Consider the following 72,089-nt stretch of genomic DNA (forward strand, 5'->3'; position numbering starts at 1 on the left):
AGTGGTCAGACCAAGTGACCGGAATGGGAGGGGTCGCCCGGATGAAGGGGAGGATGGAACAAATTAAGTCCAGTGTGTGACCCGCTTTGTGCGTGGGTAAGGTTATTATTTGGACTAGGTTGCAGGCCGCTAGCGTGGAGATGAAGTGGCTGCTGTGCGGACAGGATTCGTTGTTGACATGAAGATTAAAATCTCCTAAAGCGGTGAAGTTGGCATAGCGAGTGCTAAGCTGAATAATATAGTCCGTCAAAGCCGGTAAGTGCGATGGATTGGAATGGGGGGGACAATAGATAAGTAATCCCGAACAGGAGGAGGACGGGGAAGTTTGGATGCTAAAAGGCAAGCCTTCTATACAGTCAATTTGGTGGAATGGGGGAAAGGTAGCCGTCCATATGGATTTATGAATTAGGGCAACACCGCCTTCCGGTTTACCATTGTGTCTATTAGCGCAGCTAATACTGTAGCCCTCCGGTAGGGCAAGGGAGATGGCAGGGTTCGTGGTGTCATTCAGCCATGTTTCCGTTAGGAAAAGCAAATCCCAGTTGTTGTCTCGGAGGGACTGCCAGATGTCGAAGGCATGTTTGGTCAGTGATCTGCAGTTGATAAGCGCAGATCTGAGGGTCGGGGGGGGGTGGGCAACTGAAGTTGAGGCCGGAGTTGGACCGAGAATTGGACGGGTTGTTAGGCCTGAGGATAAGAAAGTGAAGTGACAGAGTGTGCAGACAAAGTACCGGCTCTGGGCGTCCAAGAGAGAGCACGAATGGGTCGCGCAGAGGGGAGGTCTTAAGGACAGCAGATCAGTCTGAGTATAAAACGCGGTGTTGTGGCTGGAGGATCGGGCAGGGGGACCGGCCCCGGTCGCGTCCTGATCGCAGACAAGCGCAGACGAGCTTGCCTTATGCGCGCCTTCGGCGCGCAATCGTCGCGCCCGCTGAGCTCGTCCGCTGCGCTTCCGGTTCATGCACATTTTTGTAGTGGACGGACGATAGAGGGGGGCATGGCCTCTGAGTGGGCGTGTCCCCGTCAGGGCGTGGGGAATGGCGGTGGCAAGCTCGGCGATTTTGCCCTTGCCAGCGCTCGTTTTTGGTCAATAAGGAGTGCCTGCACACAGCAGTAGTGAGACCAAGTAAGTAAGGGATCAATTTAAAATTACAAGTTTTCAAGTGTTAAAAACACAAAAAGTACAATTTAGCAAGTTGCTCCCGGCTGTGCCTCAGGAGTTGTTCAAAGTATGTCAGCGCGCTTGCTATTCAGCGCGCCTTTTATGACACTAGCGGGGGGCGTGGCCTCTGAGTGGGCGTGTCCCCGTCAGGGCGTGGGGAATGGCGGTGGCAAGCTCGGCGATTTCGCCCTTGCCAGCGCTCGTTTTTGGTCACTAAGGAGTGCCTGCACACAGCAGTAGTGAGACCAAGTAAGTAAGGGATCAATTTAAAATTACAAGTTTTCAAGTTTTAAAAACACAAAAAGTACAATTTAGCAAGTTGCTCCCGGCTGTGCCTCAGGAGTTGTTCAAAGTATGTCAGCGCGCTTGCTATTCAGCGCGCCTTTTATGACACTAGCGGGGGGCGTGGCCTCTGAGTGGGCGTGTCCCCGTCAGGGCATGGGGAATGGCGGTGGCAAGCTTGGCGATTTTGCCCTTGCCAGCGCTCGTTTTTGGTCAATAAGGAGTGCCTGCACACAGCAGTAGTGAGACCAAGTAAGTAAGGGATCAATTTTGGTCTTGTAGAGCTCAATAGGGAGCCCGTTGGGTCCCATAGCCTTGCCAGGGCGTAGGTCACATATGGCCTTGCTAAGCTCCTCCACCGAGAGTGGGGCCTCCAATAACTCCCTGTCCATCTCCGTAAGTGCCGGCATTCGGATATCAGCTAGCAAGTCCACCGAGTCCTCCTCAGGCCGGTCAGACCCTCTACTGTAAACCCGTCGGTAGTGTTTCTCAAATTCTCTAACCACCTCCCGGGATTCCGTTACGACCGTTCCAGTGTCGGTCAAGATTTCTGCAACCACCTTCTGACACTGCTGCTTCTTGTCCAGCCATGCAATAAGTTTGCCGGCCTGTCTCCCTGATCATAGATCCTACCTTCCCTATCCCTGAGGGTGGTGCGAGCGGCCTCCGTGGCCAGCGCCTTGTTTCAGCTCTTTTAAGGTGCAACTGGTGCGTCTCTTCAGGGCCATCATCAGCCAAGACCACCGCCTCAAGGGCCTGCAGGTCACCCTCCACTCTGAGCACCTGTGCCTCCCGCTCCCTTCGACGGCCGGCAATTGCCGATAGGGCCTCCCCCCTAATCACCGTCTTAAACGCCTCCCGCAGGATGGCTGGGAACTCCACCGAGCCCTAATTCTCCTCAAAGTAGCAGTCTATTGCCTTAGAAAGGGCCTTACGTGTGTCCGGATTTCAGAGATGCCAGGCATTAATAGGAGCTATTCTACTCACTCGTTTGTCTCCTATAGTGAGGTTAACTAATAGGGGGGAGTGGTCTGATATACCACGCGCCAAATGGGTGGCCTCTCGGACAGTCATGCCGCACTGTAAAGGTGCCAAGACACAATCCAGACGGGAGAAAGAGCGATGTGGACCCGAGAAGAAGGTGTATTGCCTATCAGCCGGGTGTTTGAAGCGCCAAATGTCTGTGAGTCTAAACATTTCTATAAAATCCGCTAGCCACTGCTGGCGGGGGGGAAGGTCTCTCGATGGGTGTCGATCGCAATGGCCCAAGACAACCGCATTAAAATCACCCTCAACAAACAGCAGTCCCTCCGGAAGGGAGAGGAGCAGCTTCCCCAGAGCTTGGAAAGATGGAGTCTGCAGCCCAGGCGGGATATAGCTAGTCACTAGGTTTACTCTGCAACCCTCCCATTGGCCTGATAGAGCAGCGTATCTGCCCAGCGAGTCTGTCTCAGTATGGTAAATGACCAAGGGCAGGCCACGGCGTATCATAATACCTACCCCCCGGGAGCCAGAGGTAAATCGAGCATGGAGAGCAAGGGAATAATCGAATCTGTTAAGCGCATGACAGGTGTTGCCCAGGAGACGGGTCTCTTGCAAGAGAACCACATCCGGCGCGTGACGTTTGAGGAATTGCAAGACTATTGTTCTCTTAAGTTTGTCCCCCAGCCCGTTGACGTTCCAACTAAGAATTTTAAGGCTTTATCCCACGCCATGTCGGTAGATGTGTAGAAATGCGCTTAAGGCCTCGATATCTCGGGTACAGCACTGCAATACAACCATTTTCATCCTGAGTGACAACACAAGTACCTTAATTCAAAAATAGGGCCTTCTGATTGGATGAGGGACAAAGTCCTAGTACCTAAGTATCCTATTGACTGGCCCGAATAGGGTGATTGTGAGTGTCTTGTTAATTAACAATCTCTAACCAAATACACATATATTTGTATGTATGTATGTGTATATATATATATATATATATATATATATATATATATATATATATATATATATTACCTACTGGCGGTCGCCAGTAGGTAGTTATAGTTAGGATCTATTTTCCGTAGGAAATCCGCAACATTCTATTTGGAATATCTTTGGCGCCGGTTGACGAATCTTTGCGAAATGTTCAAAACTTACGGTCAGCTTCGGTTCACTCCTATTCTGAAAGTTTCACGGTGATTCGTCAAGCGTGGGTCGAGAAAAAAGGGGGGTCCCAAAACGTGTTTCCCCAATGCAATTTCCCATAGGACCTTTAGCCACAGCTACAGCCCGAACTTCTGAACGGAATTACACCAAATTTGGCAAGGATGTAGCCCTCGGTTCAGACTTGTGCCTTTTGCTTAAATGGTGTCAATCTGTTCCAGAGATCCTGAGAACATTACAGTTAAAAGCATTTATATATCTATGGGCGTGGTCGATCCGCGGACCCTGAGCACACCATGAGCGCACCCTTCCGATCACGCGCTGAATGCTAATTGACTATTAAGTGGTTGTCAACATTCGAAACCAGGAACTGTTGGCAGCCATTTTGTGACTCGATAGAAGCGAGTCAGAAGAAGTCAGTGGAATATGTGTGCAAAATATAGAAAGGGGGCAGGTTAGAAATACTTTTACCCTCTAGACCTGCTTAGGGGGTCCCAGAAGGACCCCCGGGGCCCACATTTTTTTTTTAAAAGACCTGGCAGGTGCATGTAGGGTGCGCGGACTCATAACTTACAAGTTATGGGGGGCCCAGTAGGCCCCCAGCCCAAGGGATCTTCACCCCTGGGGCTGCAAAATAAAATGGTGGGGGAGGGGTCCAAGGTCCCCAAATCCACGAGCCACAAGGACCACCACCGCCCGGGGCTTTATGTATTGTGGGAGGGGGACTGTGTGGCCCCCTCCTGGAGCACTCGCGGGTCCCGTCACCCCCCGGGGCTCCAAATAAAATGGTTGATGGGCTGCAAGGTCTCCAAAGCCCCGGGGACCACCACTCCCCGGGGCTTTATGTATTGTGGGAGGGCCGGCTCCTGCAGTGTCTCGGGTGTCCATGCCGCCCTCCCAGAGCAAGGAAATCTTTCACATGGGAGCTGCATGTTAATAGCTCCCCATGTGGTAAAGTAATGCAGGCTCCCAAATGCTTAGAAGTTGTGAACCAAGGTGCTGGAGTCGGGCAACCTACAGATTATGAATCGTGCATTTAGTGGGTGTACACCAGGGGGCCGCACTGAGCGCTACGCTGGGTGCGCGACTTCTAATTTTACCATTCAAAAAATAGCCACTATCAATAATTTCTAATATCCCCTGAGACCCTATTCCCCGGGTCTTATAAAAAATTTGGGGGACCATGGGGGGAGCCACAATGCCCCCACGGTCCCGCCAGCTCTCCGCGTCCTTCGGGAGTCAGCATTGCTTTTCCACATGGGGAGATGCTAACTTGCATGTGGAAAACTAATCTGGTTTGGATTTTGAAATTGAGAACAGATTTCACTGCTCTGTCTTTCAAAATCCAAACCAAGTTTGCTATGGGAGGGGCGGGAGCCATGATACTCCAGCCCTCTCATAGCAAACAGCAGTGTCCCGGGGATAGGCACCCCGGGACACTGCAGGAGGCAGCCCTGAGGCGTGGGGATCCCCAGGGCCCTCGACCGCTCCAGGGTGAGGGCCATGCAGCCTGCCTCCCACAATACACAAATCCCTGGGGGGTGGTGGTTCCCAGGGCTTGAGGGGGTCATTGAGGCCCATACGATTCAAATTTTGCAGGTGGGGCATTGGACGCGAAAGTGGTGCAAGGGGGTTGTAAATCTGGTACACAGTGTTCTGTTTTACTATGCTTTCCTTTCTGTCATGTAGAGGATCCTGGGTAAATATCTTCTTTCTGTACAGTCAGTACCTTTCAAGCCTACCCCTAAACTGCTTACTGCCTGTTACCATAGCAACAGTTCATGGAACACTTAAGTGAGCGCAGAGGTTAGAAGTTCACCACACAATGTTACTAATCAAAACAGTTACTGTGCTGGAGTTTTAAAAGTTTTCCATAGGAACCGTTCGTTGTAGCTATAGACAGTGGTAAAGAGCTGGTACAGAGTTAGCCTCAGTATTATACTTCTAGTTATAAATATCATTTCTATTGTTAAATGTTTTATAACTATATGATTATCACACTAAATAATAGTGAAATGTTGTCGGGAAAAGAAGACATATATACTTTTTTTTTATTAACTTTTATTAAAACAACAATAAATAACTGGAAACGTAACTTAAAGATAACAATGTAATAAATAACTAAAAACATAACTTTAAAAAACAATTAAACAAAATGTGATTTGGACTCCAATAGAAGTAGGGTAGGTAATCTGCAAAACAAAAATCAAAATAAGTGATACAATTAGATCGATGTGACTAAATGAGGTCAAACATTACAAGTTCAGGTAATACTTGGGGATATTTTTTAATTTGCACCTCTGCAGTGTGCCTGATACATTCCACCTCTCTTATAGGCTCGTGTTCAAGAGGTTCAAGAGGTGTCTGTACGGAAGTGCCTACTGCCTCAGACTTACAATATGGACCAAACAGGTCTTTAACATGATTCAGAGATGAGACAGAATTAGTTGAGAGATCAAGTCATTATGCAGGACAATATTCTTTGGGGCTTATGTACAAGTCCCTTGCACCACTTTTGCGTTACTTTGCCCATGTTGGAAGTGACGCAAAAGTGGCGCAAGGGGTTTGTAAATAAGCCCCTTTATTTCTAACGCATTTAATCGGAGGCATTTTATATCTAGGTCGCTCTGCTTACCTTGTGTAAACACTGTGACCAACAGAGTTCACAACTTGAACTCAGCTTTGGTTGTACATGGCAGAGTGGAATGCAGCGTTCATAACTGAGAAAGAGAATTGATGTGAGAGAGAGTGAGAGAGAGAAAGAGAGAAAAACGACATAAAAAATGTGAGAGAGAGAAAGTTATAGATAGAGCAGTTAATACTGGAGAAAATCCTCGTAGCTCACCTTTCGCCTCCCTTGTGTGTCCAAGCACGTGCTGGTTCATCGTGCACCTTCCAGTTTAGTGATCTGAAAGATAGTATACAGAGTTAGTAATAGCATAGTACAAACAACTGCACAGGTATATTTTTGGTTTATTTATTTTTACACTCAGGATAATGTATTTCATCAACTTCCACTGTAAGGTGTATGTGCGCTGTTTTTCTTCCAAAGTAGTATATGCCATGCACTCCCACTGCATAGCGATGAGTTCTCAATATTGCGTACCTAGACTGTTGCACCCCATTGTCTTGCTGAGTCCGGAGATGAGTGTTTTTCTTGGGAAGTCAGAGGCAGATTTAGAAGCTACTTGCGCCACTTTTCCCATGTTAAAAGTGACACAAAAGTGGCACAAGGGGCTTGAAGATCAGCCCCTCAGACTGTTGTATCCTATCATCACTGCTTGGAGGTAATTGTACATTCCCACGCAGTGAAGCTGCTGCACACTACCCACTCTCTCCTTTCACAGATGACTTGTCGTTGTTTAGGAAACAAGCTTATTTGCTCACCTTGTGTCATTGGCGTGATTCAAAGAGGGTGCACCACAGGTCGAAGCAGCACTCTCAGACGTTGTTACGATGGCCACGAATCATCGCGGTATCCACGAACGTAGAGCTTTGTAGGTGTTTTGGGGGGGATGACGCCAATTTGTGAAACACAACCTGTAAGATAAAAAGGAAGTAAACATTGTGTGTCATTTCTTTATCAAAGGAGAGAGGAAGTGAGAGAGTGACTGAATAGAATATTTGGAGCTCACTTTTCTGTCCCCGGTGTGTTTTTCACCACGTGCCGGGACATTATGCACCCTGAAGCTCTACATATAAAAGATAGTAAAAGAAAGATGTTATGATTGGTATTTGTTACTATCTTAATGTGGAGTTGAATAACATCACCCTTTCACACACCTTTCCTCCCGCATTTAAAAACAATTTTGTTTGACCGATTATAAAAACGTTCCTTCTATTGGAAAATAAGATACAAATGCAGTAAGAAACGGTATATAGGACTGTGTATGCCTAAATCACTGCCTGAACTTTTTGTATCCAGTCTGCTGCACTTCATCTACTCCCTCTGCTACACACCCAGGCCTCACTGCTCACCTTTCCGCAGACAGGGTATGTTCTACATCATGCAGTCCCACTCTGCCACCAAGAAGTCTCACATTTGGTGCCGAGCCTTGATATTGGTATGGGTAACGATATACTAGTGCTCCTCTCATCATCGCAGGTTCCTCATCCGCTCAGTCATTCCGGTACCACTAACTCAGTGACCAAAGAGGCCACGTATGTAGTGGTGAGCCCTTGTACTCGGTGGTTCGGGCCTACATGAGGCGTTCGACACACTAGGACGGACCATCACAGCGCTTGGGATGGGAGCAACTCTAAAATGGCATAGAGCACGTGCGCCCCATCTTTTTTATTGGTACGGTCACCTGCGTAGTGACATATGTTATGGATGGGTGAGGTGTGGGTGTTTACCAACCATGAGGGAGTGTGTTTGTGCCATTCTGACAACTAGACCTGGAAGTAAGAAATCAGTACAATGGAAATCTGGGCCATGTTTTGTTTTTGTTTTTTCCTGGAAGCGTAAGCGGAGTGGGCTGGTCTGACATATGGCAGTGCTGCGCGAGGTTTAATTTAAATTAAATTTATGAAAATTGTCTCTGCCTTACATAAATCGAGGCTAACTTGAATGCTGTCGGTAATGTAGCTGGAAAATTGAATTCAAGTTGTGAACTCTGCTTTCCGCAGTGAAGATCGACGGCAGTAGTTGACACAGATCCTTTTTGTCACTTATTTTAACAAAATCTGAGGACATAGTACAATTGTCTCTGCCTTAAATAAATCGAGACTGAATTCAATGTTGTTTGTAGTTCTTCTGCGCTTCTGGTATCAAGTGGTGAACTCTCTTGATCGCAGTGTACATTTGAAGGCAGTACACAGTACAGACATTGAGGCTTGTTTTTTGTCGCATCATTTAACAAAATTGTCTCTGTCTTACATAAATCAAGGCTAATTTCAATGCTGTCCGTAGTGTTGATGCAAAGCTGAATTCAAGTTGTGAACCCTGCTGTCCGCAGTGTAGATCGAAGGCTGTAGTCAGCACAGTTATAGACGAATGCTTTTGGTCACATCCTTTTACAACATCGGAAGACATAGAGTACAATTGTCTCTACCTAAAATAAAGCAAAGCTGGATTCAATGCTGTCCGTAGTACAGATGCAAAGCTGAATTCAAGTTGTGAACCCTGCTGTCCGCAGTGGAGATCGAAGGCAGTAGTCGATACAGACATAAGTCTGCGGTGCTGTGGCTGTGAATTCCGAATGGGCCTGTATCGAGGAGGCACGTGGTCATGACGGCAGCCACGTGGCAGGGTGCGGACCTTCGTGTGGCAGAGTCTCTTCTCTTTGCAGAAGAGAACCACGCCCAAGCCGTAGGCTAATTATTTATAGTCTACGCTGAATTTGCATACATTGGAGCAGCCCACTCCGCTTCTGCTTCAAGGGAGGGGGGAGACAACACAGCTACATGACCGAAATATTCCCAGTGTCTGAGATAATATGGTTGTGTCCACTGCGCAGTACACACACAGAAAAGTTTTTGGTTTTGTGTATAGCATATCATCGGTAGTATTAGCAGTGTGTACATTTTTGTTGATGTGCGAGATACTTCCCTTATACATATTTAATTGCCACATCTCTGAACATTGAGCTAGTGTGCTGTTGAGGGGATATAATATTTTGGGAAGGTCCCGTCCTGTTTTGTGCTGCGTCTGAGGTAGTAGAGAGGGAGCGGTCAGGAGGGGTGGTTCTTTTGGTGGTGGCGCTAAGTGTTGTTATTTTGTTGGGTGTTGGATGTGTATAAATACTACCTTATTTCATATTTGTCTTTAGATATGGGTGCGAGTTGGATGTAATTCACACAGTATATAGTCGACGTCCTTACACTAGTTAAATGTTAATATTAATTTGTTAGTGGTAAATGGAACTATCGCCTTTTTTTGGATAGCATTGTAGATTTGGTTTGTTTTTGAAAGTTTGGGAAGTGGTGTTTTTTTTCTTTTTTCTACGAGGACGCCTAGTTTGTAAATTATTAATGTTAGTTGTGGTTCTGATTTGTTGCGATTTTCTTGGAGGAAGGAATAAATTGAAGAGTGGTAATAGTTACAGTTTTTACTATTTTGAGAATGGGATGATAATTAAAAAAGTTAGAAAAAAACAGATATGCTTCTTGAACATTATAAATAGGAATTATCATTTTAAAAACCTGCAAAATTCACTGAAAATACCATAGGTTTCAAGGAGGTTATAGTTAGGAATTATCATTTAAAAAAACCTTGAAAATTCACTGAAAAAACCATCGGTTTCATGCACGTTATAGTTACGAATTACCATTAAAAAATCCTTAGAAATTCACTGAAAAAAACATGGGTTTCAGGGGTGTTATAGTTAGCTGGACATTTCTCTCATACAAAACTATTGAAATTCCCCCGATATAGTTAGTTCAGCTAACTATAACTTGCACGCCCGCAATGCACTGCTGATGACCTCACATATTACATCACTCATGACATGGTCAGTGACATCACTTATGACATCACTGATGACATCATCCTTGTGATAAATTTGCAGACCTTCTCTTACCCTAATATAACCTATGATTCACACATTCAAAAATAGAAACTAACATTTAAAAAAAAAAATGGATATACCAATACTAGTTACAACAACCTGTTCAGTAATTCCAAGATCTAAATAACCTCCACTCATTCACCAACAGTCCTATATAGTCACTCATACATGTATTCACTCATATGTACTCATACACCTATACATCCTGTTACACACCGCCACTCATCCATAGAGTTACTTACACACACAGTCACTCATGCTAATTCAGAATCAAACATCTATTTACTTGCATATACAGTTATACACACACCACTACACTCACTTCTACAGAAACATACACATACTTACTCTCTTAAACAATCACTTATATAACCACATACTTATTTATACAAGAACTCTTCCAAACTCTCACTCTCACATATACTCACTTATATACACTAATACTCTTATATACTAGTTTAAAACATATGTAGTTACTCATAAAGACACCATCGAGCCAGTCATTCATCCACTAACACACCCATACACACACTCATCCACCCATACAGTCCTGCACATATGCTGTCTTCAAATCATACAAGCAGTGAGTCACTCATTCATGGAGCTCTGCACTACGTAAGACCCCCCCACTGAACCATACAGACACTCAGACACTCATACTGATACGCAAAAAAACAACTAATAACCCATATAGACACTCATGTAGCTATTCACCAACCCATGCAGTCACTTATATACAAAGTGAGAGACTGATACAGATAATGATATATTTAAACATTACTCACTAACCCATATATTCACTAAGATACTCTTAATCAATGCGTTACACAATCAATTTTTCCAAACAAAATCATCCATTTAAACACTTATAAACCCATTTATTCTTCCATCGACCTTTCAATATACATATATAAAACATATTTAATTTTTAAAAAACACACATTCACTGGATGATGTCATCAGTGATGTCATTTGAGATGTCATCAGTGATGTCACTGACCATGTCATGAGTGATGTAATATGTGATGTCATCAGCAGTGCATTGCGGGCGCGCAAATTATAGTTAGCTGAACTAACTATAACGGGGGGATTTCAATGGTTTTGTATGAGAGAAATGTCCAGCTAACTATAACGCCCCTGAAACCTATGTTTTTTTTCAGTGAATATATATATATAAATATTTTTACTTGCGAGGCGACCAGCGGCTTTACGGAGAGTCATGAATTAAAGTGCTGTCAGGCAGAACCCTTACAGGGTAATATTTCAACGTGAGGACTCCAAGTCCCAGAAACCTGATGACTTCAGGTGCCCATCAGGGGGCGATATAATGGAAATGAGTGACTCTCTCCCACGTATCTGCCAGCAGCAACTGACTCGTGAGCTAGGAGCAGGAGCTAAGAAAGTATAGGGTCTGAATGAAATGTTTGGGAGCGGAGCTGGTATTTAAATAAATAATAACCCTGCTGCACAAGCTGAGTTGCCTGCCATTGGTTGTGCCTTCGAATGTAGGACAGTTTTGAAAGAAGTATTATCGGTCCATCTTGGTCGAGAAGGCAGCACCACCTCGATATTTATTTGGACTGTTGAAGCCGGATTCCAGACTTCGTATTGCAGGATGGCAGGCTGAGGATTTTTAGTGACGAGGCGACCAGAGGCTCTATGGAGAGTCATGAATTAAAGCGCTGTCAGGCAGAACCCATACAGGGTAATATTTCAACGTGAGGACTCGAAGTCCCAGAAACCAGACGAAATCAGGTGCCCATCAGGGGGCGATATAATGGAAATTAGGGTCTTTCTCCCACGTATCTGCCAGCAGCAACCGACCCGTGAGCAAGGAGCAGGTGCTCCGAAACGTGTAGGGTCTGAATGAAATGTTTGGGAGCGGAGATGGTATTTAAATAAATAATAACCCTGCTGCACAAACTGAGTTGCCTGCCATTGGTTGTGCCTTCGAATGTAGGACAGTTTTGAAAGAATTATTATCGCCCAGTCTTGGTCGAGAAGGCAGCACCACCTCGATATTTATTTGGACTTTTGAAGCCGGATTCCCGACTTCGTATAGCAGGATGGCAGACTGAGGATTTTTACTGGCGAGGTGACCAGAGGCTCTCTGGAGAGTCATGAATTAAAGCGCTGTCAGGCAGAACCCATACAGGGTAATATTTCAACGTGAGGACTCCAAGTCCCAGAAGCCTGACGACATCAGGTGCCCATTAGGGGACGATATAATGGAAATGAGGGACTCTCTCCCACGTATCTGCCATCAGCAACCGACCCGTGAGCAAGGAGCAGGAGCTTCAAAATGCGCAGGGTCCGCATGAAATGTTTGGGAGTGGAGCTGGTATTTAAATAAATGATAACCCTGTTGCACAAGCTGAGTTGCCTACCATTGGTCCATTGGTTTCGCCTTCGAATGTGGTACAGTTTTGGAAGAAATATATATATAAATATATATATATATATATATATATATATATATTTTTTTTTTTAATATATATATGTGTGTATGTGTGTATGTGTGTGTGTGTGTATTAATATGTATATATTACGTACTGGCAGTTGCCAGTAGGTAGTTATAGTTAGGACCTAGTTTCCATATGAAAAACATTTGTTGGCTTGGCTATAACTTTGGCGTAGTTTGACAAATCTGAATGACATTTGCCAAAAAAGTGTCACATTGGGTACTATTGATTGGAAAAGTTTTTCAGCGTGATCTGTGAGTTTGGGGGTGATCCTTGCAGTGGGGACTGATAATTTGGGGCACCGAATAAGGTTGCATTTGTAATGTTAATTCCCATAGGAACACTTAAGCATCTCCACAGCCTGAACTGCTGAACAGGCAAATTTGGCTGGGAGGTGGATGTTAGTTGAAGGAAGTGCATTTTGCTTATTTCGTGTACATCCATTCAGTAGTTTTTGTGAAATGTATGTTTAAAATTAAAGTGATATCTTTGGCGGGGAATATTTCAAGACGGTTTCGCGATGAATCGTGAACGCATGCGCTGATGGGAATGCTGTGATTGGGTGGACGCAACCTGAAAAAAAGTAGCAGCTGCCATTTTATCTATCGGGAACTGATCTGTGTTAAAGCCAACATAAGGGGTCTGACCCCATGGTTGAGAAATAGAGGTGTTAGTGACAGAAGTTACATGTCCGAATTTTTCTTTCTAATCGCTCGCAATATTTGTAACGATGCTTGGACTGTCAGCGCAGCCCCCCTGTTTACCACGTCTATCAACAATGTTGCGTTTATTGGTGAAAATATTTAAAAAATATATGAATGAATCATTAGTATGCATTGTTATAGATATATTGATAAACGTTTTATGGAGTTATTTTTATAGTGAATTATCTACCATGATTGTTAGAATTAATTATATAGTTATATTTTTTTTATGTGGTGGTGGCTATTAAATTCCTGTGTTTGCATTCTGCTTTCGCGATGTTCCCATTAGGATCGCAATGACAAATGTCATTGCAATCACCAGCCTCATCGCGAAAACGGAAAATAGGTTTTAGCGATGGTTGTTCTAGAAATGCAGTAGAAAAACATGAGTTTGAAGTATACAATAATAAACCTCCAGTGTGTAGAATACTGTAATGTGTGTGCATATATGTGTTTTCACTTTATGGGAAAGGCGCAATTGTTGCGGTTAACACCAGAGCAATGTCCACAATACCTTACAAAATGGTAAATAGGTCTAAAAGATGGTTTTTGAAGAAACTTAGTACAAAAATATGAGTTTAAACATGCTTTGAAAGAAGTATGTATATTTTCTAATGTGTGTAGAATAATTTTCAGAATGGATTTTTTTCCATAAAATTGTTGGATGTGTTGGTGGTCATTGAATGTCTGCTTTTCATTTCCATTTTTACGACATTTCCATGGGGTTCGCGATGTCATTGAGAATATCCCAAAAACTGAAGAAAAAAAGTATCTTTTTCAAAAAGAAATCACCATATTTTAGTTACTAGTGTTATGAACCCCAATGTACACCAATAGTGGACAAGGTTGTTACACGACCTTTTACCTATATCTGTACTACACTTGTTCTATATAACGGCTCTGGCCCTGCCGCTGACCTATTACCTAGGTGCTATATGACTGTTGTGTGTTTTTTTCTGAAAATTAGCCTCATGCATCTCCCATGAGGATTCTCAGTATCACAGCAGGATTACCACCTTCTGCATAAGAACTCTGTATAAGGGTCACCTCTATAGTCATCCTTGCCCAACATACCCGTAGTACACTTCTAGGTAGAAACCCTGAGGGTACCTTTCGGGCATATAAACACTACGTCTTCACTGGGCAAACCAGAGGAGAAAAAGACTTCCATGCTGACACGCCGAGACGCTGAGGTTCCTGCACTCGAGCACTCCAACATGCAGTGGTCTGACATCCCTCGCGGGGTGTCCTTCTTGAGACCAAGACGGGGTCCTTCTCTCTCCTACATCAGGTAATGGGGTTGGCTTTATCCTAAGGGTTATCTGGCGTAACACCTACATACATGCTAGGTGCACTTAGGTACATCTAGTTAGGGTTGGCATCATAGGAGTACGCATTATTACTGTCATGTATATATATGCCTGCAAATATCCATAGTTTTAGCACTATGGTAGAGTCCTATCTTTTCTTTACTCTGATGGTGCTTTTGACTGTATATATCTGTTTCTGTCTCATGGTTGTTGCACCAAATGTATTTTAAAGTTGACTGAAGCTGGTTCAATAAATGCTTGTTGAAAACGTCTTCACCGTTTTATTCTGTATATCTCTTGGAGACAAAGTGAGCATGAGTGACTGAGCAAAAAGTACTGCACTGTTTCCACCATTCCTGAGGGGTTAGGGATGTCATGTTTGATAGTTGACAGAAGCTATTCGCTTCTAGGTTAGAGGGGCTAGTAGTGGCACTGTGAGCTAGCTGGACTAAGAGACTAACATATCCTTTGGGGGTGTCTGGAATCAGTCTGGACACCAAGCCCTCAGTTTATGTTGTCTAACTGTGCAGATCCAAAATAGATTCGTAGGAAATGCACAATAACAGGGTGGCTCTGACAAGAGCCATTGTGTTGGTTGTTAGAATATGGCTGCTATACATAAGACTGAATGCAGAGTTTTGGGTTTCTTAGAAACGACCTTGTTGCCTTCATCCATAAAGTGCACTCCATCATTTCTATAAATTCCATAGATGTCAAAATGCAGATTGTTGTTATAGATTCAGCTCATGCAATGGTCTCTGAGGAATGCAGAAACAGTTTAATTAACATGTTTCTTGGCTTTGTCAATCTGAGGACAGAATTGTTTTCTGTCTTTGGCATATAGTAGAGTACAGCAAGAGATTATGAGGGAAAAGCCACATGCGTTCTAAAAAGTTTCCTTTCATTAGGATTTCCAGCCCTACCCCAGTCAATGTGCCTAGGTCATTGCCACCACAGTGCAATGAGGAGTTTGGGAATCCACAATGGAATTAACTAAAACCAGAAACTGATGAAACTTTAAACCTCTCTGACCAAACCAAGCATTCAGCACATTTGGGAAACCCAAAACCCTGTCTATACCTCTCTTTTTTGCAGCCTCTGGAGCCCAATAGATAATGCTGTGGCCCACAATCCATACATCTAAGCATTTTGAAGTGGAGGAGCAATTGTAGTCAGGAGAAGGCTGGAGCTGAATGAGGTTGTTTTCCAAAGGAAAAACAGTTAAAATGGAGGTGTGTTAAAAAGAAATATATATATAAACATATATTTCATTGGATGCTGTCAGCATGAAAGTGAATAAAATTAGGTAGTGTGTTGGATTCCTTAGCAAGAATTATGACTGATTGTTGTTTAAGAAAAGAAATTAAATACAGACATGGATATGTTTTGAAATCTATGGAGTAAAGCACACCTGCAGTGTCCTATTTGAAAGCAGCATGTTCCTTCTAGAATGTGCTGTGAACTTTTGACTTACTGGTTTCACTGTGTTGCTAAGTACACTGAGCTAAGGCTGTATTGGGGGGAAAGGGAGATGAAGAGAAATATATATTTTTTGTAGCTGAGGAGTGATGACAAAATGTAAGTAATGGCATGTTTTAATTTCCAACTCAGGACTATATATTAAACTGTTCTGTAGTATTTACATTTCAGAAAAATTAAGCTGTATATAGGTTTGAACTCCTGTTTTTATTTGTGGTTTCTCCTCGATGATCACAAAAATGCACCAACAGGAACCTCGTTATGATAGAGAGGAAAAGGTTTAACAGGTGGTAATGCAGTAGTCTAAAATGAAAGACATGATTTAATTTGCTGCTTTTCTTATGATGATAGAGTGGAAAGTCGAATAGGTTGCCATTTTAGAGTTGCTTTGTAAGAGAGTGGTGTTCCATTCTTGTGCTTAGTTTTTACAAATCTTAACAGTGTTAAAACTATGCAGAAAGAGCTAAAACAACACTATAGTCTACAAACTGAATTCAGTGGTATGTATATAATTTTGTACATATTTGAAAATGAATGTACATAAGAAACGAAGATGTATGTGGGTGTTTGATTAAAAGGAGTATCACAATGATGAGAACAAATTTATCAGATGGACTGTATGTATTAGATGGTTTGTATTTAAGAGGTGAATGTTTTGGGAATAAAAGAAAAATTAATTAGTGGCTGTTTGTTACATAGAGTATTTAAAAAATAAATATCAGAATAGGCTTGTAGAAAGTTGCAATGAGGAACTAAGAATGTTTTAAATGTCTAAACATCCTGTGCAGAATAGATATATCTGTCATTTCCATTCCAGGAATTGCAGTACTTTTAGTAATATTATTAAACAGGAATATTGTAATGATAAATAAAAGATTAGAACATCTATATGAATTAGAAAGAAGTAATATGTATTGGAAAATGTTTATCAAAGTTGTTTTTAACTCGCATGCTTAGACGGTGAGATATGTTTTTTGTGCTTGCACTTAGTTATATATAGAGTAGAACTTTTGAGTTTGCCTAAAAGATGCAGAGATGGGTTATATTTTGGGAAAGATGACTTGAAAGGTTTACATGCTTACGTGGTGATCTATGTTCAATGAGTCTGATGAAAATGTCATGTATATGGAGAGGATACTGTTTTTCTTCTAAACATGCTTTGCTTAAAATTGAGAAGGATTAAAAGTGGAGAATGCCCCAAGAATTCTTGTGCTAACTCCATTTCGAGTGTTTGAGACATGTTTAATATATGTTTAAGAAGTAGAAGAAGTATTTTAAAAAATCATGTGGGTATGCCATTTGAAAAAGGGTTTGTGCTTTAAAAAACATTCAAAATGTTGTTTTCCATTCTTTAAACTTGATGATTTATGTGCATGCTCAGGAACAAATCAATGTATGTTTCTAGAGGGCCATGTATCAAGTGTGATACCTAGCTTTCAATTACACATAGCTCAGAAGAAAAGCATGTATACAATAAAACAGGTAGTTTGATACTGACAAAAGGAGATAACCAATGACTCAGAGATATAGTGACAACTGGTATGTATCTAACAGCAATGAAGGTACTTTCTCAGTCAGTCAGGAAGTATTCAGGCACTCATGGAATCACCCAGCCCCTACTCACAGAGTCATCAAATCAATGATTTACTATCCTTGGGGTCATTTAATTATCCAGAAACAACACATGTACTCTTGCAATCAGACAGTCAGAAACTATGTACTCATTGAAGTATGCAGGCACTACATATACATTCATCTAATCACCTAGTTACTAACTATTGGCATATGCAATTAACAAGGCTGTAACTATGAAATCATTTTAACATTTGTGCAGAACCTATGCAGCCATCTAAACATCCATTTACAACTGATGCAGTCATTGAAATACTGAGGCACACATGTGCACTGATGAAACACTCAGGCTATATGCACAGACTCATGTAATTACATAGAGAGTACAATTGTAGTAGACCTATCAAAATCCAATACCTATGCAGTCATTTAATTACTTAGCCAATAGTCTTGCACTAATACAATCACCCCAGAAGTATACTTTCATCCAATCTCTCAAGCTTTAACAATGGAATCATGCAGTCACTCATACACTAGTCATGCACTCATCTCATTAGGTATGCACTACTGATGCTCTCATTCAATTTTCTAGGAGCTACCTGTTAGACCTGGCATCATTGGCGTGAGTCTCCCTTCCATTTTGACGGATTGCCTCCTCCGTTTTGATATGTTTTTTGCTGGTTATATGCTTTGGGCACTGTGCCGCTGCTATTCAGTGCCACAGTGCCACAGTGCCACAGTGCTCCCTATGTTAAATTGATGTACTAATTGGTGATTCCATGATTGGGTTATTCGTTTTACCTCTCAGCCCCTAGTACAGTGCACCATGGGTGCCCAGGGCTTGTAAATCAAATGCTGCTAGTGGGCTTGCAGCACTGGTAATGCCACCCAGAGAAGCAGCTTGCAAAGTGTGTCTCAGGCTTGCCACTGCAAGGCCTGTGGGAAGTGTGTGACTGCCATGTTGACTTGGCAAGTGCACCCACTTGCCAGTCCCTAAACCTTCCCTTTGCTTCATATTAGACACCCCTATGGTAGGCCCAAGGACAGGGTGTGTTGTAGGTATAAGGTAGGACATGCTCTGTTGTGTGTAGCATGTCCTAATAGGGAATTACAGCCAGTTTCATTTTTCACTATTTCAAGTCTACCTGTTCACCATAGGCTAGAATGGGCAGTTAGAATATTACATTCCTGTAATCCTAACTGACTCAGAGAACATGGTAGAAATTCGAATTTAATATGCCTGAACTCAGAATAATAAAATACACCTTTTACTAAAGTTGTTTTTTAATATTCTGTGTTTGGAAATACCACTTTTAGAAAGTAGGTGTTTTCTTGCCTAACTGTCCAGGCCTGCCTCTGCTAGGTTGTGTATTCCTTGTCTGGGTTTGTGAGTGACAGGGCTGGGGGATTCCGGGAGACAGGCTGGAGCAGCCCAGTGGTGAATAGAGAGATCTGCATCTAGATGGGAGGGAGGAGTTGCACCTGGGACCTGAATAGGGCTGGGCCTTCCCCCTACAATGCTGGCTCCACCTCCTGTGGTGTGTCTGATGTCTCTGCCCTGCATTGTGAAAGGAGAGAAGGAATCATGTCAACAAAGTGCTCAAGGGCTGTACCTTCGGTCCCTTGTGCTGGCTCCACCTCCTGTGGGGCAGCTGATGTCGCTGCCCTGCACAGTGAAAGGAAGGAGAGAGTCATGTAAACAAAATGCTCAGGAACTGGTTCGGACTAGGCAGAGGCCTCTCTGCCTTCAGAGAACAAAGGATTTTGCGGTATAAATATTGGGACCCTGATCCCAAGAATTAGATCACTTCTGGAACAAGAAACCTTTTGCCAAGGAGAAGAACCAAGGAAGCTGCAGGAGTTTGACTGCCCCTCTGCCAGTGTGCTGTTTGCTGGGTTGGCCTGCAGTAGTTGCTTCATTGCCAAGGAAAGGAGAAGGAACTTTTTAAAGACTTTCATCATTTACAGAATATTCTCCAAGGGCTTGAACTGTGCTTGCCTCCTGCTGAAGTCTCAGGGACAAAATACTTCATCTCCAGCTCCCTCTGTGAATTTCCTTGCTGGGAATTCTATCTACAGACATTTGCGTGTCGCTGGAAGCCTGACACGTCGAGAAGAAGCGTGTCACCGCCGCAGGTGAAATCGTCGCATTGCCGGAGAAGCGAGCTTTCGCCGCATCTCCCTGGAAGCGTGTGTTTGTCGAAGCTGCCTGCTGTCGCATTGCCAGAGAAGCGTGACGTCATCGAGAGAGTCGCCATTGCATCACCGGAGAAGCGTGCCGCAGGGCCTGTCGCAGCTCCAAAGTACAGAGTCATCGCAAGGCTGTCAGGGCGCCTATACATCATCATCGCAGCATCATCGCATCGTCGCATCAAGGGCACCATCTTCTCACATCGCAACCGGGCAAAATAGTTTTGTGCTTGAGGAGACACAACCAGAAGGAATGATTAGTAAATAAAAGTAACTGTTGTATAGTTTTCAGTGGACAGGGGATACATTCTTCTTGTACAGAGGCTTTCTTTAATGAAGAAAGTGATCTCCAGGATAACAAATGAGTGCATGTTATTTGTTAAAGACAATGTTATGAAATGAAAAATGGTAGTCCTTAAACAAAAGAATTGATGGTACTTAGAAATGTAGAGGAAGTTATTGCAGAAGAGGTACAAGGAAGGCGTAGTCAGGGTACAGCATGCAAATGGAATTGTAGTAGTATTTCTAGTATTAGAAAGCAATCCATTTATTTGTTAAGAAAATGTCTATATATCTTTCCAAGACGCAGTTTAAAACAAAAAATAAGTTATACCACTCAACAATGCAAACTTTAGGTAGGAGGCTGTATTATGTGAAAACTCCTGCTTTATGTTTAGTAGAAATGAATAAGCACTTTTGCATGGTAGTGTGGCAGATGTAGACAAGGTTTGTGGGGATGTGCAGGTTAGTTTCTTTATTCCTGAGCAGGAGTTTAGGGAAAATGAAAAGGAGAAATTGAAGAACAACACACGTACATTACCGTTGAGTTTTAAAAAGAGATTACAGGGGCGTGGCTGGCAGCCGACGATGGCGGCCACAGCTTAGAGGGGCTCCCGTGCTGAGGCGGCATCCCGCTACTATCCGATCAGTTTATCCTGCTGAAAACTGTGCCTGGCGGGGTGGACCGGACCCTGAGTCCTTGCGGCACCCGCCGTAGAAAAAACGGAGCGGCAACGACCTGGCAAGTGCCCGACATTGTGTAGATGCGATCGGGATGGGGAGGGGCCTGCCGACCTCCTGAGAGCAGCGGAGTCGTGGGCTGCGCAGAGCCGGCCGGAAGTGCATCCTTGGCGGCCACGACGGACCGGAAGCGCACGACCTACATTCTTCCCTGGCCCCGGCGGGGCGTCTGAGACCCGGCAGCCTCCAGCTACAGCAGGCGCAGCTATTGGGCGGCTCCCTGAGGCGACACAGTCCTCACCGGCAGTTCGCGATCGGAACCGCCATTTTGGGTGCCGGAGACGCGCTGCGCCCGGGGCTCAGGTGGAGACAGCCTGCCTTCTGAGACGGTGATTTGGGGACCCTGTGGCTTGGTGCCACTGCGTGGGGGGGAGCGGAAGTACTGTGTGGGGATTGCCCTCTGTGGTGGAGGCGAGGATAATGCCCCCCCCCCCCCCAGGGATGCCTTGTTGTGAAATAGAGGAGTAGGGAAGGATTGGCTCACCTGTCCTTGGGCCGCTGAGACGACACTGCGCCGTGACCTTGCGCCTGCTGTGCTGTGTGCCCGTCCACCTCCTTGAGGCACACTGCTGCCATATAGACGCTGCGAGCCACGTCGGCGCCACCACCAGTCGGAGGGGGGCCGCGTCCTGCCTCCTGCTTAAAGCGGTTGCCCTGCCGGACCTGGCATCCCTGCTGGGCTGGGGCCCTGCGCCTGAAGGCCGTTGGAGTGAATGCGGCCCGCGCCCTGAATGCTTGACTGCACAGCTACTTCACTGATAGACATGGCGGAGTGACAGGTGTTCCTCCTGGGCCTGACCACTGTCCCCCGGTGCCAGGCGGCGAAGCCCATACGACCATAACCATGTCCAACAGAGGCCCCAAACACAACGATACCCAGGCCAAACTGGATAAGTTTGCGTACGAGAGACACACTCCCCCACCGGAGCAACGCAGGAACGCCGGGAAGGCGACGGAAACTGAGGGGGCGAAAAAGGCCACGTTGGAAGATGTCCTAACAGCACTGGCCCAAGTACAGGCGACGGTGGGAGCTACGGCCACAGAAGTCACCTTGATCCGGGCGGACCTCCAGAAAATGAGCGAGAGGGTCAAGCAAGTTGAAGTGGTCACTAAGTCCTTGGTTGAGGATGTCTCTGTCTTGCAAACGGCGATGGAGCGACTCCAAACGGACAACAAACTACTTAAAGAAAAGTTGGATGACCAGGAAGGGCGCTCCCGGCGCAATAACGTACGAATTTTGGGTGTGCCAGAATCGGAGGACACGGGGGCCATGGACATCTATGTGGAAGGCATAATTAAAACCAGACTCCAACCCAAGGGCCTTTCCAACTTCTTCTCGGTGGAGCGGGCACACAGAGTGCCGGGGGGCAAACCTCGGACAGGAGGACCGCCTAGGCTGATCGTGGCCCGGCTGTTCAACTTCAAGGACCGCGACGCCATTCTACAGGCCGCAAGAGTAGCTCCGGCCATCCAAATTCAGAATTCAAGAATAGCCTTCTTCCCGGACTACACAGCGGAGGTCGCCAGACGGAGGAAAACATTTCTGGAGGTGAAAAAGACTTTGCGGGAAAAGGACCTGCCATACTCAATGATCTACCCAGCGAGGCTACGAGTGGTGGCGGACAAGAAGGTATGGTTTTTTGACTCACCGGACGCTGCCCGGGACTGGCTGGAGGGTTGGCACACCGTGGGCAGGCAGAGGAGGTTGAATAGATCTACCCAGGATCGAGGGGGCGGCAGCCGGCCTGCTTCACAGACGTCTGGACGGGAAGGAACGGAGGGCTCTCCGCACCGTGGACTAGCGGCGGCGGGCGGGGAGGAATGACGCCACTAATCCCCACCCCACTGAACTCTAAGGTCGAGGAGCTTGCCGACAGTTTCAACACAGATTCATAGCTGCATATGGACACTGGCATGGACACCCCGAGGGCACGCAGGGATGCCGCCTGCTCAGGGAGACGCTCTCCCCCTTACAAGCAAGTACACTGGTTGAGGGATGGGTAAAGCATTCTGCTCAGTTGGGGAGGCGGGCAGTTGAAAGTCCGTTAGGCAGGGACGCAGGGAGGGGGGGTTGGGGAGAGGGTTGTTGTGGGTTTTTTTGTAGTTTAGAGTTGGAACAGTATTTTGCAGGAGAATGTCAGGCCCCGATCTGTATCTGCCCCGAGGGGGAGGAGAGTAATGTCAAAAACACTGCCCCAGTGGGGGCATCCACCGTCCCCCTGCATTACCATGTACACATTGCCTATGACATGTGCACCTACAGATACCCCATGCTACCAGTAGTTCCGGATGGCTGACTTACCTTTGAATGGTGGAGGCGCCGCAGACACCGAAAGTGTGCATCCTACCCTGAAACTCATGTCGTGGAATGTGAGGGGGCTGGGGGACAGGGTGAAACGGGGTTTGGTCCTAGCAGCGATTAAGAGGCAGAAGCCCACTGTAGTGCTCCTGCAGGAGACTCACTTAACGGGGGGGACTGTTAAAGCTTTGGATAGAAGGGGGTACAAAATGGTAGTCCCACGTAGACAGGCTCAAACGTGATGTGCAATTCTGGTCGAGACTCCCATTGACGCTTCTAGGCCGTGCAGCACTCTATAAAATGATGACCCTGCCTAGACTCCTGTATGTTCTTGAAAATACTCCCTTTCCGGTGGCCCCAGGATTCTTTCAAAAGATATCAGCATTGGTGACAACCCTCTTATGGGGGACCTTCCCAGCACGTATAGCCCAATCCAAGTTGCATAGAGGGTGGTTTGACGGCGGTATTGCCCTTCCCAATATCACACTGTATTACTGGGCGGCACACCTTAAGCCTATTAACCAATGGATCCATGCTCCACAAACTGAGCCTGCATTCCGGGCAGACAGACTGCAATTGGGCACCACCACTCTTCTGGCCCCGCTGTATGACCGACGTAAAGCGCGCAAGCTCGTGGGTCCTACTAGACTGACAGTAACACTCTGGCACACGGCCACGGCGGCCCTGGGCTGGAAGGGTAGGATCACCAAATTAACCCCGTTGTGGGACTCTCGGGTCCTCGGTTCCCTGAGGAATAGCAAGGGATTCTCGCACTGGGATACAATAGGCATATCCACCGTTGGCGATCTGTGGGACAGGGGAGGGGTCATACCCTTCACAAGACTGCAAGAACTGTATGAACTTAATGTTAGGGAACTTTATAGATACATCCAGATCCGACACGCACTCTTGGTAGCGCTTCCCGCGGGTACGGACCTGCCAGAGTCCTCCCCGTTGGAGGACCGCCTCCTTACTGATTTCATGTTAGAGCGAGCGACATCTTTCACATATCGCAAACTGATTAATAATCTACCAGACCCAATGCTTTCCCTGAAGGTGAAATGGGAGGGGGACACAGAAGAGATGGATGAGCACGAATGGAATGAAGCGTTGGCCTCGCCCAAGGAAGTAGGCATCTCGGCACGACTGAGGCTCGTGCAATTGAAAGTTCTTCATAGGGTGTACTACACGAGGACTATGCTACACAGTATAGCCCGAGCCCAACACCCCTATTGCCTTCGGGGATGTGGGGAGGAGGGAACGTTTTTCCACACCATATGGGACTGCCCCCACATACAGGACTACTGGAGACAAATAATGAGAACGATCTCACAAACGTTGGAGCTATCCCTAGTGCAAGATCCGAAGAGATGCCTGTTAAACGTGTGGGCACCTTCAGATATCACTAGACATGGGAGAATTTGGGCAGCGGTGGGAATGGTAGTAGCGAAACGAGATATTGCGCAAAGGTGGGGAGTGGCGGAGGTTCCTGCCGTTTCGACCTGGTGCCTCAACATGGATAGAATAATGATAACTGAGAGGGCAGTGTACACCAGCCGCGCATGCCCGGGGAAGTGGAACAAGATTTGGTCCCTGTGGAACAGTTACAGGGGGGACATCTGTGACCCTTTGCCAGAGGAGGACTTAGCGGAGTCGGATGAGGAAGAGGTGGAGGGCTGAAGTGAGGCACACCGGGGGAGGATGGGGAGCTACAGGGCGGGATGCGTAGCCGCACTTAAGAGAGGGATGGGGTCGTGGGGGACTAAGAACCATAGCTGAGATAGGATCCATACCTTACCATCGGGATGGTGGCTGGGGGTGATGGATGAACTACTGGGAGTGATGCTCGGGGGTGCATGGGGACGGGGGCCAGGATGATTCAGTGATGTTGCGTATATGACAACGTGATTACTCCTGCCTGTTCTTCTAAGTTTCGGTTGTTTTTGTGGGGGGGGGGGAGAAAATGTAAAAACCAAAAACCTACTCTCGCGAATGTACCTTCGCTTAGACTGCACCATTTCTTGTGCGCGGCGGACATGATGGTAGTTTCACCACGAATGTAAGATTACCGGTGGGCGCATTCAATGTATTACACTAACTGTTACGGCGGCCAGCCCACTGGGTTGTAGGCATTTCGCAGTGTACATTAATTGTGTAATAAAGGTTTTTGTAAAAAAAAACAAAAAAAAAAAAAAGAGAGATTACAAAATTTCTCACAGTGTTTTGTAAAAAAAAACAGAGTATTTTTATACATGTTGTTGATGCACTTATTAGAGGATTTACATACAGAGAGTTGATTTATATGTAACTAGTGGAAAAGTCAATTATATTAACTGACACCAGTTACCTGTGTATTTATTTGTAGATGGACAGTTTGACTTGTCCATACAGCAAGTTACATGTAAGTAGTGTTACAATAAATTGGAAGATAATGCAATGAACAACACATAGATATTAGATACCCATTTTGTAAGAAAATAAAATGACTGCAAATGTAGAAAAACTATGAAGAGGCAAAAATAAAAATAACAAATCAATGTTTATTATTCTTTCCAGCATTGCAAAGGGCCATTATTAACTGCTCTCCAACACTCACTACAACTCAACAATCCATGCAGTATGATGCCATTGGGTAAAACAGTGGAGCCAAATCTTGAAGTTGAGATTGGACTTTTGAATAGACTCTCTGCTTCAGTCGTGCTGGTCTGCTATTAACGTTGAGGGTTCTTCAGCTTTGTATTACCTTCTTGCTGCCCACTATGACCTTCCCTTATGAAATGTGAAAAAATATATAAGGTGGGGGGGATACCATGTTGATTTAGGCAGCATTAAGAATAGCTGTAAGACACTGCTCTCTAGCAGTTATAACAACAGTACAGTCAATGCATTACATAGCCATTCTTGAAAACTCTGGAGCTATATCTGGTGCAGTAGTCTACATCTCTGAAGGACTTTCTTCCCGAAACTGTTGTTGCTGCTACTGATGTAGATGGTCATCCAGCTTCCCTCTACTTGAGTGCCAGTTAGAGATGTTTTCTATGTTAGGTTTTAAAATGATACACCATGGACGTCATCCCACATGAATATTTTGTATTCGTCTCACTAGAGTGAATCTTTTCACAGAGTGTGTATTGTATTACCTTTGGAGTCGTTTTTGATTCTGTTGAGTTTGGGTAAGAATGGTTTTATGGGTGTTTTGTAAAAATAAAGGTAAACAATTATGTTACTAAACAGGTGGACTCAAACTTTGTGTAAAATATGCTTAAATATCTGTTTTACAACTAGTCATTTGTATTTGTGACTACTGATGTCATTGCGACTTTCAGTGTTGCTGTGAAGATGGAAAATGTACTTTTAATGTAGGTATTTTGACAAAAATATACAAAGGGGAAAGTTAAATCAGTATCTTACTAAATAGCTACAGTGAAACTTTATGTAACATGTGTCTATATATGTGTTTTCTACTTTGTCAAAAACACCTGGTATTGGCAGTGTGTCCTTGGCAATGGCACTCAAAGAATCATATAGGCACTAGCTGTGCAATCATCAAGGACGTCCTTTCTCCACCACTCTGCAAACACGCCTCCTGGCATAGTATTTGTTAGGGATGAAGTCCCCTTTGCTATTGAGGGTCATTGGGGCAAACTACCACTCCTGTTACCACCAGAAAATCCCACACATTCAGTATGCTAAGAGGTCTTTGAGGCCATTCCCCCTTTCTGCACCACTCTGCAAACGCATCTCCTTGCACACTACTGGTTGGGAAATGAAGTTCTCTTGGATGGGTAGGGACCTTGGGGACCAAGAAGCCCTACTGGTACTTTCTGTAAGTCGTACACAGTGGTATTCCTGAGAGCTGGTCAGATGTCTGACCCTCATTCCTGACCATTCTGCAAATACCATTTCTACTTAAATAATCCATAGATTATTCACTAAAAAAACAAAGTTTACATGTAAGTTATAGTTAGGAATTAGCATTTAAAAAAAACTTCGAAATTCACTGAAAAAACAAAGGTTACAAGGCTGTTATAGTAAGGAAATAGAATGTCAAAAAGCCTTATATTCACGGAAAAAAACAAAGCTTACAGGGATGTTATAGTTAGGCTCAAATTCCATATGCACAAAACCAGAAAAATGTTGAAGTTATGGTTAACTGAGCTAACTATAACTCACACCCCCGCAATGCCCTGCTTATGACCTCACATATTACATCACTCATGGCATCGTCAGTGACATCACTGATGACATCCCAAATGACATCACTGCTGACATCGCTGATGACTTCATCCACAAAATCTCTGATGCACGCACTTATCCCAAAGTGGCCCCAGGTGTTGGGATCCCCAGGGCAGATACTAGCTTAGGGAGGGGGCCATGCAGCCTCCCTTCCCTTTATTTTTACAAATGGCCCTTGGGATTGGGATCCCCAGGGGCTAGCTAGATTTTGGGAAGGTGCCACATGGTACCATCCTCTTAAATTTAAACACAAACAGCCCTGGTAGATAGTATCACTAGGGCTTTACAAGGTTTGGGTAGTGGGGCTGGCTGGTCCCTTTTTAACATGGATGTACAGCCCTGGGGGAATTAAAGAAGTTCAGGGATGGGGTCCATGTAGCTGTACAGCCAACCCCTGCCATGCATCGCCAAAGCCATGTGTGATGTAGGGTTGTATTTATGTATGGTAATAAATATTACATTAAGTTAAAAAAATATAGAAATTCACTGAAACAAACAAAGGTTGAAGTAACTTCATAGGTAGGTGAATTTGTCAGTGACAACATTAATGTTTTAAACTAAAGAAAACACATAACTTCACCAGTTATAATTAGCAGAGTTAAGTATAGCTTATGCCCCCGCCATGCACTGCTTATGACCTCTCATAGGAAATCTCTCATGGCATGCTGTATGACATTATTTATAACATCACTGATGACATTATCCAAGCTTCTTTTGTACACCTTGCTCTTTAAACTGGTCATTTATAACATCACTAATGACATCATCCAAGCTTCTTTTGAACTCTTTGCACTTTAAGCGGGTATACCATTAGAGCTATGATAGTAAGTTCAAAAAAAGCTCAGAATTATATCAAACACCTTTACTGCTACCATATATACATTCTCCATAGGTAGAGCAAGCTCATGCCATTTGTAACAATTACCCTAAACCATATACTTCATGGGTAGACAAATTCATGTACACTATGAACCACAAATGAAAGGGTAACCTAGCCCGTACATGGTGTTTAACTTGTATACAACTGTTCAGGAAAAATCAAAGTACTCAAGATACTCTAGCCCTGTTACAGAACTGATGCCCTACTATGGGAAATAATTGTTACCTGTATCAAACTCCTGACAGTCACTGAACCTTCATTGATTCATTAAATGGATATCAGTAGAAAAGTGGGGACTTTCTCCCCTATGGAGAGAGACTTTACTCTGTAGCACATGCTTTGAAGACAGTGAAACTCTCATGAGAAATACACTTCAAAACAGAGCATTAAGTAATATCTACTAAGCATAGTATACACTCTATGCAAAATGTGCCCAGAAGCTCAACTATTCAAATAACCAAAATCTGAATGTGCTAATGGTCATACTACCTGCAGCCTTCATACTGTGGTGAAAACTTTACAGATAGCTCCTCTTCTAAAGCAACACAGGCACCTGTACATAGGCTAGTACCTGGTACACAGAGTCTTAAATAGAACTTGTCATGCTGAGATGGTTCTGTACAATAATCCAAGGCTGCTTACAGTACTTAGGGTCTGATTACCAGTTTGGCCGACATGGCTACTCCATCAAAAAAATGACGGATCTCCCATCCACCAAATTGCAATTCCATTATATCCTTTGGAGCTTGTAATACTGTGGACGGGATATCCTTCATGTTTGTAACAGAGTATCCCATTCACCAAACTCGTAATGAGGCCTTTGGTATGTAGTACATAGAATTTTGCACTATTAGAAACTTTTTCTGCAATGCAAAAAAATGCCAGCCGCCCTCCTTCCCTTGCAGATATCCACCCCAGGGACCCCATCCTCCGGGGCAGGTTACTACACATGTCACAAAGAGTCTATGCCCAATCAGGAAACTCAACTTTGCACCCACCCAGCAGGAGCAGTAAAAAATGTTGCTTCCGCTGGGTGAGAACAAAGGAATTGTGCACTGGCCCTCGACCCCACCGAGACCAAATATTACCGCCCAATCTCAGGGCTGCCGGTAGCAGCTAAAATTCTTGAAAAAGCCCTTAACAAGGAGTTAACTGTATATCTTTACTCTAATAATTTGCTTGACTTCACCCAACATGGTTTCCGGTCATGCCACTCCACTGAGATGGCTCTGATTATGGCTACGGAGGAAATTCGCAGAGTGATGGATGGGCGAGGCAGAGCTGTTCTGATCCTCCTGGATCTATCGGCGGCATTTGACACCGTGAACCACACATTGTTAGTGCGGTGGCTGAAGGACATAGGAATTGAAGATACTGCTCTGGCCCTTCTCTCCTCCTTTCTAGCAGCATGGGAGCAAAAGATACATTGGGACAACTTACGATCTGACACATTTCATCACCCTTGCGGAGTACCACAGCGCTCTGCTTTGTCACCGACGCTATTCAACATATACGTCACTCTGCTGGCCAGTCATGTCTGAAAGCACAGCTTTACATTGGTCTTGTACGATGATGACTCTCAGCTTGTAATATCGGTGTTCAATGACCCTGAGACCGTTGCCAGTAGCTTCCACGCCTGCATGATAGAGATTATGACTTGGATGAGTCAAAACTTCCTCAAAATAAACACTGACAAGACAGAGGTACTGGAGTTTGGCAAGGGCCAATCACTGTGGAACCATTCCTGGTGGCCGACAGAGGCAGGTGAATGCCCCCGCCCCACTGCTAAGGATGAGTACTTAGGAGTGATCGTTGATGATCAGCTCAATTTTGCAACCCAGGGTCAACCGTCTGACTTGCTCCTGTTTCTTCTTATTGAAGAGCTTAAGGAAGATTTTCCCTTTTATCCCTCAGGAACTTCGGAAAAACTAGCCTACTGCAATGCTCGTTTTATGGGCATTGATACATCACAGAAGATGAAATTGCAATTATTACAAAACGTTGCTGCATGATTGCTACTAAACATCCCCAAGGGGCATTCTACTTTGGCAGGCATAAGAGCACTTCACTGGCTCCATATACAGCAACCATATATAGCAACAAGTGGAATTAAAGGCACTCTGCTTGGTGCACAAGGGACTCTATGGAGGTGGTGCGGCGGGGTTCCAGGAAGTGTTCTCTTGGTACACCCCATCCAGAATGCTTAGATCCACTAACATGGGCCTCTTCCACACTCCTAAAATACCGAGAGCTAGATGGGGTGGCTGGAGTCTATCATTCTGTGCAGCTAGATTGTGGAACCAATTACCATCCACCATGAGATTTCAACCCAATCGGCAGCTTTTTAGGAAAACGCTAAAATATTGGCTGTTTCCCTCAGATTAAATCACTTGTTCTAGTGCCAAGACGCCCTGGCATTCGAGTGCTTTATCCTATCCTACCTGCCACCAGGACCCAGAATGGTGCTGGTTGGGGTGCTGGCTGGGGGACCTTGGGGCTCCGTCTGTGGCCCCCAAAAACTCCCTACATTGTGTGCACCCTGGGTGGGCACCATGGCACCCACCTGTAATAAAGAAAAGGGTCAGTTGGAGCCATTGTGGTCATACAGTTGCCCCTGCAGCACACAAATATAATAGGAGTCGTGGATGCCCTGGATGCGCACCAGGGCACCGACTTAACGAGAATTATGCCAGCACCTTCTGGCACACACTGCGTATGCCAACTGGGGCCATGGGAGGGCTGGGGCTCCCCTCTACAGCTCCCAAGTGAAATAAAAGATGTGGGTGTCCCAGGTGGGCACGAAGCACTCACAACAATCTTTTAATTAAACATAAATGGAATACATACCATATTTTTTTTAAGTACTCCTAACTGAAGATCTACTCTCTTCAGCTGGAGAGCAAGGCCATTTTGTGGTTGTTTTTGTCAGTGCATTATGTGGGCAAAAGAAATGATAAAGGAAAGACACAGAGACACGTTTTTTTTTTTAAATCAATATGTCTCTGAGTCTTTCTTTCAATATTATCCAGCCCACAAAATGCAATACTAAAAAAGATGTTAAAAGAGTCACAGACGTTCTTTTTTATAATAATCAATCTTAATACATATTGCATTTTTTGAGTTACTTCATTAGATTAGAAAATATTGAGGTAGATGATAGATCTGCTTTTTATATATTGATATGTTCACCCCATGAGTAAGCAAGTCGGTTCACATTTCATATTTTGGTGTTGTGATTGTTTGACATAGTCAGTAAGTCTGCCTGAGGGTAGCTAGGTCTTGCAAGACCAAACATATGCTGTGCATGCCTGAAGGCTGTGCATGGTAGGGTGGGGTGGACTGCTTGAGTCGTAATAGGTTGGACGTAGGTATGGCTACCAACCCCATGCTTTGAATGTTTGAAGGCTGTGTGCGGCGTGGAGTGGGTTGCTTGGAAGGTGTTGCATCTTTGCCATGCATTGCTCATTACCCCACATATTATATCAGTCATGACGTGATCTATGACATCATTGATTACCGAGAACAGCTGAACTGACAACATTGATGACAACACTGTGCAAGGTGGAGTTGAGTTACTGAAATGTTCATTTAACTATAAAGTTACAGACCTTCTTGAGGCCTTTGTGCGAATAAATAGAGGATATATCGAGCACCCCTTTGACGCTGATTCTTGCCCTTGGTGGCCGTGAGTTGGACTCTGAGGTGGGTTGACTGGACAAATGAGTTTTTTCTTTCTAAAAATGTTTTCTTATTTCATTTACCTCTTAACCACATATAAGTCCATGTGAAGCATTGATCGCTTCCTTTCCTTACATGTGGACTACTTTTTTGGGCTGTTACATGTCCCATTGTTCCACTATATATATATATATATATATATATATATATATATATATATATATATATATATATATATATATATATATATTACCTACTGGCGGTCGCCAGTAGGTATATATAGTTAGGATTTTTTCTCTATGGGTTTTTTGAAAATTCTATGTCTAATAACTTTGGCGTTTGTGGACGGAATTGGCTGAAATTTTCAGGAAAATGGCACATTTTGTTTCTGAGCAGCCCTTGAAAATTTGGGGGGGGTTCGTCCAGTGGGGGCCGAGAAAAAAGGGGGGTCCCAAAACGTGTTTTTAACATTGAGTTTTCCATAGGGCGGTTGGCCTCACTTTTAGCCCGAACGGCTGAATGGATTTGCACGAAACTTGGCAAAATTGTAGGGACTGGTAGCCCGATGTGCCTTTTGTAGGTCTCAATATATGTGCTCCAGTGGATTTTGAGAAATTAACGTTTAAAAAAAGATATATATCTGTAACAGCGGACCGGTTAGCGCTCTGGTTCGCGGACTTTTCGCGCAACGGAGCTTTGTGAAGCGAAGCTGATTGGTTCTCCGGCGTCTGTCAACATTCCAAACAGTCCGTAGCGGCCGCCATCTTGTCTCTCGGTAGGATCGAGAGACAAGAGGAGGTCAAAACAAAGGGGGAAATAACTATAAGGGGGCATAGTAGATCCTCGCTGACCCCCTAGGTTTGATGTGGAGGTTTTAAAAGGGCCCCGCGGGGCAAAAAAAAATAATAAAAATAATAATTGAACGGCTGAATGGATTTGCACGAAACTTGGCAAAATATTAGGGACTGGTAGCCCGATGTGCCTTTGCTAGGTCTCAATATATGTGCTCCAGTGGATTTTGAGAAATTAACGTTCAAAAAAAGATATATATCTGTAACAGCGCTCCGCTTCGCGTAACGGAGGTTTGCGAAGCTGATTGGTCATTCTGTCACTGGGCTATAGTTGGGCTACATCTGGCTGATATTTGGGCTACATTTGTTTTTTTGTGTGTCTGGCGGCCATCTTTGGGCTACATTGGGCTACATTGGGCTTCATTGGGCTACATTCGGCTAATTAGGAAATAGCTCATCGCAAACTAGGAATGGTAAAGAATCGCTATTTATTCCTTAAAGTTCGCTATTTAGGAAATGCAAATAACTTTGATGATACATATGGCGGTTCATCTCTAACAAGATAAGAAGCATAGGGATAGATTTATGATGACTGGCGCATCACCAGGGATGTGTTAGTCATTCTGTGCCGCTGTTCCGTCACCTATGGTGTGCTGCATTTACAATGCGGCGCATCATGGGGCAAAAACAGCACAGATGCGTGATGTATCTGTGCCGTAAAGGTGGCGCATTGCTGGAGTTGTATCGCAAGTGTGATGAAGCTCCAGCAAGGGTCGGGGGTGCCCCTGTCGCAGGGTTTCTGTTCTCACACAGAACTGTGGACAGAGGATTGGAACCTCGGCGAATTAGGGTGTCCCAAAACTCACGTTAGTAATCAAAAACTATTTAGCAAGCTAGGTACAGTGTCACATTGGATATAACAAACTCTCAATGTTTAGACAATCCAGAATATGAACTTATAGTACCTCAGGATACGTGGAACTCATGAACAGTCGGTCGTTATATATTTCTTAGAAACCAGAACATGGAGTTAAGAAGAACACATGTGTATTTGAAATGTTTATTTACTAATGCCGTCTTCTCAGGCGTAGTACCTTAGATAATAAAAGTACACATATTATCAGTAGCAAAATTACCAGCATAGTTACTAGTACATAAAAAGTGAATGGTGATAGTATGTTAACATGCTGTAAATGAATAAGAGTTAGCAACACTTATAAGCAGCCGCGGGCCGTGGAGGGAGTTACGGTGAGGCAGGGAGGCGGGGAGGGGGAGAAGCAGGGTGGAGAATACAAGTACACATATTATCAGTAGCAAAATTACCAGCATAGTTACTAGTACATAAAAAGCGAATGGTGACAGTATGTTAACATGCTGTAAATGAATAAGAGTTAGCAACACTTATAAGCAGCCGCGGGCCGTGGAGGGAGTTACGGTGGGGCAGGGAGGCGGGGAGGGGGAGGGGCAAGGTAGAGAGGGCTCCACCCTGCTTCTCCCCCTCCCCGCCTCCCTGCCCCATCGTAACTCCCTCCACGGCCCGCGGCTGCTTATATCTCACCCTCCCTAATACACATATTATATTATTTGCTAAGAAGGTCTCTTTGTGTTGGTTTAGGGCGTGTCCATACTTTAGTGTCTTAGATTTGAAGGAATCACATCAGCATACACCAGCTCTCTCTTCATGTGAACCGCATCAACTGTTGTGTATGTGTGTTCGGCAAAGCAATATAAAACCCGCCTCATGCCCAGAATTGGCAGAAGTTGCACTTATGTTATGAGTATGAAGTCGTGGAGATCAGACCTCATAACAATTCTGTATCGTGTTGTTCTTGAAACTTTAGCACTCGCTGTACAGATATAGTTTAACAAGTAAAGCAGATAGTAGACCAATAACATATTATTCTCATGTAAACCACGATGAACTACTAGGTTGAAAGCTAAAGCAACAACTAAGTGTCGTGTGCAGAAGTTGCAAAAAAGGAAAAATGGCGTTTAAACCGGTAATGAGCCCATGCTAACTTAACACGGTGTAAAGATATCCAGGACCTAGATGACACCTCCTCATGATCCGGAAACGAACTGAATAAGATAATAGAAGTGCCATCTCATGAGAGCAGATTGCAAGTTTATATGTGGACGGTCCGCAAGGTAAAGCATTAAAAACTAGGAAAATTCAATGCTAAAGAAAAATAAAACAGCCAAGTACTTTATCGAGTCTTAAGCCAATAGGCAAGGTAAATAATAAAAACTTGACAAATAAGTCAATGAATTGTCAATGAAATGCTAGTACTCAGCATATCAAACATGAAAAAGGTCTATGACATAACTGTGTATGCAAAATAAGCTGCAACAGCCTCCAATAGGAAGTCACCGTCTTCATCCGAAAACAGTTCAGCCATCCAATTTAAAAGCGGAAAAGAACATACGTGCTCTCCCAGCACCGGATCCTCTATCACCATCAGAGGACAGCTCGGTGGGTTTTCAAGAAAGCTGTGTTCCAAGAAAGACTGTGCTGCCGCCAGTAAATTCCAGGGACCAAGTAGTCCATGCATCAATGCCACAGCCATAATCCTTTCGCCAGGACAAATCAACTCGTGAGTAATGATAGGAGTCATCAGCTGATTAAAGTCGACGTCAGGAGAAACCGGTCCGCAGAGACACAAATCAATGGCCCAATCGAAATCACAGGTCAGGCAGTGAAATACAGGCTGGACACAGGTGAAGTAGGAGAACCGAAAAGATAATCCATATGCCGTGCTTAATATCGCCAACGGCATTGTGCCATAATATTCTAGCATGCGATTGCGGAACAGTGTCAGCAGCTGCAGGGTCGGAGGTTGCATAGGAGGGACATCCATATTTAAAAATGTAAAAAAGCACAAGAGCGTCCGCTGGTAATGCAAGTAAAAATGCAATCCACGAACCAGAGTGGAGAAAATGGAATGAAAGGGAGCAGGGATGACTCCAAAGATTTTCTCAAATGAAGTCACGAGACCACTGGTAACAACTTTAAAAAAGTGTGCCAGGGATTTTGTGGAGGATGCGTTAAAGATAGTCGGAAACATGTTGCTGAAATTGAAAGGCAAACCTGTGTACGGGTGTTCGCTATGTGAAGTACGAAAGTTTCACGGGCCGAACTCAAGGCCACCTCTCTCTGAGACAAAAGAGCTCTTATTCTTGTCATGCCGTTGAAACGTGTCCCAAGGTTGGTATTTGTGGCCAGATTGAAAACTCCCTATGTTCATGTGTGGGAGGAAATAGAACATTTCTGCAGCAAATAACCCGTTCACTTACTGTTACGATAAAAGGAATACTTTTATTTAACTCAGAACAATCTTCATTATTGAGCATCAAATAACTACCATTTTCCAACAACTTGAACGTGGGGATGATAGCAGGAACTGGCGTGCCTTGCAACACGCAAGCCATATTTGGTCGGTGTTGGTTGCATGAATCGTGTAACTGTATGTGCCTACACATTAGTGAATGATCTGGCGTCTCAGTGCATTCCTCTCCATTCAGATAAACTTCTTGATCATCTTTGAAACATCTGTATGTGTATGGAAGCGACCAGACCTCATGAACAAAAGCACTACCTAAAGGTTCATAAAGACCTATTGGTATATATTTCATACAATTTGAAAACTTATATAAAGCAAAAGGCAGCGTTATTAAACCGTGGATAAGGCATGTTGCCAAAAAACCCGCAATCCTCTGCTGATGATGTCACTGAGCATGTCATGAATGATGTAATATGTGACATCATCAGTAGTGGATTATGGGTAATAGTATCTCTAGTTTACTCCCCTATAGCTGTCTTTCTTTTAACATAAGTGTGTGTTTCCTTCCCTTATACTTACTGTTTTTGGTTCGCTTCCAGTTCGCGTACCAGCGAGCGAACTAGGAAGCGAACTAAGAGAAATAGAGGTTGGCACAGTTCCAAATATTGTACCAATTTTTTAATAACGGGGAGGTAGTTCTGAAAAGAACTTTTTTTTTTATTTTTCTGAACATTTTTTTACTGTTTTTGAATTTTTCGGAACAGTTTTATATTTTTTTGGGTTTTTCTTGGAGGGGGCAATGAAAACGATTCATTGTAAAGGGCTCAACAGGAGCAACAAAACAAAAAAAAGAAGTATTTATTATTTTGGGCGTTTCGGACAAACTTGCATATGATAGTCAATAGCTCTGTTGATCAGAGTGATGCTTCTTTCTCCGTAGGAAATGAATCCATCGCAAAATACGCAGGTGTGTTTTACTTCACCAAATCTCATTTGTATATTTGGCACCATCTCCCTGCCCTCTGGTCCCGTTACTTCCGGTACAACAGATCTTCTGGCCATAATAGGGAGATTATCTAGGTCGTTCCGAAACTGTGCAGCACTGTAGTTGTTAGGATGCCACCTAGTCATATGGCGATGCATTGTGTAGTTTCCGAAACTGTATTTTTTGTCGGTCCCTCTGGACAGTCTATCTTGACATATAAGGCAAGTTACGTATCTTGCATTTACTTTTTTCTGACCTTTGGGAATTTTAAAAAATTGCCAAATGAAGTTTTCTTTCCGGTGAGACGTCTTGGGCTGCTCAGGCAAAAACTGCCTCTCTTCGTGCTCGTCCTCCTGTTCCTCTTCTTCTTCTTCTTGTTGAATTACAACTTGAGCAGGTGGTCCACTCTTCCTTGGATGTGGTGGAGGTGGTGGGGAAGCACCAGCTGAAGCTACTAAAGAAGCCATTGCTCAGTGATCACAAAGGGTCTTTCTCTCACAATGATGAAAGTCAGAGTGAGGAAAGAAGGAGGGATTTTCATCATTTGGGAAAAACAAGAGTTCTCAACCAATCAAAAGTGTTTATTTTAGATTATATGACCTAGTCTTACATCATTAGGAAACCAAAAGTGAAATGAACCAATGAAAAGTGTTATTACCAAGTCACATGACTTGCTGTGTTTACGTTAAGCGCTTTGCAGGGCCTCCCGGTTTGCTTCCAGAAACCTGAGCTTTGGCACTCGCTTCGCGTACCAGTTCGCTAACGTAGCACGTCATATGACGTATCACGCGACAACGTGGAACGTCATGCGGACGGGAGGCGTCACGATGTTGTTTTCTAACGCGGCACTTGCGGTAAAGAAACGTTTACCGGCTCGCGGTCTATTTCGCGGCATCAAGGTCAGCTAACGGGAAGCTTCCCGATTCGCGAAGCGGGAACGAAGAAAAAAAAATATTTTAAAAAAAAATTATTCATAAACATATAAAATATATTTTTGGATTTAAAGAAGAATACATTTTACAGCTACAGATATTAGCTGTTAAAAAACCAATGAAATTCACAGAAAAAACCATAGGTTATAGACCATATATAGTTAGGAATTAGCATTTACAAAACCTTGAAAATTCACTGAAAAAACCATAGGTTATAGACCATATATAGTTAGGAATTAGCATTTAGAAAACCTTATTTTACTCACACAAAACCATTGCACTAACTATATATCGCGCACCTGCAATCCACTGCTGATGATGTCACATATTACATCATTCATGACATGGTCAGTGACATCACTGATGACATCACTGATGACATCTCAAATGACATCACTGATGACATCACTGATGACAACATCCAGTGACTGTATGCTTCTGTAAAGTTAAAATATGTCTTACATATTGAAGAATGAGTGGATGTATAAGTGTCTGGATGAAGGATTTAGTAGGTGCATGACTGACTGTATAAGTGAGTGATTAAATGTGTCTCACTGAGTGCATGGGTTAGTGACTAAACTGTTTTAAATTGTGCATCATTGTGTCTGTTGTTTTGTAATCTGATGCATGTGTTGATCATTAGCTATATGACTAACTATATGGGTTATTGATTAGTTGCCCAAGTATTTGTATGGGAGACTGAGTGTGTGTGTGGGTGTCTGGGAGGTGTATGACTCTGTGCATAGATGTGTGAGCAGTTGATTCACTAGATGTATGGGTTCAAAAGTGCATGTGGAAACATCTGTATGGGCGGTTGACTGTGTGCATGAGTGTATTGGTGAGTGAATGGATATCTCAGTGCTACATGTCAAAGTAAGTACATATGTAAAACACAGTACATGTGATAGTTGACATATATAAATAACTGTGCATAAGAGCCAGTGAATGTGTGAGTGGCTGTATGGATTATTGTGAACTTGTATCAGGGATTGTATAACAGAGTAAATATGTGTTATTATATGTTCCAATAAGTAAGGTGTGTATAACTATATAGTTGAGGAAATCGAGGTGTGATTGATTCTTTGCAAGACTGACTAGGTGTGTGAGTAACTCCATGGATGAGTGACAGTCTGTGAGTGTCTGTTTACACTGAGTGTATCTAAGGTTATATTAGAGTCTGAAGAGGTTCATTGTATCATCACATGAATGATGTCATCAGTGATGTGATCAGTAATGTCAAATGAGATGTCATCAGTGATGTCATCAGTGATGTCATTTGAGATGTCATCAGTGATGTCATCAGTGATGTCACTGACCATGTCATGAATGATGTAATATGTGACATCATCAGCAGTGGATTGCAGGTGCGCGATATATAGTTAGTGCAACTAACTATATATGGAATTTCAATGGTTTTGTGTGAGTAAAATAAGGTTTTCTAAATGCTAATTCCTAACTATATATGGTCTATAACCTATGGTTTTTTCAGTGAATTTTCAAGGTTTTGTAAATGCTAATTCCTAACTATATATGGTCTATAACCTATGGTTTTTTCTGTGAATATATATATATATGTATATATATATATATATATATATATATATATATATATATATATATATATATATATATATTCACTGAAAAAACCATAGGTTATAGACCATATATAGTTAGGAATTAGCATTTAGAAAACCTTATTTTACTCACACAAAACCATTGAAATTCCATATATAGTTAGTTGCACTAACTATATATCGCGCACCCGCAATCCACTGCTGATGATGTCACATATTACATCATTCATGACATGGTCAGTGACATCACTGATGACATCACTGATGACATCTCAAATGACATCACTGATGACATCACTGATGACATCTCATTTGACATCATTCTTGTGCTAATACGATAAACCTCTTCAGACTCTAATATAACCTTAGATACACTCAGTGTATACAGACACTCACACACTGTCACTCATCCATGGAGTTACTCACACACCTAGTCAGTCATGCAAAGAAACAATCTCACCTCCATTTCCTCAACTATACAGTTATACACACCTTACTTATTCAAACATATACTAACACATATTTACTCTCTTATACAATCCCTGATACAAGTTCACAATGATCCATACAGCCACTCACACATTCAGTGGCTCTCATGCACAGTTATTTATATATGCCAACTCTCACATGTACTGTGTTTTACATATGTACTTACTATGACATGTAGCATTGAGATATCCATTCACTCATCAATACACTCATGCACACAGTCAACCGCCCATGTAGCTTTTTCCACATGCACTCTTGAACTCATACACCTAGTGAATCAACTGCTCACACATCTATGCACAGAGTCACACACCTCCCAGCCACCCCCACACAAACTCAATCTCCCATAGAAATACTTGGGCAACCAATTAATAACACATATAGCCTCTCGTATAGCTAATGATCAACACATGCAGCAGTTTACATCACAACAGACATAATGATGCACAAATTAAGACAGTTTAGTCACTAACCCATGCATTCAGTGAGACACATTTAATCACTCACTCATACAGTCAGTCACGCACCTACTAAATCCTTCATCCAGACACTTATACATCCACTCATTCTTCAATATCTAAGACATATTTTAACTTTACAGAAACATACAGTCACTGGATGTTGTCATCAGTGATGTCATTTGAGATGTCATCAGTGATGTCATCAGTGATGTCACTGACCATGTCATGAATGATGTAATATGTGACATCATCAGCAGTGGATTGCGGGTGCGCGATATATAGTTAGTGCAACTAACTATATATGGAATTTCAATGGTTTTGTGTGAGTAAAATAAGGTTTTCTAAATGCTAATTCCTAACTATATATGGTCTATAACCTATGGTTTTTTCAGTGAATTTTCAAGGTTTTGTAAATGCTAATTCCTAACTATATATGGTCTATAACCTATGGTTTTTTCTGTGAATTTCATTGGTTTTTTAACAGCTAATATCTGTAGCTGTAAAATGTATTCTTCTTTAAATCCAAAAATATATTTTATATGTTTATGAATAATTTTTTTTTAAAATATTTTTTTTTCTTCGTTCCCGCTTCGCGAATCGGGAAGCTTCCCGTTAGCTGACCTTGATGCCGCGAAATAGACCGCGAGCCGGTAAACGTTTCTTTACCGCAAGTGCCGCGTTAGAAAACAACATCGTGACGCCTCCCGTCCGCATGACGTTTCACGTTGTCGCGTGATACGTCATATGACGTGCTACGTTAGCGAACTGGTACGCGAAGCGAGTGCCAAAGCGCAGGTTTCTGGAAGCAAACCGGGAGGCCCTGCAAAGCGCTTAACGTAAACACAGCAAGTCATGTGACTTGGTAATAACACTTTTCATTGGTTCATTTCACTTTTGGTTTCCTAATGATGTAAGACTAGGTCATATAATCTAAAATGAACACTTTTGATTGGTTGAGAACTCTTGTTTTTCCCAAATGATGAAAATCCCTCCTTCTTTCCTCACTCTGACTTTCATCATTGTGAGAGAAAGACCCTTTGTGATCACTGAGCAATGGCTTCTTTAGTAGCTTCAGCTGGTGCTTCCCCACCACCTCCACCACATCCAAGGAAGAGTGGACCACCTGCTCAAGTTGTAATTCAACAAGAAGAAGAAGAAGAGGAACAGGAGGACGAGCACGAAGAGAGGCAGTTTTTGCCTGAGCAGCCCAAGACGTCTCACCGGAAAGAAAACTTCATTTGGCAATTTTTTAAAATTCCCAAAGGTCAGAAAAAAGTAAATGCAAGATACGTAACTTGCCTTATATGTCAAGATAGACTGTCCAGAGGGACCGACAAAAAATACAGTTTCGGAAACTACACAATGCATCGCCATATGACTAGGTGGCATCCTAACAACTACAGTGCTGCACAGTTTCGGAACGACCTAGATAATCTCCCTATTATGGCCAGAAGATCTGTTGTACCGGAAGTAACGGGACCAGAGGGCAGGGAGATGGTGCCAAATATACAAATGAGATTTGGTGAAGTAAAACACACCTGCGTATTTTGCGATGGATTCATTTCCTACGGAGAAAGAAGCATCACTCTGATCAACAGAGCTATTGACTATCATATGCAAGTTTGTCCGAAACGCCCAAAATAATAAATACTTCTTTTTTTTGTTTTGTTGCTCCTGTTGAGCCCTTTACAATGAATCGTTTTCATTGCCCCCTCCAAGAAAAACCCCAAAAAATATAAAACTGTTCCGAAAAATTCAAAAACAGTAAAAAAATGTTCAGAAAAATAAAAAAAAAGTTCTTTTCAGAACTACCTCCCCGTTATTAAAAAATTGGTACAATATTTGGAACTGTGCCAACCTCTATTTCTCTTAGTTCGCTTCCTAGTTCGCTCGCTGGTACACGAACTGGAAGCGAACCAAAAACAGTAAGTATAAGGGAAGGAAACACACACTTATGTTAAAAGAAAGACAGCTATAGGGGAGTAAACTAGAGATACTATTACCCATAATCCACTGCTGATGATGTCACATATTACATCATTCATGACATGCTCAGTGACATCATCAGCAGAGGATTGCGGGTTTTTTGGCAACATGCCTTATCCACGGTTTAATAACGCTGCCTTTTGCTTTATATAAGTTTTCAAATTGTATGAAATATATACCAATAGGTCTTTATGAACCTTTAGGTAGTGCTTTTGTTCATGAGGTCTGGTCGCTTCCATACACATACAGATGTTTCAAAGATGATCAAGAAGTTTATCTGAATGGAGAGGAATGCACTGAGACGCCAGATCATTCACTAATGTGTAGGCACATACAGTTACACGATTCATGCAACAAACACCGACCAAATATGGCTTGCGTGTTGCAAGGCACGCCAGTTCCTGCTATCATCCCCACGTTCAAGTTGTTGGAAAATGGTAGTTATTTGATGCTCAATAATGAAGATTGTTCTGAGTTAATTAAAAGTATTCCTTTTATCGTAACAGTAAGTGAACGGGTTATTTGCTGCAGAAATGTTCTATTTCCTCCCACACATGAACATAGGGAGTTTTCAATCTGGCCACAAATACCAACCTTGGGACACGTTTCAACGGCATGGCAAGAATAAGAGCTCTTTTGTCTCAGAGAGAGGTGGCCTTGAGTTCGGCCCGTGAAACTTTCGTACTTCACATATCGAACACCCGTACACAGGTTTGCCTTTCAATTTCAGCAACATGTTTCCGACTATCTTTAACGCATCCTCCACAAAATCCCTGGCACACTTTTTTAAAGTTGTTACCAGTGGTCTCGTGACTTCATTTGAGAAAATCTTTGGAGTCATCCCTGCTCCCTTTCATTGTATTTTCTGCACTCTGGTTCGTGGATTGGCATTTTTACTTGCATTACCAGCGGACGCTCTTGTGCTTTTTTACATTTTTAAATATGGATGTCCCTCCTATGCAACCTCCGACCCTGCAGCTGCTGACACTGTTCCGCAATCGCATGCTAGAATATTATGGCACAATGCCGTTGGCGATATTAAGCACGGCATATGGATTATCTTTTCGGTTCTCCTACTTCACCTGTGTCCAGCCTGTATTTCACTGCCTGACCTGTGATTTCGATTGGGCCATTGATTTGTGTCTCTGCGGACCGGTTTCTCCTGACGTCGACTTTAATCAGCTGATGACTCCTATCATTACTCACGAGTTGATTTGTCCTGGCGAAAGGATTATGGCTGTGGCATTGATGCATGGACTACTTGGTCCCTGGAATTTACTGGCGGCAGCACAGTCTTTCTTGGAACACAGCTTTCTTGAAAACCCACCGAGCTGTCCTCTGATGGTGATAGAGGATCCGGTGCTGGGAGAGCACGTATGTTCTTTTCCGCTTTTAAATTGGATGGCTGAACTGTTTTCGGATGAAGACGGTGACTTCCTATTGGAGGCTGTTGCAGCTTATTTTGCATACACAGTTATGTCATAGACCTTTTTCATGTTTGATATGCTGAGTACTAGCATTTCATTGACAATTCATTGACTTATTTGTCAAGTTTTTATTATTTACCTTGCCTATTGGCTTAAGACTCGATAAAGTACTTGGCTGTTTTATTTTTCTTTAGCATTGAATTTTCCTAGTTTTTAATGCTTTACCTTGCGGACCGTCCACATATAAACTTGCAATCTGCTCTCATGAGATGGCACTTCTATTATCTTATTCAGTTCGTTTCCGGATCATGAGGAGGTGTCATCTAGGTCCTGGATATCTTTACACCGTGTTAAGTTAGCATGGGCTCATTACCGGTTTAAACGCCATTTTTCCTTTTTTGCAACTTCTGCACACGACACTTAGTTGTTGCTTTAGCTTTCCACCTAGTAGTTCATTGTGGTTTACATGAGAATAATATGTTATTGGTCTACTATCTGCTTTACTTGTTAAACTATATCTGTACAGCGAGTGCTAAAGTTTCAAGAACAACACGATACAGAATTGTTATGAGGTCTGATCTCCACGACTTCATACTCATAACATAAGTGCAACTTCTGCCAATTCTGGGCATGAGGCGGGTTTTATATTGCTTTGCCGAACACACATACACAACAGTTGATGCGGTTCACATGAAGAGAGAGCTGGTGTATGCTGATGTGATTCCTTCAAATCTAAGACACTAAAGTATGGGCACGCCCTAAACCAACACAAAGAGACCTTCTTAGCAAATAATATAATATGTGTATTAGGGAGGGTGAGATATAAGCAGCCGCGGGCCGTGGAGGGAGTTACGATGGGGCAGGGAGGCGGGGAGGGGGAGAAGCAGGGTGGAGCCCTCTCTACCTTGCCCCTCCCCCTCCCCGCCTCCCTGCCCCACCGTAACTCCCTCCACGGCCCGCGGCTGCTTATAAGTGTTGCTAACTCTTATTCATTTACAGCATGTTAACATACTGTCACCATTCGCTTTTTATGTACTAGTAACTATGCTGGTAATTTTGCTACTGATAATATGTGTACTTGTATTCTCCACCCTGCTTCTCCCCCTCCCCGCCTCCCTGCCTCACCGTAACTCCCTCCACGGCCCGCGGCTGCTTATAAGTGTTGCTAACTCTTATTCATTTACAGCATGTTAACATACTATCACCATTCACTTTTTATGTACTAGTAACTATGCTGGTAATTTTGCTACTGATAATATGTGTACTTTTATTATCTAAGGTACTACGCCTGAGAAGACGGCATTAGTAAATAAACATTTCAAATACACATCTGTTCTTCTTAACTCCATGTTCTGGTTTCTAAGAAATCTATAACGACCGACTGTTCATGAGTTCCACGTATCCTGAGGTACTATAAGTTCATATTCTGGATTGTCTAAACATTGAGAGTTTGTTATATCCAATGTGACACTGTACCTAGCTTGCTAAATAGTTTTTGATTACTAACGTGAGTTTTGGGACACCCTAATTCGCCGAGGTTCCAATCCTCTGTCCACAGTTCTGTGTGAGAACAGAAACCCTGCGACAGGGGCACCCCCGACCCTTGCTGGAGCTTCATCACACTTGCGATACAACTCCAGCAATGCGCCACCTTTACGGCACAGATACATCACGCATCTGTGCTGTTTTTGCCCCATGATGCGCCGCATTGTAAATGCAGCACACCATAGGTGACGGAACAGCGGCACAGAATGACTAACACATCCCTGGTGATGCGCCAGTCATCATAAATCTATCCCTATGCTTCTTATCTTGTTAGAGATGAACCGCCATATGTATCATCAAAGTTATTTGCATTTCCTAAATAGCGAACTTTAAGGAATAAATAGCGATTCTTTACCATTCCTAGTTTGCGATGAGCTATTTGCTAATTAGCCGAATGTAGCCCAATGAAGCCCAATGTAGCCCAATGTAGCCCAAAGATGGCCGCCAGACCCACAAAAAAACAAATGTAGCCCAAATATCAGCCAGATGTAGCCCAACTATAGCCCAGTGACAGAATGACCAATCAGCTTCGCAAACCTCCGTTACACGAAGCGGAGCGCTGTTACAGATATATATCTTTTTTTGAACGTTAATTTCTCAAAATCCACTGGAGCACATATATTGAGACCTAGCAAAGGCACATCGGGCTACCAGTCCCTAATATTTTGCCAAGTTTCGTGCAAATCCATTCAGCCGTTCAATTATTATTTTTATAATTTTTTTTTGCCCCGCGGGGCCCTTTTAAAACCTCCACATCAAACCTAGGGGGTCAGCGAGGATCTACTATGCCCCCTTATAGTTATTTCCCCCTTTGTTTTGACCTCCTCTTGTCTCTCGATCCTACCGAGAGACAAGATGGCGGCCGCTACGGACTGTTTGGAATGTTGACAGACGCCGGAGAACCAATCAGCTTCGCTTCACAAAGCTCCGTTGCGCGAAAAGTCCGCGAACCAGAGCGCTGCCTGGTCCGCGCTTACAGATATATATCTTTTTTTAAACGTTAATTTCTCAAAATCCACTGGAGCACATATATTGAGACCTACAAAAGGCACATCGGGCTACCAGTCCCTACAATTTTGCCAAGTTTCGTGCAAATCCATTCAGCCGTTCGGGCTAAAAGTGAGACCAACCGCCCTATGGAAAACTCAATGTTAAAAACACGTTTTGGGACCCCCCTTTTTTCTCGGCCCCCCCTGGACGAACCCCCCCCAAATTTTCAAGGGCTGCTCAGAAACAAAATGTGCCATTTTCCTGAAAATTTCAGCCAATTCCGTCCACAAACGCCAAAGTTATTAGACATAGAATTTTCAAAAAACCCATAGAGAAAAAATCCTAACTATATATACCTACTGGCGACCGCCAGTAGGTAATATATATATATATATATATATATATATATATATATATATATATTCCCTCCTTCATAATTAAGCGGACACAGGAATGTTCTCTCCAGTTCCAAGGACAACGACAGGCCTCAGCATTATCTACTGTGCTGCCTTCGATTGCACTAGCAACATCACAATTTATATTCCATGTCAATTAAGTAGACTGACTGCAGCTCTATATTTTTGTGGTAAGCAGTCTGGTTTGATATGTACTTCATTTGGGGACTGCGGGGGAGCCTCAAGGCCCCCGCAGTACCCGATGAGTCACCGATTCCAGCGGGAGCCGACATTGCTTTCACTGAGTGAGCTGCTAAACTTGCAGCTCCCTCTCTAGGAAATTAATTTTGCTCCGATTCCAGCAAGTGAGAGCATATTTAATGCTCTTGCTTTCTGGAACCAGAACGTATGCTATGGTATTGCAGATGGGATAACATACCAGCCAAGCCATAGCAATTATCTGTGTCCCTTAGGTGAGGACCTCAGGACATAGCAGGAGGTGGCACCAGTAGGTGGGTTGTGTGGCACTCTTTCTTTCTAATTTGATGGGCCTGCCCAGGGGAGGTGGTGGTCCTCCGGGCTGAGAACGGCCCGGGAGGGAGGCCAAGTTCCCCTTCTCTAAATTATTTTAAAACAAGATGGCCCCCAGGGAGGAGGTGGTGCCCAAGGCTGGGGGGTTCCAAGAGGCCCCCCATAACAATATAGTAGCCCTGGGGAGGTGGCCGCTCCCTGGGGCCTGGGAGGGTTCAGGAGGCTCCACCATTCATAAATCAATAGGACCGGGGGAGATAGGTGTCCCTGGGGCAATATTAAGACCCATGAGGGGATACCCATTCACCCCCAATTTTATTGTCAATTGCCTCCAGATCCTGGCTCACCCAGGGGCCGAACACTAATGAATCACTGTGGGACCCCCCCCAAGAGGCCTAGAGGGTCAGGGTATCTCTACCCAGCCGGTTTTTCTTTTTTTAAAATGCTTTCTCTGGGACTCGGCACAAGCTGAGTCCCAAACAGGAAGTGTTGTCAGCCAATCAGATCTCAGGAAGAGATCGGTAGGGGTTGCGGATCCTCCACGTCTCTATATGTACAAATCAAATCAAAGTCAGCTTTATTCAATTTCATGTCATAAAATCGTAAAAGCACAATATAAAAACAGTAATTTAGAACAAATCCTGTTTCCCGCATACAGCGGAATAATTAAAAAGTACAATCCATTTAAAAGATCATAGATACATATCAGAATTTCATATATATACAAGAAAGGGTAGACGTAACACCAGACATTCCCAATGAATTCACATAGAGTGCCTGAACCTTATGACAGCCTTTAGGAAGGAAGAGGTAGCTTGATGATAAATTTATTTTCCAGCATTTGTATTCTTAAAAAGGCTATTCTGCATTGTTTTAGATTCCAGCTTCTAAGGATGGGCAGTAAAAAATGTTTCCTCGGAACAACATAATATTTACAGAATAAGGTGCAATACATTATGGTCAATTTAGAGGTGTCATCGCATGGGCAGGTAGGGTGATGTTCTGACCAATCTTTGACATCAGGAAAAGTGACCATCCTAAAGAAAGACCCGCTGTGGGCCAGAAGCATACGGGAACAGCTACTCTGCATATGTACAAATTTGAAGTTTCTTTAGTATTTCAAAAACTACTGAAAAGATTCACACAAAATCACAGAAATGTCAATATTTGTACCAACAGCTACCTTTCTCCCAAATTTGGTGTTATTCAATTCAGCAATTCTGACTGTAGTCGTGTCTAAAGTTCCTATGGAAATTAACATGGGGAAAATGTGTTTTTGGACCCCCCCTTTTTCTTGGTCCCCACTTGACAGATCACCCGGAAACTTTTAAGATAGTAGCTGAAGTGAGCATCCAACTAGTTTTGAAAAATTCACAAGTATTGGTCAATCAATGTCAAAGTTATTGGCAGATTAAAAACGCTCTTGTTATGGAAACTACATCCTAACTATAACTACCTCCCAGCACATGCCAGTAGGTGATATATTTATAGTGTAATATGTACATACTGGAAAATTGGTACAGGGTAATTATAGTTAGAAAATAGAATTTGAAAACCTTGAAAACTCACTGAAAAAAAACTAAGATTACGGGAACGATTTCGCTCGTGCTGAACCAGTGAAATTCAGCAGTTATAGTTAGCTGAGCTTACTATAACACCCCTCAATGCACTGCTTATGACCTCACATTTTACATTACTATAACATCACTGATGACATCTCAAATGGCATCTGAGCCATATGCAAATCAGACTGTAGCCCTACTCCTCATAAGGGCTCATCTATCTGAAGAGCCCTAACGTCAGGGAAACCGATCTTACAGTGCTTGGGTTCTGGTTCAGGGAGAACCTAGCCTGGCAATTCAGGCTGGGCTGTTCCCATGAGGAGGAAGGTCATGACTAATTTGCATATGGATGGGGTGAAACTGAGATGGCATGGTGGTCAAAAAGAATGGATTGGGATGCTGCCTGAGCTATTGCCTGGGACTCAGATTAATTCAAGCATTCTATCCATCCCCTTGTTTTTGCATTTGCTTCCCTAAATGCATCAGGTATGCCCAAACATGGGTCCTGGGCTCCTTGTGCATCAGGAACCAAGATATACTGGTCTGAAGACCCCTAACTAGGGAGAAACTGGTCCTAACGTGCTTTTATTCCAATTCAGAGAGGACCTGGCCTGACAGTTTGATCTGGACTGTTTCCATGAGGTATAGGGTCAAGACTGAGTTGCATATGACTGAGTCCAAAGTGAGGTGGCATGATGGGCAAAAAACAATATATTGGGATGCAGCCCAAGTTTTTATTTGTGGCTATGATTAATACAAGCATTCCATCTATCCTCTTGTTGTTTTTGCATTAGCCTCCCTAAGCGCACAAGGTATACTCAGAAGTGTGTCCCAGGCTCACTGTGCGACTGAAGCCGAGCTATACCTGGCTGAAGAGCCATAGCTAGGACAAAACCAGTCCTAGGATGCTGCTGTTCTGGTTCAGGGTGGACCTGGCCTGAAGACCAGGGTCAAGACTGATTTGCATATGGCTGAGAACAAACTGAGGTGGCATGATAGGCAAAAAATTATTGGGATGCAACCCCAAGCCATTGACAGTGGCTGAGATTATTTCAAGCATTCCTTCCATGCCCCTATTGTTTTTGAACTTTCTAAAAGTGTTTTTTTCAGAGCTGTAACTTAAAATCCCACTATACCATAAATTACATTTTTTAAATGAAATTCAAATGAGTGTAAAATGTATTTCTCTATCTACTGACACACTACAGTTAGGAGTAATAAGGTAACCCAGTGTTGGCCTATGGTAGAAATAGCTGTGCTACAGTGAAAATCGTGTTTGGGAGTTTTTCACTGCTAGGGCATGTAAAACCTTTTTGCAAATGTCCTACTTTTTAAACACCATGCCCTATGGGTCTCCCTTAGGGGTGACTTACAAGTATTAAAACAGATTGATAGACGTGGCCAAAGGTTTATTTTGCCAGGTTGAAATGGCAATGTAAAACTTCACTGCAGGCTAAGATGGCAAGCGCGGGATATATTTTACAGTACTAAATTAGTGGGTGGCTGTAAATAATGGATTTTTGTTGTTTTGGTGTAATTTTATTCATTAAAAAGTACTCTATTTTTCTCAATTGGCTTGGGATTTTACTTCTGCTGTGTTTTCAATTTACTACTGTTTGAGTGCTGCACAAATACACATTGCCTCTAAGTTAATCCTGACTGTTTTTGTGCCAAGCTACCAGAGGGTTAAGCATAAGTTTATTTTGTGACTGCTGTTGATCACCAGATAAGGGCTGTGTTGATTACTTGAGTGGGACTCTCACCCTTCTTTAATAATAATCTAATTTCTTACTCTTACACACTCTGAAAGTTTTATAAGATCTGCAGATATATGCATTTTTTATACAAAGCAACACTCTTTTGTATGCTAGTTTTTGCAGTTACATGGCATATCGCTTGCTTATACCGGATTTAATCTTTAATTTGAGTAGCACATCGGAAATGAATGAAGCTACGTGTTAACGCTTTGGGTTCATCTGAGTTTAGTAAGTTGCACCAAAGAAAGATGAATTTGTCCCAGTAATTGTTTTTGCAGCTCTATTTGTTTCTTCAGACCAGCATTTAGGTCAGCAAAACGAATCTGTGACTTATGGACAATATTGTTTTGTTCCATGAGGTCCTAAAGTACTGCTGTATGCTAAATATATGATGATGCCAAATCAAGATGCCAGGAGCACACTATTCACTATTAAAAAATGAATAGCTCAGAGTTCTTGCGCGAAACCAATGAAACAAAAGACAATAATAAAAGCAAGTCTCAGAGGGCATGGATTTATGGTACACACATTCAGACTATGGAATACATTACCACGAGTAGCTATTGATTCAAAGTCTTTCAATTAATTCAAGAAAAGGCTTTTCAAATATAAGTTGATGTAGACACTCTGAAATTACGTTTGAGCTGTAACATCCACTGAAAAATTATATTTGCCTGCGTCTAAAATTTGCACCGTTTTAAAATTCTGTACAAAATATTCGTAAAAGGCAGTGCATGGTATTATATCTCAAAAACATTCCATTCCATTTAGAAATTACAATTTTGTGTCCCAAGCTATACAATTGCAAAGAAAAAATATTAAATTAGACTTGTCATAAAAGCAAAGGTTACTGCACTACGGGTGTTGTTTAATCTGGTGTAAACTCATTCAAATGATTTAAAACAACAGAAACAAAATATAGGTTAAGTTCATCTTGAGTCTTTTGTCATACGTATCATATCTTGAAACGTGAATCCAGCGATGCCACGATAAGATAGCTCAAGGATTGACATAGGAGGTGGGAGCTTAGCTATCGGGCATCTAGTGGGATGAACTTAAATGCACTCTCCGCAGCTGCATGCTGTATGAATGTTAATTATTGTTTGGGTTGGGCAGAAACCCAGCTCAAGACATAATAATACTATGCTGTTGAGGTGAACACCAAAACATTACGCTGAGCGCAACCTCTTGGTAGCATTGGCAGATAGTAGACAGGCGTATCTTTTGACAATGTGTAAAGTATTTATGAGGTACCAAAATGAAAAAAATAAATCATAAAGTCGAAATACCAAAGAATAAAAAACGCAATACAAATTAGAAACTTAGGGCCAGATGTAGGTCGGTCGGTAACGCCGAAAATCGGTATTTTCGGCCGTTACCGACCGGTATTTCAGAAATGGTATGTAGGGCCCTTAATTTTACAGAATCGGTAAATTTACCGATTGGTAAATTTACCGATTCTGTAAAATACCGAATCGGTATTTTTACCGATTCGGTAAATTTGAGATGTAGGTGGGACTCTTCTGAGTCCCACAAGCCTTACCGAATCGGTATTTTACCATCAAATCCAATTTGATGGTAAAATACCGATTCCGGTGTGCATGCACATGTGTGCATGCACACCTCTGCCATATGACAGGCAGACCTGCCCTTGGGGCATGTATGCCTGCCACATGGCACCCGAGCCTATTTTTGGGGTGCCAGAGGGTGTCAAAGTGACAACCCCTGCACCCTTGCTAAAATCGGTAATTACCGATTCTGTAATTACAGAATCGGTATTGCCCATTGATTCCTATGGGCTTCACAGCCCATAGGAATCAATAGGAAATACCGATTCGGTATTTCCAGATTCGGTAAATACCGAATCTTAAAGATTCGGTATTTACACATCTGGAAATACCTACATCTCCCCCCTTCATATTTACCACTTCTTAAATACCGAATCGGTAAAATTCGGTATTTAAGAAGTGGTAAATAAGAATTACCTACATCGGGCCCCTAGAGTCAATTTTAATAAACGAAAAAACACCAGAAGAACAAAATACCCAATAAGGGGAACTGGATAAATGTGTTTTAAACAAAAATAGCACCAAAAAGCTACTAGGCAAAATGATAAACTATAGTCGTGGAAGACCAGGATCTATGTGCAATTTGAGGACGGCCACACTAAATCCTGACGTTGGATACACCAAACAGGATGCCACAATAAGGATTTTACCATTGGGCTTATTCTGTAAAGAAGGAAGTCAGAATCTCTCAGTTAGGCATCACAGCAGGTTATATTTGGGAAGGTCTCACCGAAGTCAAGATTCAAGTTTATTGACTTTATTCTGTTCAAGTGCCAAGGTAATTGAGGGCCTCATTTATGAAGAGTGGAGCAACTCTGAGCTGCCACGGAGATGCATCATTTTTTGGGGGCATGGATGCATCAGATGTATGGCTTGGCACACCCTTACGCAAATGACGAGTAAAGTTTTTAAAAAATGACGATGACTCTGCCGTCCTCACATACCAACTGCTGAAAAAGTGTCATAAGTCAGAATCACATATCCCGACTCAAGACAAACAAGCCTTGCACCACTTTTTCACTCGATCATGATTTAAAAAGAGCCAAAAATACACGCATCTAGATTAAAATTAATTTTGGGAGACAAATAAAGATCCCATGAAGCATGGAGGAGACACTAGCAGCCAAGAGAACCTCGCAGACTCTAGCCTTGATGTCCAGTCTGAAACCCAGGGGAAGAGGAAGAGGAAAGTAAATTTCAGTGTGGAAGAGAATAAAATACTAATCAATGAGTTGACAGACCACCAACACCAGCTGTTTGTCACCTCTATGTTGCCATTATCCAACAAAGCTGCCATTTGGCAGTCCATATTGGCTAATGTCAACTGTGAAGATCAACCGCGGCGAACAGTACCAGATCTGAAAAATGCTGTTATGACATTAAGTGCAGGACCAAAGAGAAAACGGCAGAAACCTGAAGGCAGCAATGCAGACTGTCAGAGGGAGCCCAGATCAACAGGAGGAGTTGGATGCCCTAGAGGAGCAGGTGGCAGCTGTCATCCCAGAGGAGTTGGTGGCAGGACGTCCAGGACAGGACAGTGCTGAGCATGAGGAACTGCAAGACCCACAGGGTAAGTAACTACAAGGGGCAATATGTCTAACAAACTAATGTTGTTCAGTGCATTTATCTAGTTCCAGTCCACATTTGTGACATGTGTCGTGCAAAGGGAAGGTATATGTGTCAATTACAGTTAAGTGTCACAAAAATATCTCGTACACTGGACAGTCAGATGTTGCCCAGTTCACTCTAGATCCATCATGTAACACGCATAGGTGGCAGGTGTGCACTACTAGGCCACTGCCACCCCTGTGAAGTGTCTCATGTAGGTGTATTCACAACAGAGCCTATCTGAACTACAAATCCCACACAACCCTGCAAAAGACATATGGGCTTATACATCAGTCTCTTGTGCCACTGGAGTGTCACTTTTGTCACATTTTAAAATAGAACCACGAGCAGTGCAACACGCAGGTGAAAAAGCTATATAGGATCTCAGGAAGAATACATCACCTTTTGTGCGTCCCTTCAAGACTTGTACTGGTGGCACAATGTTTCAGCATCCATTTGCAAGGTCATGCAGAGTAAACCTGTGTGGCTTTTTAAGGCCTTATCATCATGGTTCCCTTCCAGCCAGTATTATGTGGGACTGTGTTGTAGCTTGGGTGTTGATGTTGTTGTTTTGACACAACATCTGTTGTCTACTACACACACTTGGAGCCACACTTATGTGTTCTTGGGGCTGTGCAGTTCTGCAATGAGCCTTGCAATGCTGCCCTGCATTAAAATACTGCTCAGGCTCCAAGCTACAATCCATTAATTTCCTTTACACCTGCGTGGTACACAATGGGCTGGAATGTGCCAATGTATGCATTCTTGCACTATGGTGCAAGGGTGCCTGTGTAATGGGGCTGATTGAGTCAGTGCTGGAAGGGAAACCTTCCTACTCAAATTCCATTCCAATATGCAAATTCCCTGATAGATGTGTATTGCAGAATACAGCACACATTTAACATGAAAAAATAATTAGCAATAAATTAATTTGTCCTCATAGTGCCTACCTAATTCCAATGCAGGTGTTTGGATAGGGTGGTGCACCTTGCCAAAATGTTGAAACTTCACCTGGTTGTAACATTAACTATGTGTTTTGCTGCATTTGGAGACCAGTGAAAATGTCTTAGGGGGCATTTACTGCAACTTTGTGCAAACAGTACCTCACTTTTTCAAATTTCAAAAGTGATGCACCAGTGGCCCGAGAGTTTTGCAAACAAGTCCATTAATTCTCCTTCATTTGGACATGTAGTTCTCCTTCCATGCCCAAACGCAATGTTCTCCCCAAGGCAGGCACATTTGCACCATTGTGCACGGGTAAATTCTTTGCTACATGCCAAACCAGTGTGTAATGACATCGGGTAAAAGAACCAGAATGTATCATATGTCATACATAATGGCACATTTATGACCTTTTGTTTTGATGCAGGACAGTGCTGCAAGATTCCTTGTGGTGCTTCCCTGGGCTATCACCACAAAAATGAGGCACACACTGTGTGCTGCAATCTGCAACACATACCAATTCGGCAAGGCCATCATACCTTTAGCATTTGTCAGGAATGTATCTCTCCTTGCACAACACTAATCGCCCCTGCAACTGAGTCATACTAGCAACATGGCATGCAGGTCCCTGCCCTGCTGTCTGGCTGCTGTCTGTTCCATACTGCAGGGTTATTGGCCAGCAATGTCCTGTAGCTTTCATAGATGTCACATCATTGGAAATATACAATAACACAAGGCAGTGCAATATGCAGGCTTGTAGTGCTGCTGTGCATTACATGATGGTAAATGAGGGGCACAGTATTACTAATAGCATAGACCTATGCTGCGTGAAACTTACATTTCATCACACATTGGTGGTCTATGCCTCTCAATAATGTATGTGAAGCAATGCAAAGCCACCCTGTCTGGTTTGTCTTGCATAATTACAATTGTCCAGAATAGAAGCATTTCATCGTCCCATTGGTGTGGTGTGTGTGTTGCATAGTGTGGTGTCAAGTACCAATCCAGAACTTCTGTTTCCGCAGGAGCTGATGACTTTTCCTCAATTCCCAAACTCCATTACCAAAGTTATTTTAAAAACTCTGGCAACAAAGAGGGGGAAAAGGGGATTGGGATAGAAAGAGACACGCCATGTCTTCTACTTGCTGGACGGCACTGCTTCGGAGCTTCAGAGTGCTTCCTGCAAAAGAACAACTGTAGCAATTTCTGTAGTGACTATACCTTAATAATTCTCACACTTAACTCTAATTACCTGTCCTTGCAATGTGGCTATCTGTCTCTTTGTAATGCTGTCTTGACTTGCTTCACCAATCAGTATCTGTCTGACTAAATAACAACACAAATCAATGGTTAACAATTGTTGCACATCTTATTACTCCCAGGCCTCCCCTCTGCAACTATTAAACTCTGTACCTGGCTGTAAACTTTATGTCTTTATCTTTCCTTCTTAGATCGTCGAAAACTTCAACTGAGTACTCCAACTAAAGATGTGCTTCCAACAAGACTTAGTGGTTGGTAAGTATTTCTATACGTATATATATCATCTACATCAGAGACAATCAGATCCACACCACTCTACACCGCAAGAGTACAGCGACTAATTCAACCCTGGAAGCAACCAGCTTCCATCAGGAATCCTTGAAAGCCAGTATCCCATACGTGGAATTCCTCAGAATTCGGCGAATTTGCAGTGAGGAACAAGAGTGGCAGAAACATGGCCAACAAACAGCAGAACGTTTTTAAAGGAGAAAATATAACAACAAAATAGTTCTGAAAAGCTGGGAAAAAGCAAATGAAAAGCGAAGAGAGGACTGTTTGAAGCCAAAACAAAGAGAAAGTATGAAAGATAAGGAACCTATACGCTTTATAATGGACTTCACGGTAGAAAGTAAACAAGTCATGAGTATTCTGAGAAAGAATTGGAAAATTCTACAACTGGACAGTACGGTCAAAGAAGTGATGGGGAAACATCCGGTAGTAACATACCGAAGGCCAAGGAACTTGAAAGATCATTTAATCCACAGTCACTTTAAGCCAAAAAAGAAGGAAGGTGATTGGCTTAAAACAAAGGGATTCGTGAAATGCCACATGTGTAAGGTGTGTCAAATCGCAAAACTAAAACACTGAAAATGAGAAATCATGGGAGATTAGACAATTAATAACATGCAAAACGCAATATGTGGTATACATAGTGGAATGCCCATGCCCACTACAATACATTGGCAGCACAATCTGCGAGTTAAAAAAACGGATCCTGGAACACGTCAGAGCGACGGTGCACAAAGATCGAGCGAACGCCGTCGCGAAACCTATGGAACAACACCATCAAGGTGACTGGAAACAACTAAAGTTTTTTGGAATAGACACAGTTCCACAAATGAAAAGAGGCGGCGACAGAGAGAGAGAACTTCGTCGAAAGGAATCGAGATACATCATCAAGCTAAGGACAATGCACCCGTATGGACTCAACCAATCGGAAGAACTTTACATACCTTTATAAGAAAATTAAGAAACAGAACACTCCGTGGGCAAGCTTCAAGATAATTGTAAACTTGGAAAATCAACAAATAATCAAAAAACAAACTGAAGAAAAAAGGAAGAAAAAAAAATGTAAGAAGCAAAATAGAAGAAAGAACAAATGAAAAAATAGAACTGTATGAATGAAATCCACAAGAGATCAAAAGGAAGTAATGAAGAATACAGCACTCAAGAAGAATGAAGAAAAATGACACTTCCCACTAGAGGGATAAAACAAAACGAACAGAAAATGAGACTTTTTGAAGTGGAGAAAATTCATAAAAACAAAATGAAATGGCAGAGTAAAATTAAGATCCATTGAACTATGACAAATATTAGCATCAATGTCGAAAATGGGACAAGTTTACATAAATATTATGAATAAAAATGTAAGGTAACACCCATGTTTTTAAATAAAACTACAACCTCCAGAATGCCTAGAGACAATGGACACATGAAACAGGAAATGAAACAATGTTGCTTTAAAAGAACTAACTTCCTGTGATCAGGTGATCGTGAGCAAGGGAGAGGTGCTCCCGAAACGCGTTGATCAGTGTTTTGTCTTATCTGCATAATGCTGTCTGAAGGCTTTAAAAGTAAATAAAAATAGCAAAAGATTTGGAAGTACGAGAGTTCGTTCCAATTTTTCTCTCTGCCAAGGGAGGATTGTGTGTATATTTTGGAGCGGCGTGGTTCTGCCGCAGGGATTACGAACCGAGCGCTGCATTTCCCGGACACAGAGAACCGAAGGAAGGAATGTTCTAAGCCGGGAGCAGTGACCGCTGGAAAAAAACGGAGCCTGGAAAGCCTCACAACGCGTAAACCTGGTGAGAAGGTAAGAGTGTGAATGAAAATGCTTGAATGCGAATGCCAGGGCGGAATAATCGGAAAACACATGAAAGCGTGTTACCAGTTTAGCTTGCAAGACGTGAACCGTGGGAGGAGTCTGTAATTGACAGTTCTAAAAGGAACAAATGGAGTAAATATCCCAACTGGAAGGCGGTATTACGTTAGATTGCACGTACCCAAAGAGACATTTAAACAATAAACCTGAAACAATATATATAAGAAATATGCAGAGGAGAGAAGAAAAACGGAGTGAGCGATTAACAACAATGTTTGTAAAAGATAAGACAAAAGAAACCCCAACTGCTGGGTCATCGAGTAAGGTTGAGAAAGTGGATGCTAAGTCTAAGTTACGCGCCTGGGAAAGGTTAAGCCGTAAGTGTTGGACCCGGCCTCATGGCGTGGTCCTACCCCTCCCGCATGGCGGGCCCAGGACGACATCGGCCCTCCGCCCAGCATCGGGCAGCCCTTTTTGCCCGACACTGCACGCCCCAACATTGCTGGTCCGGCCACCATCCCGGGCCCCCACTACCGACCTGGCTCCATCGGGGGCCCCTCACGACCTAAGCACGAGGCCGCGCCCGACTCCATCTTGGGCCCACCACGTCACGACCACGTGGCCTCGGCCCCGGCCCAGGCCCCAGCGAAGCCCAGACATCGAGGCACCAAGATCCACCCAGGTGGTCGAGTGGCCACTCGACAGATCCCGGAGAAAAGGGTGTTTCAATGGCCCTCCAGCCGTCCCCGGGCGCCTGGTTTCGATCGCCCTCTGGCCTCCCTGGGCGCTGGCTCCACCCCCCTGCTGGGTGTCTGGACACCATCATCCCGGCCCCTCTGACCCCCAGGCGCGAGGGTCCGGACATCAAAGGACTCCAGTCCTATATCTGGGCCAGCCCTGGATTAGGACGTCAGTTGTATCCTGGACTTTAAGCCCTGCTGACGCTGTCACGGCCGACACCAGACGAACTCATCTCCGGTAACCTGAACCATCTGAGAGCCTGCTGGCGCTGCCGCGGCCTACCTTGCTGAAACCATCTGAGAGCCTGCTGGCGCTGCCGCGGCCTACCTTGCTGAAACCATCTGAGAGCCTGCTGGCGCTGCCGCGGCCTACCTTGCTGAAACCATCTTGAGAGCCTGCTGGCGCTGCCGCGGCCTACCTTGCTGAAACCATCTCGAGAGCCTGCTGGCGCTGCCGCGGCCCGACCTCTCGGAACCCCCCAGCTCGAGGATTGAGAGCTGTGCGTAGGGTATCCCTTCTTCCACCCGAGTTGAGACTGTCCCGCTACCCTACCCCCCTTTACGAGACTTTACGGATCCTTCGATCTGCCTGTATATACTGCCAAGAACCAGCAACCTTTATTACCTATCAAAGCCTAAGATCTCGACCTCTGGTGTGGTGTCCGTCTGTAGTGTTGTGATTATTCTGCTGTACGATCCTAGGAGAGGACCCTCACCCAGGAGGCCTCTCGGTAACGCTCGGCTACTTCTCGAAGGAGAGGTGGACCTAGGGGTGGTCAGTCAGACATCTTCTGCCTCCCCCGGGGTCGCCTTTCTAACAGTAAGGAAATAAATAAATCTTGGGAGTTAATAACATTGGAAAAGTATCTGGAAGTACAAAGAGTGCCACAAGGGTTAAGAGTCACCCTAATGCCAAGCCACCAAGATTCCTCAAATGAATTATTGCAAGAATGAGGGGAATTTATTTTGAACTCATCATTGGGGCTTATTGAAATACTGGTAAAACATATAGAAATCAATCTCAACAAAATGAAGGATGAATTAAATGAAATTGAAAAGGAAATTGCAACAATGAAATTATCAAGTGAAATGACAAAATTTAAAGATGAACTAGAAGCACAGATAGAAAAACACGAAGATACTGTGAGAGAAAGAAAACACTCCAAATTCATCAGGGATGCTAAGGATTATGAGGAAGGGCGAATTTTTACGTACGCACGTAAATATGATGCAATGAAGGAACAACTGACCTGGAGCAGTGCGACAAGTTGCACAAGCAGTGGGTTATCGCTAATATCGAATGAGGACATCGAGGAGAACAGAAGGAAAACTTCTTTTTTAGGGGACATGCGCCTCGTACTGCAACAACGGCAGTGGGACCAATCCCACCCCACGTTTCACCAACAAGGAAGAAGAGGACGTGGCAGGCAAAGATACCAAAGAAACCCACAAGAAGGGGCAAAAGGTGCCGGAACAAGTACGGAGAAAATAGGACCAGAGACACGGAGCATGCGCCTGAAGAGGACACAAAGGAGGAACTACAAGTAGTAAATATGTCGAATCGCGAAATAACGAACAATGAGATCATGCTGCTAAAAAAAGAATACAATTCTGTCCAACTAAAAGAATGGATATAGCGCAAGTAAGAATAGACCTTTACCTCTATTTTCGAAAAAAATCAAATTAGCCAAATACTTTGTGGAAAAACAAAATGTGGCATCACGGAGATAGCCAGTTGAAAACACCAGTGGATTACAAGCTAAAGATGCCAAAAGTTACCTGACACTGATGAATCTGGATGTACTTGAAGAGGATGAAATAAGCCTGAATGAGGCTGTGGAACAAAAAGGAGGGGGCCTAAGTGGTTTGAGACCAAAATCCAAATGTTATCCACAATTAGCACCAGGTAATAAAATGGACTTATTTCAAGAAGCTGTAATTGAAGATGTGTACAAACTAAAAAGTCGAACTCATAAAGACAATTTGACCAAAGATGAAAGAGAAGCCCTGAAAAACCTTATGAATGACAACAACATAGAAATTAAAATTGCGGATAAGGGTGGGAACATCGTAATCCAAGATAAGACAGCATATGTCCTTGAAGCTCATCGGCAGCTTTGGAACAGTGTCTATTATGAGAAACTAAAAAAGAATCCGACAAATGAAATAAAGGAAATGCTGGATGCAAAACTTCAAGAATGGACAATGAAAGGTCAAATCAATGAAGAGGAGCGCAAATACTTAACAATGAATCACCCTGTATCGGCAACAATCTACTTCTTGCCCAAGTTACATAAGGACCAAAAGAAACCACCGGGACGGCCGATACTAAGGGCTCTTTGCTAGAGCCGTTAGCAAACTTCATTGATTACTTTTTACAGCCGTATGTAAAACATCTTAGTTCCTATATACGGGATACAACTGACATATTAAATATGTTACAGAACACACCGTGGCAAGAGTCCTATCTGTTGGTAACGATGGATGTTGTATCTTTGTATACAACAATAGAGAATGACTTTGGCATAGAAGCATGTAGCTTCTTCTTACAGAAGAGAAATATAGAATACCAAGACCATAACCACATGCTCAGACAGATGATTGAGATCTGCCTGAACGAAAATATTTTCCTCTTTGGTGAAGAAGTGTACCGGCAAAGAAATGGCACAGCAATGGGCTTTTCCTTTAGTCCAAACTACGCCTGCTTAACGATGGGGTACTGGGAAAAGGAAGTGGCGTGGAAAGCGGAAAATGATGTATATTTGAACAAGATCATCTCCTGGAAAAGATTTATAGATGATCTTTTCATAATATGGGATGGGACAAGTGAGGAGTTTCGAGAGTACTTCGAAATTTTAAACAACAGCACCACCCAACTGAAATTTACGTTTGAGACAAGCAACGATTGTGTAGTATTTCTGGATACAGAAATCTACATCAGAGACAATCAGATCCACACCACTCTACACCGCAAGAGTACAGCGACTAATTCAACCCTGGAAGCAACCAGCTTCCATCAGGAATCCTTGAAAGCCAGTATCCCATACGGGGAAATCCTCAGAATTCGGCGAATTTGCAGTGAGGAACAAGAGTGGCAGAAACATGGCCAACAAACAGCAGAACCTTTTGAAAGGAGAAAATATAACAACAAAATAGTTCTGAAAAGCTGGGAAAAAGCGAATGAAAAGCGAAGAGAGGACTGTTTGTAGTCAAAACAAAGAGAAAGTATGAAAGATAAGGAACCAATACGCTTTATAACGGACTTCACGGTAGAAAGTAAACAAGTCATGAGTATTCAGAGAAAGAATTAGAAAATTCTACAAATGGACAGTAAGGTCAAAGAAGTGATGGGGAAACATCCGGTAGTAACATACCGAAGGCAAAGGAACTTGAAAGATCATTTAATCCACAGTCACTTTAAGCCAAAAAAGAAGGAAGGTGATTGGCTTAAAACAAAGGGATTCGTGAAATGCCACATGTGTAAGGTGTGTCAAATCGCAAAACTAAAACACTGAAAATGAAAAATGAGAAATCATGGGAGATTAGACAATTAATAACATGCAAAACGCAATATGTGGTATACATAGTGGAATGCCCATGCCCACTACAATACGTTGGCAGCACAATCTGCGAGTTAAAAAAACGGATCATGGAACACGTCAGAGCGACGGTGCACAAAGATCGAGTGAACGCCGTCGTGAAACATATGGAACAACACCATCAAGGTGACTGGAAACAACTAAAGTTTTTTGGAATAGACACAGTTCCACAAATGAAAAGAGGCGGCGACAGAGAGAGAGAACTTCGTCGAAAGGAATCGAGATACATCATCAAGCTAAGGACAATGCACCCGTATGGACTCAACCAATCGGAAGAACTTTACATACATTTATAAGAAAATTAAGAAACAGAACACTCTGTGGGCAAGCTTCAAGAGAATTGTAAACTTGGAAAATCGACAAATAATCAAAAAACAAACTGAAGAAAAAAGTAAGAAGCAAAATAGAAGAAAGAACAAATGAAAAAATAGAACGGTGAGGGGTGAGCTCCTGCTGGATGAACAAACAATGAAGTCCAGGGAAGGGTGGAAGGCGGTCAGAAAATGGAAAAACATTAATGGAGACAAAATGTTAGATTATCTCCGAACTTACCCACCGCTTAACAACCAGAAAGGAAACTCAGACGCCCTCTGTAAAGAATTACTGGACAAACTTAGGAAGACTGTGGACTACGTGGCACCAATACGTAGGATGAACATAGTGAACAGAGGATCTGGGGCCCCTTGGTATAACGAACTACTTAGGGGAAAGAAACGGGGGCTTCGGAAATTGGAAAGAGCCTGGTGGAAGGACTATGATTCCAATTCTCGGAGGCAATACACACAGGCACTTGCTAGCTACAAGCAGGCAATTATAGCTAGGAAAGCTGAGTTTTTAGAGGAGAGGATCATAACTGCTAGAAACCCCCAGAAAGAAATCTTCAGAGTCCTTACGGAACTGAGGAAAAACAAGGAGCAGACCACGGAGTTTTCGCAGGAGGACTGCCAAAAATTCCAAGATTTCTTTGTTAACAAGATTTCTGATCTGGTAGCTGATATTGCGGCGGCTCCTGAGATTGACTGCCCTCCGCAGGACATACCTGCTAGAACATCAGGAATTACTCCACTAACCGCCTTACCCTTGATCACAAAGGAGATGCTGATAGCTCTCTTGGGTCGGGTAAAATCGGGCTCTCTTGCAGACCCGTGCCCACCAGAAGTGTTCAAACTTGCACTGCCTGGTATAGAGGAAGACGTGCTGAGCCTTTTGAATACATCTTTACAAACAGCACAAGTACCGTCTTCCTTCAAGGAGGCCCGGCTGATTCCCCTGCCGAAAAAAACAGGGGCGGATGTGAAATGCCTGAAAAATATCAGGCCTATATCTCAGCTGCCTTTTTTGGCAAAGGTGGTGGAGCAACATGTACTCACCATCCTGTCGGAACATCTGGAAAGTACCATCCTGCTTGAGCCGAACCAGGCTGGGTTCCGTGCAAATCATAGCACGGAACTCGTTATGCTGTCTATTCTGGATGAATTGAGGAACAGGGCAGATAAGAAAACTCCAGGTGCCCTGGTGCTGTTAGACCTCTCCGCGGCATTCGACACCGTCTGTCATAAACAACTTCTGTCGCGGGTGACGGACTTCAGCATTCAGGGCACGGGTCATGCCTGGCTCTCCTCCTTCCTCCAAGGGAGGTCACAGAGAGTGCAGCTTGGTGACCTTCTTTCCACCACTACATCGATCACCCGTGGAATGCCGCAGGGGTCTGCCCTGTCGCCCCTTCTTTTTAATATTTACTTACAGCCTCTGATTAGACTGCTTAACCAGATGGACTGCCAGGTGTACAACTACGCTGATGACACCCAGATTGTGATCCAATTGGATGAGGGCCCGGGTGCGTTCGCTAGACTGCAAAATATCTTGAAGTACACAGCCAATTGGATGTCCAGGAACTCATTAAAGATCAACCCGGACAAGACCGAGGTACTGCCCATTACCATCGCGGGCAACCCATGGAGTGATCAATTTTGGCCAAGAGAACTAGGGCCACCTCCAGAACCTGCGGCCGTGGTCAAAAGCTTGGGCATCCAGGTGGATAGCAAGCTGTCCATGCAGAAACAAGTCATGGCTGTTGTAGGGATCTGTGTCGGCCTTCTCCGGCAACTTAGGAAAGTTTCCTCGTTGTTGTCTTTTTCCACCCTGAGGCGTGCGGTCTCTGCCACGATCTTAGCCAGGCTGGATTATGGTAACTCGCTATACATAGGATTGCCGCAAAAACTATTGAATAAGATGCAGGTTGTCATGAATGACGCTGCTAGGCTTATTTTTAAAAAGTCAAGGAATACCCATGCATCCCCCCTTATGCGAGAACTGCACTGGTTGCCAGTGAAACAAAGGGTGATGTTTAAAGGGCTGTGTATTGTACACAAATCCCTCTATGGTAAGGCACCGATCTACATGAAATCCCGCCTAATCCCCTATAGTCCAGCTAGGGTGCTTCGATCTGCTGATGCCTTTCTTCTTACTCAACCACGCTGTAGATTGGCCACGGTGGGCGGCCGTGCCTTTTCTTATACACTCCCAGCAGCTTGGAATAAGCTGTCAATGGAACTGCAGAAGGAAACCAATTTGTTGCCCTTCGGAAAGAAATTAAAAACAGTGCTTTGTCAACAAGCATGGGGTGATCGGTAATTTTATGACTAGCTGTTCTCCACTGTACTCGATGTTCAATCTTGATAAAGCGCTTAGAGACCTCTGGGTTATAACGCGCTATATAAATCAAATAAATAAAATAAATTAAATAAACTTTATGAATGAAATCCACAAGAGGAAGAAATGAAGAATACAGCACTCAAGAAGAATGAAGAAAAATGACAAAAATGATTTGGAAGTACGAGAGTTCGTCCCAATTTTTCTCTCTGCCAAGGGAGGATTGTGTGTATATTTTGGAGCGGCGTGGTTCTGCCGCAGGGATTACGCACCGAGCGCCGAGCGCTGCATTTCCCGGACACAGAGAACCGAAGGAAGGAATATATATCTATCTATATATATATATATATATATATATATATATATATATATATATATATTATTTTTTTTTTTTTTTTTTTTTTTTTTTTGAGGACAGAGGGTACAACAAGGAACTCCTCAAACAAGCAAAAACAAAAGCCTCAGGGGTCAATAGGAGGGACCTCCTAACCCCGAAGGTGAAGGAGAAGGCACCTGACGAGGTGCGAATGATTACGGAATTCAGCACCAAATCGTCAGAGGTAGTTAACATCTTCCAAAAACACTGGCACATACTAGCGGCTGATAAAACGTTGAAAAACAGTCTGCCAAAGAGACCCCTAATAACGTATAGGAGATGTCCTTCGTTGGCAGATCACCTGGTCCACAGTCACTTTAAAACATCGGCCCAACCCATCAACGTGACCAATATAGTTGGTTTTTTTCCGTGTCTAAAATGTAAGGCCTGCAAATTCAGTAGCAAAGCACAGGATTATCCTAACAGAACAGGGGAGAAAAGACCCAATATCAAAATTAAGCAGTTGCTCAATTGTCATTCTGAGTACACTGTATACTGCCTGACCTGTCCCTGCAAGCTGCGATATATCGGCAGCACAATAAAACCTGTAAAACTAAGGATTCTTGAGCACATGAGGGCCATAACAAATAATGATAGGTCTTACCCTGTCGCTCGCCATTTTGCCGAACACCATCAAAGCAAATGGGAAAAACTTAGTTTTTACTGCATGGATCAGGTTCCCAAATCAGAAAGAGGAGGAGACAGGGAAAAATCACTCCGAGTACTAGAGTCAAAATACATCATTAGTCTTAAAACCATGACTCCTTGGGGGTTAAACAATAATGAAGAGCTTTGGGTGCACCTCTGAGTACGGTATCGTATGTATCTGTAAAAAATCTCCACTTGCTTTGCTAAATTGTATATAGAGAAGAAGTATTCTCAGAAAAAAGTGAATTTGTCCTTACACAATATGCTCTTATTGCTTATGGAATTGCCCATTCAGGGCGTAATGATGACACTGTTGCACTTTAGTAAATGTGAATAGATCACAAATGAAAGAAATAGATCTTTTTGGTGCTACTGAATCCTATATAGCAAAGAGTGATTCTCGCTGTGTATTGTAATTAAATGAATTAATGTACATAGAATGGTTAATCCATATGTTTTTAAACACGCACAATGCACTTTTCACTGTATTCGCCACTTTTAAAGCCAACAATGTAAATATCATTTGCACGTTACAAGATGGCCGCTGTAAACTTTGCAGAGTTGTTGTCCTTCGTTTATGTTGATCAATATGTACAGGGCAACTGGCTTTATAAATGGCGACCTTAACCATACACTGTGTTACACTGACGAAGCCTGCGAAGGCGAAACGCGTCTGTAAGGGGTGAGGGGGGTTAGGTGCCATTAAATTTTGTAAACCGGATTCCAGTGTGCCTGCCTTCTTTTTCTGCAAACCACGGAATTGGATACAGAAACGTGCATCTATATATATATATATATATATATATATATATATATATATATATATATATATATATTCAGACGTTGTACTTTCAAAAAGTGCAAGTTGAGAACAGTCAAAAGAATGAAAACGACAAGTAGGTAGAGTTAAACATATAGTGATAAAGGCATAACGCCGAAACGCGTCTTCCTTGTTCGCTGAGTGCACAATAAAGTTTCATGTGCTGGACTTACCTGGTGTGCCATTTTTCCTGTGATCCATACACGGATGTGAACGGAAAGCTGAGATATATATATATATATATCTCAGCTTTCCATTCACATCCGTGTATGGATCAAAGGAAAAATGGCACACCAGGTAAGTCCAGCACATGAAACTTTATTGTGCACTCAGCGAACAAGGAAGATATATATATCTCAGCTTTCCGTTCACATCCGTGTATGGATCACAGGAAAAATGGCACACCAGGTAAGTCCAGCACATGAAACTTTATTGTGCACTCAGCGATCATATGCTGGACTTACCTGGTGTGCCATTTTTTCTGTGATCCATATAGTGATAAAGGCATAACGCCGAAACGCGTCTTCCTTGTTCGCTGAGTGCACAATAAAGTTTCATGTGCTGGACTTACCTGGTGTGCCATTGTTCCTGTGATCCATTCACGGATGTGAACGGAAAGCTGAGATATATATATATATATATATATATATATATATATATATATATATATATATATATATATATATATATTCTGTTTCTCCGTTTCACCACCCGTCGCTCCTCTTTGCCTCGGGTGCCTCCTTACCGCACGGTGAAGTGCGTAAATATTCAAAAACACACGGTCCTCACTCCCAGGTCTGTTCCACAATTAAGGGCACTCACAGCTCTCTCACGTTGTTTTTCATTGCCATAGTTTATTTTTAGGCGCTGCACAATCGTATCAACAAACGCGTTTCGGCGTTGCCGCCTTCGTCAGTGTCGATAGATACATACTTTCATGCTGTTTAAATAAAGTTACAACGTAACATAGTCACGTGATTAAAACCAAAGTAAGAAACAAATGAATAAAAATAAAAGAAAACACAGTGAATTCTCTACATTACTGTGGCGGCCATCTTACAAGGTCAAAGAAACGCTTTATCCAATGATAGTATCTTGCATACAAGCTATCAAAGGATTTCATTTCATCGTAATTCAGCAATATTTACTATGTACATTTCATTTTTATAGTTTTTTGCATTAAATCTTTTAAATTTTGTTAAGTTTGATAAGTTTATTTCGCCCTGAATGGGCTTGCCCTGTTCTATTCACAGGTCAATTTTCAGCGCTTCCTTTTCATTTCAATTTCTAATTTTGATGGCCTTTTAGTGTGCCAGCAAAATTCACATTTTGGCATAGGAATATTGCACTGAATGGGCCAAAATGTGAAAATTTCAGTTCTCATAGAGGGAGTGAGTTTGCAGGTAAACAGTCAGTGTTGGTCTCTTTCCTTATAGTTATCATCGACATTTCATCCAATATGTACCCACATTTCTTCCTCATTATTGAGGCCTGTCGGGCTCTTTGTCTGTAGCATTATTATGTGTCGTGATTCGAGGGTTCTTAATTTTTTCACCCAGTCTCCCCCCGTTCAGATTTTGTTAACTGATCTAGGATGAAGAATGAGAGCAGATTGCTGTTACTTTGGTGCATTCTTTCATAATGTCGAGCCACCGGGTAACTCTGGTCCCTGGTGGTGATCGCTCTCATGTGCTCCAATACCCTCAGTTTTGTCTGTTTGATAGTGCTTCCCACATATCTTTTACCACATGGGCACACCAGACAATACACAGTAAACTCTGAGTGACAGTTCAAAAGTTTAGAGATTCTAATCTTATTAGATCTTCCTGGGACCTCGAATTCCTTCACTTTGCTACAGTTTTTACAGGCTTTGCACTTCATACAGGGATAGAATCCCAGAATAGGGGTCCTCTTCTTACATTTGGGGTCATGATGGCTATTGACCAGTAGATCTTTCAGGGAATGTCCCTTCCTGTAAGTGACTAGTGGGTAGTCAGATAATAATTTGCCCACTATACTGTCAGACTGCAAGATATGCCAGTTCCTTCTAAGGATCTGGAAAAATTCTGGGGACTTTTCTGTAAAGTTTGTTATTAGTCTCACATTCATATCTTTAGGTTTTGTCCTTTCTACTAGTAGTTCATTTCTAGTGACAATATCACTTCTTCTTTCTGCCTCCATTAACACCCCCTTGCAATACCCCCTTTGGGAGAACCTTTGTCTGGATTTCATTCTAGCTTTCACAAACTCCTCTTCCGTTGAGCAATTCCGCTTAATTCGCAGGAATTCTCCCAGGGGAATGTTGTTAACTACGCTCCTTGGGTGGCAGCTTCCCGCGTGCAGGATTGAGTTTCCCGCCGTTGGCTTTCTATACAAGGAAGTCTCAATTTTCCCCTCCTGGACATATACTCTTAGGTCCAGGTAGTATACCTCTTGCTTATTGATGTTGCTGGTGAACTTGAGATTCTGTTCATTGTTATTTAGAATCTCGATATACTGTTCAGCCTCACTCTCTGTTCCGCGCCACACGATGAAAAGATCATCAATGTAGCGCGTCCATAGCACTATTTTTTCCACCCATTTGCTGTTTGTGTCTGCCCAGGCCACGTGCTCCTCCCACCAGCCCACGAAAAGATTTGCGTAGCTGGGGGCGAAGCACGTGCCCATCGCGGTCCCCTGTTGTTGTAAATATAACTGTCCTAAAAATAGAAAAATTTTATTTTTCAGACAGTATTCTGTAAGTACTATCAGCATACAATTATGCGTTCTGTATTTCAGTGCCCTCATATATAGGAAGTATCTCATGGCTTTCAAGCCATCATCATGTCTAATTGCAGTGTACAGGCTGGTAATGTCTAGTGTTATCAAAACAAAGTCACTTTCCCATGCGACACCTTGGATAATCCTCAAAAAGTCTTTTGTATCTTTCAGATACGAACTTAGATCTCGCACTAATGGTGCTATGAAATTGTCAATGTATGTGGAGGTTTTTTCCAGTAGGCTCTCCTTCGCCGATACTATAGGTCGACCAGGTGGCCAAATTCTGCTCTTGTGGACCTTGGGTAAATGATAGAAGGTTGCCAGTTGGGAATGTTCGCATTTTAGATTATTCCAGTCTTTCATATCCATTATGCCCTTTTCCTTCCACTTTGTGATTAGAGTATGAAAGTTCAATATACTCTCATTGAAAATTCCTCTTTTCACTGGGGAATAGTGTTCCCGATTCTTCAACTGGGATAGCGCTTCATCCTCATATTGTTGTTTATTGAGGATGACTACGTTCCCCCCTTTGTTGCTGGGCTTAATTACAATATTGTCATCTTCTTTCAGGCCCTTTATCAATGTCCAATCCATTTTGCTCAAATTTCTCCTCATACTGTTGAATTTAGATTTTTGTAAATCCTTGATTTCTTCAATTATTACCTCTTGGAATGTGTCTATGACATCGTGTGATCCTTTAGGGATAAATTTGGACTTGATGGTCATCATACTTTTGCAACCACGTTGTTTGTTACCTCCTTCTTCCAGCATTTGTGTCAATGCTGGTGTCGGTTCACTTTGAGAGCTCCCTTCATCCAATAGTTCCCGTGCTACACTCAGGGCTGCCGTATCCCTACCAGTGAGTGTATCCAAAATTGTTGATTCATCCGATGGTCCTAACTTGTTTGATTTGGGGTGCATAGTGTGGATTTTCAGGAGCTTCACTTTCCTTACGAATTTGTAAAGGTCTATACGCGTTTGAGTATAGTCAAAAACCGGTGTGGGGCAGAATGTCAATCCTAACTGCAATAGTTCTTGTTCTTTATTTGATAGAATTCTGTCTGATAGATTAATTATTGTCTTCATCGCAGAATCTTCTTCCATTATTTCCATTTCCCTCCTCTGCTGCGGGTCACTACCGGAGTAGAACGACCCGTTTCTACTCTTTTTGCCCCTCCTCATTTTCCTCTTGTGGCATCTGGGGGATGTGTTCTGGCCGCCGGTCTTTGTCTCAAGCCCCTTATAAGTTCGTATTCCTGAAAAAAAGGAGGGGTCGTGGAGGTAGAAGGTTGTTCCTCCGTCTCTCTCCTTTCTCGGTTGGCACCCTCTTGTCTATCTCCTCGGATGGATTCGTCCTCTGATATTTCTGATTCCTCCGTGCTTGTTTGTATTACTGGTTGTTTTTTCCCCGCCTGCTGATTTCTTCGGGGAGCATCGTATTTTCTTGCAAACGTTAGGATGCGTCCGTTTGCATAGTCTTTTTCATCTCTTATGAATTTCCCCTGCTTCCTTGTCTTGATTACATTCTCATAGTTAATCAGGCGTTGTTTCATCAATTCGCGCAGATCCTCACTCGTTTTCACATCCTTATCTGCACTGATCTTTTCCTCGATTTCCTTTATCTCCTCCTGTAATTTCGCTCTATCCTTCCAAGCGAGTTTCACCAGAATTTCGAGCATCCGATGTGTCACCCCCGTCATAAATTCAGACCATTCTTGTAATAATTCTGTATTAGGATTTTCATATGATGGGACGATTAATATTCTGAGTCCTCTTGGGACTCGACCCACTTCTAAGTACTTCTGGAGACTAGTTGCCTCCCACCATTTTCGAATCTCTTTCTCATACGTTTTCTCCAAGGTGGAAAATAAACTTTTCAATGTGCCTGGTACTACTCTTTCAATAGTCTTTTCTTTATTCGTTCCAATTTGTTTGACAACAAACAGATTTCCTGCAGCTTCCTCCCTCTCGACATCTGAGAACATACTCTACTGCAGCGCTTGTTCTCACGGCAGACAAACAATCGTTTTTGCTGAAGCGAGGCATTGGTGACGGAAGGAAGAAGCCGAACCACTCACCGGGAAGACGACGAAACGAGACTGTGGAGGAGTCCTGGTATCGCGACGACGTGGAACGGGTGAGTGGACGGCTGCAGATCTAAGATACGTATTACCGGTTAGCCTCGCTAGAAGTGGGTCAAGTCCCAAGAGGACTCAGAATATTAATCGTCCCATCATATGAAGGATAGAGCGAAATTACAGGAGGAGATAAAGGAAATCGAGGAAAAGATCAGTGCAGATAAAGATGTGAAAACAAGTGAGGATCTGCGCGAATTGATGAAACAACGCCTGATTAACTATGAGAATGTAATCAAGACAAGG

This window comes from Lissotriton helveticus, chromosome 8 (assembly GCF_964261635.1).
Source record: "Lissotriton helveticus chromosome 8, aLisHel1.1, whole genome shotgun sequence".
NCBI lineage: Eukaryota > Metazoa > Chordata > Amphibia > Caudata > Salamandridae > Lissotriton > Lissotriton helveticus.